Source organism: Amborella trichopoda, chromosome 3, assembly GCF_054954075.1.
Source record: "Amborella trichopoda isolate Santa Cruz 75 chromosome 3, AtrichopodaSantaCruz75HAP2 v2.0, whole genome shotgun sequence".
Classification (NCBI taxonomy): domain Eukaryota; kingdom Viridiplantae; phylum Streptophyta; class Magnoliopsida; order Amborellales; family Amborellaceae; genus Amborella; species Amborella trichopoda.
The window spans coordinates 8,735,253-8,807,341 of record NC_142338.1 but is presented as its reverse complement, the minus strand read 5'-3'; the positions used below and the strand labels follow the sequence as shown (position 1 = coordinate 8,807,341).

Genomic DNA, 72,089 nt, shown 5'->3' with positions numbered 1-72,089 from the left:
AGACCATAGTAACATGTGATTTTTTTTGGTAACTTAGTATTATTCAAACTCGAGCTGCTTTGTGTCAAAGCATCTTGAGTTTGAGGGGGTGTATTGGGATATGGATATCTTGGATTCATATTGATGAATATAGATGTATATGTATATTGATGAATATAGATGTATATATATATATATATATCTATTGATAAAGTTAGGTATCTAGAAGATAGAGATGTGTGACCTCTATATATATACGTACTTCTTAATGTAAAGATTAATCCAAAATAGTGAAGATGTAGCCATTGGGCTTTGGATCTATGGACATAAAGCTTCGGCCTGAACCACGTAAATCTTGTGTTATTTTTGTTCCCTCTCTATTTTGTGTTCCCACAAATTCTAACATTAATAATAGGGTGTGGTTTGCTGATGATGGGGGAGGAAAAACAAGAATCAACCCCCAAAATTGGACCCTCACAAGAAGGATGATAGTGACAACAAATCATAGGATAAGCAAAAGAAAAAGACTTACTATTGTTACGAAAATCCATGCCCCTTCATAACTAAATGTCGAAGGCTCAAAAAGACAAAAAATGAGAATGCAATGACAGATGAAACACGACTAGAGCTGAAGGACAATGATTGTGACTAGTTGGGCTGCTATGAATGCCTCTTCCCTCTCTTTTATAGAGAGCCTTGTTATATATCTTGTTAGAGACTCCTAATTAATCAAAGAAAAGCTTTTTATGTTCTCCTTACAATATAGAAGTTCCATCCTCCTCATACCATCCAGCCACCCTATCAAGAGAGCCACTCACCGTTTGATCTTAGATCCGACGTCTTAAAGTATTTTATTTTTAGTTTTTTTAATACAATCTTTCTTAATATAAATTTTGGTATGTGGCATCTTCTCATTGGGGCGCACCCATAAAAAATATTAACAATAAGTTTTCGATAGAATATAATGACCAAAATACCCCTTAAAGCTTTTAAGGGTGTTTTGGTTATTTTATTTCATTAAAAATATTTTTTTATATTTTTCGTTAATGCGAGTTTAATAGAGGAATGGACGCCCAAAATTTGGTGTCAAAATAGTTCATAGAAAAAAAATTAAAAATAAAAAAATGTAGAGGTGTGACATTGTGATTGGGGGAATCTTAGCCCTCCATTAAAAAATGGATGGTTGGATAAGGGGGAGGATAAAACTTTTATGTTGTCAAGGGAACATAGAAAGCTTTCCCATTAATCAAAGCTTTCCCATTAATCAATAGATTCTCCAACTCGGTTAGTGTGGATGGTGTAAGCCATCCTTGCAGCATAGTCAAGAGCCCATGAAACTTCGGTCCTTCAACTTCGTCTTTATGTTATTCCTAATATGACCCAAACTTATCTATGTATATCAAAGCTAATCCTATCACTAATCTTTATTAATTTAGATCTTTCTATTACCTCCTAAAACTCTTATACAATTTATTATTTCAGGTTAGTCCATGGTGATCTTGCACGGTTTTCGCCCTCTGGCTGGGGTTCAAGTTAAAATGGCATACAAGTTGTCAAAAATATAGCATTTTTATTATGGGAACAAATAGCCAATTTATGAGTGTAGGCATACAATATAGAAAAAAAACCATACAACATAAGAAAAATGTAGAATTCTATACCCAATGTCATGTCCCATTTATAGCCAAACCATCAATAATACATATATACTTTGTCCAGCTCCTAACGAATAATAAATTCAGCACATTATCTAGCTCCTAACAATCAAATAACCAATAATAATGGTTAGATGTGATAATGCCTGCAAGAACGCAAAGTCTACATATCTGAGGCACTTATATTGGAGACGAACTCAATAAGACATGATTTGTTATTGATTAAAAAAAAAGTTTGTATTTAATGAGACCATTTACTTTTAGTACTAGGAGGTGACAATTACTTACAACCATCTGATGTGAAATCTGACAGCTTGGGTGTGTCATAAAGTTCGAGAAAATTTCTTTGGAACTTTAAACTTGGTCAATAAAATAAATGCAACCACCCAATTTCACATCCAAGGGTCAAGATTAATTGTGACCACTTGTATCAAAGGTAAACAGTCTTATTATGTACTTTCCCTTAGAAAAAATATCAATGGGATAGGGCAATAGACAATAAGAAATAAATAAAGGGTGAGGTTTGTATAAGGTGCCCTATAAATAAGATACTTTAAAATTCTTGAAAATAGATGTTCCAGATAACTTGTTGCGAGATGCACTATATTTCGGATTTGAAATTCCTTGTTTTCTTTATATCTACGCATTTTGAAGTCAAGATGATCAATTTGAGGGTCTTCCACTATCGAAACACTCTTTTCTTGAGGATTTTTCAGGTGCATCTTACTTCAGTAATATAAGGTTGAAACCTTATATAAGCTTTTTAAACTAATAAATACAAGAAGATGGCAAGGAATATGTTTTAGATGCTTCTTATTCCGAACGTCTAATTGAAATAAGCTAATTACTTATATATTAAAATATAAAAAGTATTCTGGTAAAAGATATATATATATATATATATATATATATATATATATATATATATATATATATATATATATATAGTGATGGTCTCCTACATGTTGGAAATTCATTAGGTGAAATAGGGGCAAAAAGGTAGTACAAATTAAGAAAAACATAAGCTTGAATCCTTCTTGTTTTCAAGCATGTAAGAACGTTATCTCAAGACGATATTTGTCCCCTTTCGATATTGTAATTGATATGTATAAGAAAGGTAACTCGTACTCAAGATACAAAAACATATAGGTTTTTTTTTATGCTCCAAAGCACTATGCACCCAAACGTGAAGCCCATAGTAGACACCAAAGTCAAGTATTGTTTAGAGAGAGAAAGAGAGAAAAATGAGTAGAGAGAGAGAGATGAGTTCATTGTTATGCTTCATGTAATTTCACTGAGAAAGGTGTGTTGAGAGAGAGTTGTAAAGTATTTGTTCAAGTATCCATTTTGTATGGGAAAAGGAAGCTGCACATTTACTGTAGGGTTGATTATATGCACCACCAACAATCATAAGTTACATGCACGACTTTTAATCTCGACGACTGTTGTTATAAGCCTCATTTTTTTCAATGGTTAGATGACGGATGTCTCACACAAGCCATGCTCACAAAAAGATATCGAGCCTGATCCATACACATACTCAAGCAAGGAGCGCCTCACACCCCGATACAACTTGCAAAGTGCAACATCAAGTGCCATTGTGCCCATGCGCGCACATGCATATGAGTGTCGCATGCATGCGTGCTTTACACATGCATCATCTCTCTCACTTTTGTACTAAGAGTATAAAGCATGAGGATGCCTATACTTAAAACCACTCAATCTACTATTTATTTTTCAATGCGGAACTAAAAACCCACAACTTTCTCTCTCTATAAAATACAGCTTAAAAAAACCACAAAAGCCATATTGTCATATTGTTATTTTGAGAAACACATAAGTATTTTTCCAAAACCCAAAAATCCTAACACTACAATGGCATAACTGTATCATATTCACAGCAACTCCTTTCTCCATTGGATGTTTTTTTGTTTTTTGTTTTCCCCGAACTTCCCATCTCCATCAATGGCTTATTTTTTATGGTCTCCTATAATGTTTTTTTTGCTTTTCTTTTCTTTTTTTGTTCTTTTTTTTAAAATTCCCACCTCCAATGTAAATTTTTTGTATGTAACTGTAAAACCAACCATCTAAAAGAATTTTTGTACACAAGAATATTAGTAATATATTCATAAAAAAACATTCATAGAAAACCAAAATCAACTTTAAGGAAAAAAATGAAAACAAGAAAAAGGGGAAAAAAAAAGAAAAAAGGTGTGGTTTGTTCCCCAGACTAGGATGGGCTGCCACCAGCCCAAGCCTATAGCACATGGGAGAAGTTTGCAACTGTTGCTGCATTGCATTGAAAAGGCAAGGTAGTTGAAGGCAAAGCTTATACTCTATTTGACTCAGTCCATAATAATGAATTGAAATATCCCTTGACTTTAGAGTTTAACGTTCTTTCGAGCTAAAAAAAGTCTAGAAACAATCTTCCGAACTAGTGCCATTTTTGCAAAGGCCATAATAATTCACTCAAAAGAAATTTTCAGAACCGGCAGGTTTAAAATCTTTTGAAAGCAAAGTAAAAAATTTTAAAAGCAACGGATGTTCCTTTATGGACTTTTTAAAGGTATTGTCCACAAAGGGACTACTTATCCTTATAATAAAGAGGTCAACTATTCTCATTCATTAAATGTTAAATTGAAGAGCTTAGAGTGAGTCAAGACATTCGAAAGATTTTTTTTTTTTTTTTTTTTTTGAACTTTGTGTATATTCAATGACACTTTTACATTTATTTTGAAATTTAAAAGACAAGAATAATTGTACCCTCCTTATATAAAAAAGTAAATGGTCTCTTTGTATACTTTTCTTTTTTAAAAAGATTTAATATAATATGAAATTAACTTTATGCACAATCAAACAAAACATTAATGGGTGACCCCTAACTCAACGCAAATCTAAATTATGGTTCGTAATTCGTACTTTACTATGTGAATGTGGCTCTTATGGTCCAAAGCGAGGGACCACCGTGCATCCCCAAAGAGCTTGTGGACACGCCCAGTCCATGACTGTGCATGCGGGTTGTGCATCAGCGTTGGTCCTGTGGATGCATGGTGGACTAGCTCGGTGCGCCTGTCTACATGGATGCGGAGTCCACATGACCCACACACAAGGTGCAAGTGTGGTGGAGCTGGCACATGTGTGGCATGTGAGCCACACATGTATGCACGCATGTGCATGTGTGCACATGCAGTGCATTAGATCAATGGCTTGGAGATGTGCGCACGTGTAGCAAACGTGTGTGACATGCATTTGAACTAAGCCCCTACCTATAGCTGTACGGACTATGCTGCGACCATGACCACAGGCTATCTGTTTACTATCAAAATTTTATTTTATTTTATTCAAATGGATTAGCATAATGCATGAATTGTTTAGTGGATAGGGTAGTACGTGAGTTGTTTTGGGGATATGGTTGGTTTTAATATTAGGCAAATGATTAAGTGGCTTTTAAAGAGATAAATGTTATTTATGTTTAGTTAGGATACAACTTATTTGAGATGGTTTGATAAGGGAGACGTGAGTTTTAGGGAGAGTGGTTTGATAAGAGAGACGTGAGTTTTAGGGAAAGAGCGAGTGTATTTATTTTTTGTGGGTTTTTTATTTATTTATTTTTTGAAGTATATTTAAAGGGAAGAAGTCCCTCTTTATAAACAACAAATTGGATTTAAGTAAAAAATTTGGGTATTGTGAAAAGATCTTTTGGGTGGACTCCCTTGTAAAGCTAAATAGATGATATATTATCTCACCCATTATTATTATTATTATTATTATTATTATTATTTCTGCCCTCATCTTCCATGCATCAGTTGGTATCAGAGCCAGTAAAATCCATCGATCACATTGTTGTTGAAACCTGCTCTTATATTCGATGATATATTGCCGCAAATCATGGATTATGTGGGTCAACAAATTCAAGAGAGTATGAACACAGCCATGGGGAGCATGAACACAGTCATTGACGGAAACCGAAGAGACGTAAACGCAATTCAACAACGAGTATGACGGTTGGAGAATACTATTATTCGAGAAGATGGTGCTCGCGACCAAGAAGATCCAACACCAAATCTCACTATAGAGATGAATCGAGTTCCCAATCAATTCGGGCTACTGATCCAGAACATCAAGAAAAAATTTACAGAAAAGATCCACGTCCTATAAAGTGCTTATGAGATTTATTTCATAGATTGTAATCCAAGGAAGAAGAGCATGAAGAGGTAGAAGATCACGAATCATCAATCCAAGCATTAATCACACCTCACAACTTGCTTCGGACTTTGAGTTGATTGGGACTCATAAAATAGAAGTGGTAAAAGGTGCACGAGATTTTAGCATCACAATTGATTTTTTCAACATATCACAACTTTGTTTGCTTAGAATCACTAATCAAAAGTTCAACAAGATAAGGGTGAAAATTTCCAATTGGAACAAAGTGGAGAAGATAATGAAAAAAAATTCGAATTCTATAAGCTCGAGGTCGAGCTTCTCCCAACCTCAAGATAATGGTGCAAATAAAAACTGTCGTTATTAAAAGAGTATTTTATTTTATTTTAATGTATTAATTTTTATTTTAGCGAATAGGGTAGTATGTGAGGTGTTTAGTGGATAGGGTAGTGCGTGAGTTGTTCTGGGGATATGGTTGGTTTTAATATTAGGCAAATAATTAAGTTGGTCTTAAAGAGATAAATGTTAATTAAGGTTAGTTGGGATAAGGCCTACTTGAGATGGTTTGATAAACGGAGTTTTAGAGAGAGTGTTTTAATAAGGGAGATGTAAGTTTTAGGCTAGAGAGAGAGTGGGTGTTTATTTTTGTGGTTCTTATTTATTTTTTTAAGTGTATTTAAAGGGAAGAAATCCCTCTTTGTAAACAAAGAATTTGATTTGAATGAAGAATTTGGGTCTTGTGAGATGATATTTTAGGATTGACTCCCGTGCATAATACTTAGAGAGATGGTATATTCTCTCGTCCTTTATTATTATTATTATTTTAATTATTTCTTCCCTCATCTTCCCTGTATCAGTTGTGTACAATTCACTTTATTTAGCAATATGTGCAATGGCCTTATTGGCATGCTCTACAACTTTAGTTTGCTGGTACCTCAACTACCAGGAAGCGTGTACTTATGTGGGCATTCGAGACCTATAGAATATTGCCAAATGTCTTCATGACATAGAATTTGAAAAAAAATGTCATCGATGATACAGGACTTGAGCACTGCTAGAAGTGATTTGAGTGATGAGCAACAATTTTTTCTTGTGCTCTGATCACTTCCTTCTTCTTGAGACTAGATGAAAATTATGATGAAGTTACGACTTTTGTCTATCTATCTCATTAATTGGAATTAGAGGCAGAATGCCTCCTGTTATTGATAGGGGCATCATCATGCTTGCTAGACAAGGCAAGCCCAATAGTGGAAGCGAGGCAAGAGCACTCCAGAGGACAAATCAGCCTTAACTTGCTTTCACTGCAGGAAGATTGGACACATTGCTTGTGGTTGCATCGAGCCGAAGAAGGTACAAATTGATCATTCTATTCTTTTTACTAGTGAATGCACAAAGGTGCTAGTTATTCATCCGTTTGTCTAATGGTTGGATCGTGGATTCAAGAGAAAACCAAGGATTAATGAGGGATTGTGGAGCTTCGCCAAGTTCCAGTGGGAGGCGTAAAGATCTTCATGGGAAGCAACACTACCCACTATATGGTCGGTGAGGGGACCTATGGTTTATAGTTTCGATCTGGTGGGACAATATTTTCATGATGTGTTCTATGCTCCTCGAATGAGGACAAGCGCACTTTCAGTACCCAGACTCTTCAGAAGGACACTTACTTTCTCTTTTAGATAATGGGATTCGAATTAAACTCAATGATGTTTCTTTTTTAGTGGTTTTCTCAAAGATAGAGTTTCTATTTTGCATTTAAAAGATTATATTTATTGGTGCTCTTCTTTTCAAAATAATATTGCTCTTCTCCTTTCTTAACGTGCATAAATGTGTATGACTCAGGTGGGTCTTGTGAGCCCTTTGGGTCGTTCCAAATACTAGAGAGCCTTTGATAGTGTTTTGTGACAAGAAAACATCATTGGCTTTAGCAAAGTACTCAAACTATCACAGTAAGGCAAAGTATATAGATATAAAGTATGGTTATGTGCGAGATGTCATTGAGAAAACAGATCCCCTAACTAAGCCTATAGCCAAAGAGATGTATAGGGCCCATGTCAAGGGAATCAAACTGAGATGTCCCTGATTACTTTATATACCTAGACCTCTTTCAGACTCCTTAGTTATAGATAGATGTTACACTGGTCACACATGCATTGTTTTTATTGCAAATTCGTATTTGTGCACTAGGATCTGTGTTCACTATGAAGTAAATCACTAGAAGGCAAGGGTTTGCTTTTCTCACAGCATGACCAACCTTAATGTTGAGGACACTGGATTGTCAATGGTACACCCCCAACCATCTGATTTCACATCCAACAACCAGGGATGTGCTTATTTTGCATCAAACATAGACGATCATATTGTCTTTGGCAAGCATAATTATCAACGTTAAAATTGAAAGCATAGTAAAGACATAGATCACATGGTGCATAGGTATTGCCTCAATGTGATATCGGGATGAGATTTCATAATTGAAATCAACATGATCCATATGAGTATGTCATCCCTTTGGATCATACAACATGTATGATAGCCTGGTTTTAACATTAGGGATGTTTGGGTTAGCTATATGAGTTTGACCCCTAGGTGCATTAGTTACGACGGGATGCATAGCTATGACTAATCTAAGACTTGCATGGTGTAAATTTGACGTAAATCCTAGTACCTCATATAATTTACCCATGCCATTACTCATACGCTAAGCAAGACCATTATTATTATAGAGGTGGAGGTGTATAAGATGATCCTTTTTTTTATTATACTGTGCTAGATATAGCCGGTCACCTAGTGGACTCTAAGTGTTCTTATTGACCTATGGCTATATTGAGAAGTGGAGGCTCGTTGTTACTACTTTAACATGTCCTCCCATAGTCATGGATGATTTGGCCGAGTTAGGGAGAAAGCTAGGAAAGCAGCCAGGTCAAATGGAATAATAATTAGGCCAAGGGATGACCATTGGCATCATACTCTAATTGGTACTTAGAAAGATCAATGCATTCTATGATGCTCATCAACTGTAAAATAACATACAGTTCTTATCTTAGATGTTCTCTTACAAAATGTTTTCAAAAACTGATATAATATAATATTTTTGTAAGTGAATTTCTTAATTTGCATGGGCAAGATGTTTTATTAGATGGGTTGAGTGGGAGTAGAAAAAGAACTTGAGTAGTCTCTTAAGCATAGAAAGCTCATGAGGAATTAATTGAAATACTCAATCGAGTGTTTCCACGTGAGTCCAAGGCAGGCTAGAGCAATTTTTAAGAGAGAATATGCCTTTTATGTTAGCTCTTTATGGTAAACTTAGTGTGCATCTCTTTGTAGAGGTGTATTCATTTCTTAAGCCCACACAGTTTATTTCTTCATGCAGCCTTTGGAAGAGTTTCTCACATAACCGACATATTTCTACCTACTTTAGGACGAGTGGGAAATGTTAAATTTATAGAGAGGTCCACCCCTTTGTGAACTGAAGAACCTCTTTGAGATTTTGGACTTTGGTTACAGCATATATGGAAAAATGGAATCCTAAAGGATCATGAGGGATATTTTTTTATAATTCAGAAATTTAGAGATATTATGGGAGAGAATTATCTATATCTAGAAAATACACATGTATTCAATATTTTTGTTTCAAATATAAGGAAATTTTGGTACGGAGACCATCAAAATAAAGGAAGTTATGGATGGAGATTTAAGCATAACGTTTTCCTAGAGCCTCACGTGCCTCTCTCTCTCCTCTCCCCCATCATTTGTATTTTTTCTTCTTCTTATTAAGAATTTCTCTCTCTAGAAAACCTAGGGTATCGTACATCCTTGTGAGAACTTTTGGGCCACCTTTCACACTCGGAAAGGAATGGAAATATTGCACCAATCGCAAGAGTGGAATTAAATCCAAAAAAGCATGCGATCTTTTATTTTTGTATTTCTGTTGTTTTTCAGATTCACCATGGAATCAACAGTTATTTTGGGATCTAAATGCACCATTCATTATCCATGATAAGATGGGATCTAAACACAATTGTGTAATTGTTATTCCTAGCCAACTAATCTAAATGGATAGATATAATTTCTTTAGCTATCATTTCACACATCACTGTTTCATTTTTAATGTTTTTAATATAAACCATTATTAAATAAAATTAGAACATCCCCATCCCTTATTGGGGCACTTAATAGGAATAAAAATTCATTTCTAATAAGATTATCATCATTATATGAGCCTTATCCCAACCATTTGGGGCCAGCTACATGAATTATATTATATCATTATGCTCTATCAAAGGTCATACCCTCAGTAAGACTGCAAGTCACCATATCTTTTCTCACTACTTCCATCTATGTTTATCCATCTAGTTTTTAATACGATAAAATGACCAAATAATATAATATTCAAAAACATTTTGGTTTATGGTTATTATAACTATTTTTTGTTATTTTCATTAGTTGCACCCCGTAAGGAACGTGCACAATATAAATTTCATATCAAAATGATTTATATAAAAATAAAATAAAATATTATGATCCCTCTAATCAAGATTAGAGAATTAGACGCTAACATGTAACATTATAATTAAAAGACAACAATCATATATATTTCATAGGTGGGTCACATAAAATGTAAAGTGTCTCAAGTTAAATAGGATAACACGAAGGTAAGAAAACAAGACAATCCCCACATGTAAAGTTTTCTTATCTGAATATAATAGTGCAAAGCTAAGAAATAAAGATATTATTATCGTCATTCTTTCCTAATTCAATAGAATTCTAAATGAGAAGATGTTTGTGTTAGTGATTTAGTTTTGTAAAATACTAGATAGTATTCTAAAATAATACGATCTAATACTATAGTTTTTCTAAAATGTTCAATTATAGAAAATGAAGTTGTATAGTTTTTAGTCCCACGTTGAAGAATAGAGAAAGACAGATGATGTATTTATATGAAAAACTTCCTAACCTAATATTCATGGAACATAAAGGAAAATGTTAGTGATGTGCACATGTGCTTGCCATTGTGCTTAACGTGCACTTTGCACTCGTATGCTCTGGGAGGGACCATTCATGGGTGCGGGTTGAGGTTGCAGCTCGCTATCTTTTTACAAATCGCGACACCGAGTTATTTGTACTGCGTCGCATCAAACGAGGATTTTGATGTGTGAGTTGTTTTGATGATAGGGTAGCAATTGAGTTGGTTAATTTTTAAAAGATAAATATTAAGTTTGGTATGAGTTGTTTTTTAGGAGGCTTTTGTGCAATATTTTATTACAGTTACAAAAGCCAACACATCTAGATTTTGAATTTCAAATTAGAGAGACTGAGTCTCTTGTTAATTGTAACCATGTAATATTTGTATTCCTAATCATTAGGGAACAGTTTTGTCTTACTCTGTATATATTTGAGCTCTCCATTAATGAAAAGATAAGATCGGTGATTCAAAACTCAATCCCACTTAACATAGTATCAAAGCGGTTCGGTTCATCTTCTTTGTGAATCTCATTATCGGCCTTCCCTAAGGCCAATGTTAGGGTTCCTTTCTCCATCATTTCCTCCTCTTGCTTAACCCGAGAACCACCATTTTTGCCAAATTTTCTAGAACCTTTATTTTTCAGGCCAAATTGCAACAACCTTTCTTGAAGTTACGCAAGAGTGACATAATTCTTGGGAAGCAAAGGAGGTTTGGCCTCACCACAACTGTCGATTGGGCAAATGGTTTATTCTGGACCGTTGATTCTAGAGCCATCGCGCAATTTGAAATGGAGCAGATGGAGTTTTTGAAACGGCTGCCATTGTTGTCATTTCTGGAGACCTCCATTACCAGATGTTGTAGAGCTTGTCTCTGCGTCTCCCTGTATCATGGTTAAAATCCCTTGATATCCTCTCTAGGGTCTCACACTTTCTATTTTCTCCCCGGTCTCTCTGTCTCTCTAGAGTGTATATGATCTTTTATTGGGAGATACGCTTTCCTCACATGGGTGCTCCTCTCCATTTCTTCTCCAACAACAAGCAACTCTCTCCTCTCTCTCTCTCTCTCTCTCTCTCTCTAAGCTCTCATACTTTCTATTTTCTCCCCGGTCTCTCTCTCTCTAGGTGTATATGACCTTCTCTTCAAAGCGGCCAGACGACCTATGGCATCTTGGTAGTGAAGATCCATTAAAATATTTGTCACTCTGTCTCTCTCTCTCTCTCACACACAATGCTAAACTTTGATAGCACTCTCTAAGCGCCAACCGCAAGTCTCTAAAGTTTCTATGTGTGTTTCTAGAAGTGTTACTGTTGTAGTCTCAGATCATCTATCCGTGGCCGTTCATCATGACTACGGACAACCAAGAGCAAAACAACAATCAAAATGTCGTCACCGATATGCCATCTCATTATTACATGCATCCATCAGATAATCTAGGTAATGTTCTTGTCTCACAAGTTCTTGTTGGTGATAATTTTGGCACTCGAAAATGTATCATAAAAATTGCTCTTGGAGCAAAAAACAAATTATGTTTTGTGGATGGTACTCTTTCCAAACTAACTGCTCCACTTTTTGAAGTTCAAGCATGGGAAAGATGTAATTTGATGGTTATGTCTTGGCTGTATAATAGCCTCGTGCGAGATCTTGCTGACAGCATAGTCTATGCTGAGACGGCCCGAGAACTATGGCTTGATCTTGAGGACCGTTTCTCCCAAGGGAATGGGCCGCGTATTTACGAAATCAAGTGTTCCATTGCTACCTTACAACAGGAACATATGTCAGTTACTTCTTATTTCTCTTCTCTGAAAGTGTTATGGGACAAATTGACTTCATATTCAAAGATCTCTACCTGTACTTGTGGATCTTTTAAGGAACTTCAGTAATATCAACAGACGAAAAAGTTTATCAATTCTTGATGGACCTAAATGAATCTTTTGGAACTATTCGGACTTAAATCCTTTCAATGGAACCTTTGCCCAATATCCAGAAAGTTTACTCTCTTGTCCTTCAAGAAGAAAGACACAAGGGCCTACAAGTAAACCAATTAGTTTCTTCCAAGGCTGCTGCTCTCGTTGTTAATAGTTCTCACAACAGTCAAGTGAAAGGCCACATCAAAGAGCATCATTGGTGTGACGATTGCAAAAAGCCAAGCCACACTCGTGACAAGTGTTATGATATTCACAGTGGCCACTTCAAAAAACGTCCTTGGTGTGACCATTGCAAAAGCCAGGCCACACTCGTGACAAGTGTTATGATATTCATGAGTATCCTGAAAGAAATATGAAATGACATCTAAATGGACTTCAAAATCATCAACAAAAAGGGGGAAGACAAGCTAATAATGTCAACTTAAGACAAGCTAATAATGCCAACTCTGTTGCCAGTTCTTCTCACGGCACTTCACAGTCAGGAGGAACACCACCGTTACCTCCTCCCTCACCAAGCCATTATCAAGAACTTTTGTCTTTACGAAGCCTTGATTCTCGACCTTCCAATGCGAATTTTGCAGGTATGTTATCCTGTCTCTCTGCTTCTAAAACCACTCATAACTCCTTGGTAATAGATTTTGGAGCATCCCACCATTTTACACCCCATCTATCCTCTTCAATGTCACCTATTACCAACTATAAAAACAAGCCAGTATGCTTGCCCAATGGAAGTAAGACTGTCGAAATACATATTGGTAAAAGTTCTTTGTCCCCTTCCATTGAATTAGAAGATGTTTTGTGTGCTCCAAATTTTTCTTTCAACTTAGTGTCTGTGAGCAAAGTCACCAATTCTCTTAATTGTGTAATTACCTTCTTTCCTACATTTTGTGTCTTTCGAGACTTGACTTCGAGGAGGCTGATTGGAATGGGGGACATGCGTGATGGATTGTACTACTTCACCCAACCACCTATTGTTACCACAGTGACAAACCCAACTACCATATCTCTTATCATTTGGCACAAAAGGCTTAGTCATCCATCCCAAAATAAGTTTTCTAGTTTTCATCTGATCCATGATTGTCTTTCTTCATTTTCTTCATGTGATGTTTACACTATTGCAAAACAATCTTGCTTTCTTTTTCTCTCTAGTTCGAGTAAATGTGATGTTCCTTTTGAGTTAATCCATTGTGACATTTGGGGACCATATTCTATTACTTCTCAGTCTGGAGCACATTATTTTTTTACCATTGTTGATGACTGTTCAAGATGCACATGGACGTATTTGATGAAATATAAGTCAGAAACCTATAAATTCCTTCATCTTTTATTAACATGGTGAAAACTCAGTTTCATTATCAGGTTCGCCAAATTCGAACTGATAATGGTGCTGAATTTTTATCTAATGTCATGCAAATTTTTTTCAATAATTATGGCATTATGCATCAAAAAACTTACATCTATACTCCACAACAAAACGGCATCGCTGAACGTAAGCACTGCCATCTCCTAGAGACTGTTCGTGCTTTACGGTTTCAAGAGAATTTACCCATGAAATTTTGGGGTGAATGCATTTTAATGGCTTGTTACCTCATTAACCAAATGCCAACACCAATTCTCATGAAAAAGCCCCCTACTATGAGCATCTCAAAGTATTTTGGTGTCTTTGTTATGTGTACAACAATGACACCCAACGATATACGTTTACTCTGCGCTCAAAACCATCCATATTTGTTGGATATCCTTTGGGCCAACAAGGATATCGGGTATTTGATCTAGATAGTAAAACTATTTTTTCCAGTCGAGATGTCATTTTTCGCGAAGAAGAGTTTCCCTTCAAAGCCATGCCATCCAAGCATAACCACACTCATGTTGTCCTTCCATAACCTATACAAGAACTTGACACCAACAGTACGCCTAGTCTATCAAATGATGAACCTGTTGTTCCAATTATTTTGCCACCATTCAATCTTGAAAAAGATATAGGACTTCACCAACCCGTGAAAGAGCCTCCATCTTCTCTTTGTCGATCTTCACGTTCCCATGTTCAGTCATCCAAACTTTAGGATTACATTTGCTCCACTGCCGACTATAGTCCATCACAGCAAGAACCTTCTTCCATAAAGCCACCCTCAGGTAAAGCGTATCCTATCCAACCTTATCTTGCTTCACCCAGTTTTTCTTTATCCCACAAGCTTTCATTTCCACTATTTGTTCTCACAAGTAACCCACAAGTTTCTCTTAGGCCGTGAAGGATCCACTTTGGTATGAAGCCATGGCAGCAAAGATAAAAGCCCTTGAACTAAACAAGACTTGGACCATAGAATCTCTATCACCTGGGAAACAACCCATTGGTTGCAAATGGATATTCAATATCAAATATAAGGCAGATAGAACCATTGAACGGTACAAAGTGTGCTTAGTTGCAAAAAGGTATACCCAAATAGAGGGATTGGATTACCATGAAACTTTTGCACCCGTCGCCAAATTAGTTATGGTCAAAGGCTTGCTTGCAGTTGCAGCATCTAAACAATGACCCCTTTTTCAATTCGATGTCAACAACGCCTTCTTGCGCGACGATTTACATGAAGAAGTATACATGAAAGTTTCACCGGGTTTTTCTGGAGAAGGGGAGAACAAAGTCGCAAGCTACGAAAATCTCTATATGGGCTGAAACAAGCCTAAAGAAACTGGTTTCAACAGTTCTCTCTTGCTCTTCTAGATGCCGGGTTCAACCAATCAGCTGCCAACTACTCCCTATTCACCTTGAAGTCTGGGAATCTCATCACTAATGTCTTGGTATATGTTGATGATATCATCCTCACAGATAATGATGGAAATCAAATACAAAAAGTCAATCACTTTCTCATGCAACGCTTCAATATCAAGGATCTAGGAAAGTTAAAATTTTTCCTTGAAATTGAAGTTGCAATATCATCTCAAGGAATTCTACTCACCCAACAAAAATATATCCTTGACATTTTACAGGAAACGGGTTTTCTAGGAGCCAAACCCTTATATCTTCCAATGGAACAAAATCTTAAGATTTCCTCCGAAGATGGAACATTGCTAAGCAACCCAAAATCATATAGGAGGCTAGTTGGTAGATTGATATATCTCACCATAACCTGTCTAGACATCAATTTTGACGTCCACATTCTCAGTCAATATATGCATCAACTAAGAGAGCCACATCTTGCAGCGACACATCGAGTTCTTAGATACCTCAAAGGCACACCAAACTAATGGCTCATTCTATCATCTAAAAACTCATTTTAAATTTCTGCATATTGTGATTTCGATTGGGCCAGTTGCCCTACTAACCGGTGTTCAACGACTGATTCTATTACCTATCTTGGGAACAGCCCGATCTCTTGGCAAACAAAGAAACAATCTACAGTGTCTCGATCATTAGCAGAGGCTGAGTATCGTTCAATGGCAACCACTGCTTGTGAATTAATTTGGCTAAAAACTCTATTTTCAGATTTGGGGATTTACCATCCACAACCAATGCACCTCGATTGTCATAATCAAGTCGCTCTACACATTGCAGCCAACCCTGTGTTTCATGAAAGAACGAAACACATCGAGATTGATTGCCATATCATCAGAGAAAAAATTCAAGCTGGTCTCATATCCACTTCTTATGTCCCTACAAAGCATCAACTTGCTGATATTTTGACTAAGGCTTTAGGCAAAGAACAATTTATATTTTTGTTAAGCAAGCTGGGTGTTCTTTTGTCACACATATCAGCTTAAAGGGGAGTATTACAGTTACAAAAGCCAGCACATCCAGATTTAAAATTTCAAATTATAGAGACTGAGTCTCTCTTTAGTTATAACCATGTAGTATTTGTATTCCTAATCATTAGGGAATCGTTTTGTCTTGCTTTGTATATATTTGAGCTCTCCATTAATGAAAAGATGAGATCGGTGATTCAAAACTCAATCCCACTTAACATATATTAGGAATTAATCTTTTAGGAAGGATTTAATAATGGAAATAGATTTACATGATATCTTGTGTGTCAAGTGAGGTGAAGATCAAGAAGATAGCAAGATATTAAGTGGAGAATAAAGAGAAAAGAATTGGATTTGAGCACAAAGTTGATATTGTGAAAAGATCTTTTGGGGTGGACTTCATTGTAGAACAAGAAAGAAGGTATATTATCTCTACCATTTTTTATTATTATTCTGGTTATCATTTTTCCATGCATTAGTTTGTATTAGAACCTTGAAATCCCTGCTAATCTAATTATGAAGAGCTTAGATCAAATATTTGAGATACTCAAAGAAGACCTAGTAGAGCGTATTAGCAAAATAATAAAACAAAGCCTATGAGATCTATTTAGTAGTTGGCAATCAGAGCTTAATCGCACATCACAACTTGCTTCGGAAGTTGAGTTTATTAAGACTTATGAAATACAAGTGGTAGAAGGTGCAAGAGATTTTGGCATCACAATTGATATTTTAAGCATATCACGATTTTGTTCGATTAGGATCAACAATCAAAAGTTCGACATGACAAGGGTGAAATTTTGTACTTCGAATAGAGTGGAGAAGATGATGGAGGAAAATTTTCGAGTTCCATAAACTTGAGGTCGAGCTTCTCCCAACTCTGGGAAAATGATGCAAATGAAAATTGGAGTTATCAAAATTTTATTTTATTTTTGTTTATTTTCTCAGGAATATGGAGTACAATATGATAAGTTAAGTGGGAGCATGGAGGATTTTGGTAGTTGTTTTGATGAATTAAGTGGAAGGAGGGAGGATTTTGGTGTGTGAGTTGTTTTGATGATAAGGTAGCAATTGAGTTGGTTAGTTTTAAAAAAATAAATCTTAAGATTAGTATGAGTTGTTTTTGTAAGAGGTTTTTGTGAAATAGATTAAGAACTAATATTTGTGAAAAGAACTTTTGGGATGCCTCTCGAGAGGGGTACTCCACCCTTTTTATTTTTTATTTTTATTATTCTGATTATTACTTCTGCCAGCAACTTTTATACATTAATATCAATCAATAGGGGTAAATAGAGTCTTTTAACAATTTACCCTTTGTGCGCATGAAGCCTCCACTATCTGAATAATACTATGAAATTTGTTGATGAGAGATGACAGACGACCATCTTCAAATACATCTAATTAAACAAAATTTTTCACATAATCTTGTTTTAGATGTTGGATAACTACGTCCCTTTCTTCAACTACAACTAATTAAATAAAAATACTCCCATAATGCCCCTTTTAAGCAAGTTGACATACTAAGCATCCTATCATTATTCCCCTCTTAACACATGCCAAAAGATATTTTACTCCCTCAAGAGTAAACTGTCTATTTACTCACTCGGATAAAATCAGGATTAGTTTTAGGACCCTAAATTTGTAGATATAACATCTTTAACACTTAGATTAACTTTAATAAAAAATTCCTAATTGTACCTCAAAGCACTTAAAAGAATAATATATCAAGATTAAATAATAACCTTCTAATTTTAAAAGGAAATTATCACAAATATACTTTAATTTTTATCTATTTAGAAAAAAAAGCCTTCAACTTTCATAAACCTCATCTACACCATTTTTTTTCAATTTTGGGTATTTTTTTTACAAAAAAAAAAACCTTCACGTAAAAACTAATATATGTTATATGCCATTTTATGTACCGTAAAAACTAACCTATACTTTCATCTCTCTAAATTTTTTTATGTTTATCTCTTTTTTATCTCTCTAAGTCTTTTTAATATTTATCTATTCTTCTAATTTTTTTATCTCTTCTTTCTCTCTCTAAATTTTTTCTCTCACTAACTTTCTTTCTCTCTCTACTTACTTCATCAACTCAAAAAACACGATTCCAACGCGATACAAATCCGTCTCCATCTGATTTTTATAGGGGATAGGGTTAAAAGGAGTTTTTATTGGGGATAGTAAGGTATGCATTGGTTGCTATACAAATCTCCTTGAAGAGAGAAAGATAGAAAGAGAAAAGATTTAGAGAGAGAAATAAAAGAGGGATGGGGTTGAAAAGAGTTTTTATAAGGGATGGTAAAGTGCATACAGATCTCCTTGGAGAGAAAAAGAGTATACAAATCTCCTTGGAGAGAAAAAGAGAGTTAGAAAGAGAAAAGGAGAGAAATAGAGTTAAAAAGAGAAAAGATTTAGAGAGAGAAATAAGAGATAATCCTGTAAGAGAATGAGACTTAGAAAGAGAAAAGATTGAGAGAGAGAAATAATAGATAAAAACAAATTAGAGAGAGAAATAATAGATAATATTAAAAAGAATTAAATACAAATCTGATTCCGTTTAATTTTTGTAAGAATGGGGTTGGAGGGAGTTTTTATAAGGGATGGTAAGGTATGCACAATTGTTTTACTGTACTTAAAATATGTAGGTTTTTTTTAAAAAAAAGATAAAAATTAAGATATATTTATAAAAAAAATCTAAATATTAATAAAATTAATTTTTTTTTTTTTAAAATCATCATCGAGTAATTCTAAAGTGATTACCAAAATTTGAGATTGAAATCCTGAATAGATGACTTGACCGAGGGAGTTGACATAAACTACGCTTCGAATATAATACATATTCTCTAAAAGATTGCGTTTTCCTTTGCTATTCCCTAAAAAGACGATAGGGACATGTGAGGCATTAGAGCTAAAGGCGAGGCTTATTTATCTCTCTCTTACGAAAATTGCAGGTGCGCGTTATTTCTCTTACGAAAATTGCAGATGCGCGTTATTTCTTCAACCTTTTCTTGGTTTGCGTACAAGCGAAAGCATCTCTCCTGCCAGTTTTTTTCTCTTCTTTCTCCTCCTTAATGGATTTGGATATGCCTTTTTCTTTACCAGAGCTTTGATTTTGATCTTCGCCGTCCTCGATCTGAGAATTTAAACGAATTCAAGCCTATATTTGGGATTTGGGCATTGGGATTGAGGATTTCTTGTATTTATGAAGTGATAGAATCTGTGTTCAGAGAGTTAGGGTTTAGGGAGAGAGAGCATGATCGTTTACTTGTTTGATCTCTCTGTGAATAGGGTTCGGGTTTTTGGGTTGTAGCATGTGAAAAAGTGATGGGGTCTCGAAAGCGTGCTTCTCGCTCATCTGGCAGCACATCGTCGTCTGAACACACGGAGGAATCCATTGCCGGTGGGCATCGTTGGTTTTGATGGTTTACTGCTGATATTTTATTATATTAAATATGTATGTTTATTACATGAAGAGATATGAGATTGTTTTCCTGGATTTTGGTTCGAACATTGTGTTGTTGTTAATTTATAAAGTGGTATATTGTTTTGTTTTGTTCTTAGGCATGGCTTGAGTCGTGAAATAGTTGTCTGCAAAACCATGATTCGATTTCTCTTTGTATCCATTTAACTGTTTGGTTCATTTATTTAATACTTATTTACTTATTTGTGTTGTTGGTTTTTATTATTACTTTCCTGAGGGGTATAATAGGAGATTCATTAAGCTCCTTCTGTATCATTGTTATTTATTTGCTAAAAGAGTTTTAGGTTTTTGATTGATTTGTTGGAGATGGAGGTATTGATTACCTTGTATGATTCATTGAACCATGGAAGTTTCCGTCTTATTAGGGACTCACGCCTTCCAGCTTTACATTGTTGAGCATTGCACTTTTTATTCAAAAAAAAAAAGAAGACAAAGTTCCTGGGCCATAATCCTGTTCCTAGCATAAAGTGTCTTTTTTATTCAAAATGTCGAATGAAATATGTGGGAATTGGATGCCCGCCATTTATTTTTGAGAAAGAAAGGGACACTGCTCATTCAAATATAATGTTTTCATGGAAGTTTTCTGGAATCTTTTCTTGATAATTTTGATAGCAGAGGGTTCTCCATCTCATTGTTTTTTCAAATACTATCTGTTATGCTTATTGCTCAATTGCTGTAATGATTTTCTAGAACTCAACTTGCCACTGACTTCTGGTTTGGTCACCTGTTCAAACTGTTTAGACTGGTGTTGTCACAGTGATGCTATGAGTTGATAAAATGGATAAGATAAAATTTGGGAAAGTTAAAAGATAAAAAATAGAAAATTAGAAATAGAATATTTAATAAATTTACAAGGTAAATTAGAGAGTTGAAGCAGACAAGGGAGACAACAGTAGCAAGAACAGTGAACTAGAGAGTGGAAAAAGTGGGAAGAAGGTAAAGGGGAGAGGGAAAGAGAGAGAAGAGAAGAGGGACAATGATGGAAGCCATGGTTTCAAGGAGGCAGATATCTGTTGTGGCGATATACCCAGTAGACCATATCCTTGCTGGGCCTCTTGTACCCTCAATCCCTCATTTTTTCATGTGACCTATCAATTGAGTATGGGCCGTCCTTGGATCACCCATTCCACCTTATGATACACTTGGCTGGACTTTGATTTGCTTAAAATACTACCTTTCCTTCTTCGTCCTGCATAAATTGATGTTACCAACCTTGTGACCTCTTGTCTCACTAAAGCTGCTTCGGTCTCCAAAATTTTTTGGATCCTAGATCAAGTCATTGATCATCCTTGCTCGGGGCCTTTTGAAACGTAAGTATCCAATATGTCATATTGGGCAACTATTACCTAGAAGGCTAGAACCTTCGGAATAGAAGGGTAATGGCTCTCCAAAAATTTACTAGAAGGTGTCATCCATGGCCATATTACTTGGGTTGAACTGACCTAATTCTAAAATCATACCTTCTCATATTTCTGAATGTTGTCTCACCGCTATTCCCCTCCTTTAGTATTAAAGGAACATCACTATTGGAGCCTATGGCTTTCAATTTTGCTGCCTACATTTACTTTGCTAACATATTTTGGCATCAACTTAAATGTGTCTCAGCTGTCCACTTGGATGCTTCTCATAACCCTTAGACTCGTTAAATCAATAACTCATTTCATGTCCCATCCATCTTTCAGCTGGTCTTGTTAACATCTAGTAAACGTAGTCGAATTTTGTTCCTCACAACATCTGCTTTTTGCCTTTTCTAGCTTGAAACCCTTATGAAGAGATAACTTATGGACTTCGCGCAAGCAACCCAGTTATGTTGAGGTCACACTTGTCCGTGTTTTATCCACTCCCTTCATTGGCCTAATCTTCTCATATAGGTTGTTTTTCGCCAAAGTATTCATGTCGCCATAATGCAACACAAATAAGGGGACATGACTGTGATTGGATATGGCTTCTAGTATCTCCAATTGTTTCACACTTACGATATTCGATATCTGCACGCTATGGTTATATTAGAGTACATTACAAAATTAGAAAAGAATTTTGTTGTACATAGGTATATCTCCAAAGAATTTTGTATACCTATATAATTTGTACCGTATTATGGGTTCTATATCCTTTGTACTGTGTCATGGGCTTTTAAGACTTTTTCCCACATTAAATGTGGTATTCTCAATATTATGTTGCACATGGCTTCTCTTTGTGGATTCTCATTTTGTGGTGTGTATATAGAGAGGCTAGCAGTCTTGGAGATAGATGTGGAAAAGAGTGCTCAGATCTTAGTCGTACTTTTCACTGTTTGTTGAGGATTTTGAGTTTTGACCTGCAGCCCCCACTGTTTTTGCTTTACCCTTATTCTACCCCTTTCTTATGCCCTCTCTGTTTGTTGAGGATTTTGACCTGAGAAGTCCTCCATTTTAGTTGTATTTAAGATCTCTTGATATGCACTATATGGCAGTTTTTCTAAAGTTGAAGAAACTATTCTTCGTATTTCATGGCAATTATCAATCTTGAGAAATAATCAATATGGTCCATAGAAAGAAAAAAGATGCAAACAATCCTATGAATATGGAAAATTATAAATAAACATAAATCCTGAAAGATATTGACCTCTGAAAGACAACGATCAGAAACTCTGGTGAGATGACTCGGCCTAGGTTGAGTTACAAGTACAATATATATCAGTACTTGCCCATGTACTGTTATTAGAACAAAAAGGGAGAAACCACCCCCTTAATTCATCTCTCTCCCTCTCTCTCTCTCTCTCTCTCTCTCTCTCTCTATATATATATATATATATATATATATATATATATATATATAGATATATATCAAATGGCAGGCAGAAATCTGCCCCTTCTTTTCATCTCTCCTTTTGTCTCACCTTCTTCTTTGATTCTAACCCTTGTCATATAATCAGTTTTCCCATTCTCGCGACTATTTATGAATCTAAGGCTAGTCTTAGCATTGTTTTTAGATGGGTTCTTACCGTTTTCTGAAAAATAGGTATTTTACATCTTTCCAAGAGTAATGGTTGGCTTTATAGCCCATAGTTTTTTTTGGTTCACAGTTAAGCCCAGAGAAAGGAGGAGGGCTGTGTTAGGTTGGCAGCTAGTGCAAAAATTTTGCTACATCTGTCTCATGAATCCTAGCCGACCTAGATAGTTGGGATAAGGCTCAGAGACTGATGACTGTTCCTAATGTTCTTGTGATGTTCAACCCATGAAAAGTTCTCTTTGGGCTTGGCTTTGGAGACCTTTTCTAGGGTTTTCTGAGAAAACCCATTTGAGAACAGCTGAATGATGTTAAGAATGGAGCTTCTATGAGGAATTGAGGATTTGGGTTCTCTCGAAAGGGTTTTTTTTTATAATCACCTGGCTTGCAGAGGTATCAGCTACAGCTACAATGGAGCAGAAGCTTGCTTACTACATTCTTCATGATTAAATTGCTAGAGAGAGAAATTGAGGAATTTAATATTTCAATTCTCTGCCTAAAATCACAAAGAACAGAAATCAATGTCTCTTTTATTGTAATCTCTCTCTCTCTCTCTCTCTAAAAAAGGGGTGTGGAAATCCTCCCCCAAATCAAATTTCCTTTTTTCTATTTTTGCTTTTCTTCTTTTTTTTTCTTTTGCTTTTCTTTTTTAGTCCTGTACAGTACTTAGGCGAATCCACTCGGACTTGCATGAGTTACTCTGCTTGGGCGGGGGCCAAGTCCTGAGCCCAAGCTGAGTATTTAAACTGTGCTTACAAAAGCTTGTTTTCTGTGTGTGTTTGTGTTAGTTTAATCTCCTTTGGCAATGGAAATTAATTCTAACTAATAAAAGTCAAATATTTTAGTCAAAACTGGTTCTCTAATTTATCTAACCTACGCAATTATGTGGTTTTCTATGGCCATTGTGATGTATTTGGATCATATACAACAATACAAATTTATTCATTTAAGGAGTGGGGAGGGTGATTTGATGAAGTATTTCAATAGGACAAAATTATTTAAAATGAGTTTGGGTTATTGAAAACCATAGAAGCCTGGCATAAGGGCATATTGTTCTTTGTGTATTGTATATGTACCCAAAACCTACTGTTAATGCGAATAAACTAATGCAGTCCCCCTTCACCCAGTCTCGTTCATTTTATTCCACAGTTACCCATTTCAAATCTAGAAGCATTTGCATTTATTCTGGTCTAGTTGCCTTTGTGAAGTTCTACTCTGTGTTCTGGAGTTTCCATCCCTGACTAATTTTTCTGGTCTTCTGAAATTCTGTTGTAACCAATTTCTTTCTTCAGCGCAATAAGTATTTGTCATTGTTAGCTTTACCTCCATTGTTTGCTTCTTTTTGTTTATCAAAGCAACGTCACTGGTATTAACCTTTAACTTAAAAATAGTGTTTTCTTATCCTTTTATATGAAGTTTTGATGTTGACAGATATGGTTCACGGATTTATGGGGATAGTTATCAATAGAATAGCTTTGCCATTAGTAAAGAAGAATTATGCCTCTGTGAGAATTTTGGAAATGATTTTTATAGTTATTTCCTTTTTTATACTCTCGTTGTTTTCATTCCTTAGGACTTTTCACTTGATTTCATCATCAGAATGTTGTTTTGGAGGTTCTAAAAGTAACAGTGAATATATGAGGTTTCTTCTTCTTCTTCTTCTTCTTTTTTTTTTTAATAATGAAGATATGAAGTTTCAGTAGGTGCTGAAGCAATTTATTCCATATTTATCTGAATAGGAAAGTTCATTATCTGCAGGACTTCGGAAGAAGCACCAAATGGACTTGGAAAATCTTACGCTGACAAAAAATCCATTCAAGACCTTGAAGCTTTTTTTTTTGGCAACTGTGCAATATCTGATGCAATCAATAGCTTATGTTTTTACGAAAGGAGTTTGGTTAATTCTTTTGATAATACTGGGAGTGTTTTTTGTGCTCCTCCTCTTGACAGTGAATGGACCTCATGAGAAGGTAACTGGTAGCTATCATAGTGTACATCCCATCAATGCACGATTGTCTTGTTAGCTGATTAACCTGAATAACACATATTTGTTCTGATTAGAACAATATGCTGCTAGATTGGTACTTGCATTTGTCTCATGCCACTGGTGAGGCCAATTGCTGGTCCAACATTTGTTTCTGATCTCTATTGCCTGTTAGGGAAAAATGAACTCGTCACTTCTTTGTTTAATTGTTATTGAAAGTAGCTTTTTCATTTTTCTTCTTTTGATGAGTTTTTTATTGCATGGTCCGAAGCTTCGTAATTCTTTGAGGTTTGAACTCTTGCAGCATCTTCAGGAAGCTCTGGCCTATCTCCGGTTTGGACTGTGGTGGGTGGCACTTGGTGTGGCATCATCCATTGGACTGGGTAAGTGCTTGCTGTGAAATATTATGAAATTAGTTTTTGCATTCTTGACAGAGTTAGAAGAATTCTGGTTCTTAAATTTCATTCAAGCTTTGACTTCTTGGACCAAAATGCGGTAGAATATGAGGGGAACTTTGTAATGGGCACCTAATAGGTAGTTCACTCTGAATTTAATTGATTTTGTTGAAAATAATTGATAGTTTTTTGAGTTGTGGGCTGTGGCTATAAAGAGGCTCACCCTTTCTATCATTTCCATGAAATACCATGTTGGTTGCTTCTCAACTTGCCAGTAATATTATATTTTGTAGATTTGAGGCTCTAGATGTACAGCGGTAGTGTCTGATCTTGTTTGTAAAGTACAGGTCTGATTCATGCATGTAAGAGTCATTAATGGAATGTGGCATATTTATTTATTCTTTCTGTACCTGCCTAGATGGTGCATACATTTTTGTTCTCTGTGTTTTTACATTGCGGCATCCTGATTGTGAAATGCTGCTTTGTTTTTGAAAGTCAAGTGGCCTTAGCCTGAGTAAAAATTAATTCTGGTATTGCACTGAGCACTTTCCTGTCATATGCTGTGTCACAGGTTCTGGCTTGCATACATTTGTGATCTACCTGGGACCCCACATTGCGTTCTTTACAAGAAAAGCGATGCAGTGTGGCCGAGTTGATCTCAAGTCTGCTCCTTATGACACCATACAATTAAAGAGAGGCCCTTCATGGCTTATAAAAGATTGTTCTGAATATGGCCCACCAATTTTTCCATCCCTGAGCGACTCACTTATACGAGTTCCACTTAGCAGTATATTGCCTCAGGTCCAATTGGAAGCCATTCTGTGGGGCATTGGAACTGCTCTTGGGGAGCTTCCTCCTTATTTTATCTCCAGAGCAGGTATGTCATGTGCTGTTACTAGATGCAAGCCATTTTGGTTCATTGCTAGTGAAGTTCTATATTTCTATTGTCTGGTCATACTTGGAAGCATGTGGATATTGTTTTTTGCCCCGTTCTTTCTTAAATACTCTTTCACCTATGAAGAGACATGAGGATTAATGTAGGTGGCGTGCCTGCTAAATTCAGACAGTTTTTTGGGTAAATACTAACTTGGGGCGTTTCGAAGATTAAAGCCTTCAACCCTTTTGCACCTTAGCAAAAACCAACAAAACTGTAGCATCAAATTTTTTTTTTGAGATAAAAGAATTTCTTGCTATTATGATGATAGCTTTTGTCGTCTAAATGTTTCATAAAAGTCGCCATACGTAGAGCAACATACATTTTCTTGCTATCAAATTATGGAACTAGAAAACTAACTGGACAATTTTTTCTATTGGAGGTCGAGATCGAGATCCTGAGTTTCATGGGATCCACATTCCTTTTCATAGTATCTGAGGGTTCCTCGGTAAACTGAACCGAGGTTCCACCAACTTGGGATTAACCTTAGTTGTAGAGTCTATCGTCCCACTTGCGCTTTTTAACAGGTCACAAGTTCGAACCTTGAACTTCAACTTAATGCTAACTAATGGCTATAATGCAATATCTGTTAGCATTTATAAGTATTATGTGTTTTGTTCACATATAATTTGTTATGGTGGTAGGCTATACTGCTCCTTTTGGGCTCTTTAATAAGTTGCAAGTTACCATGACCTTCGACTTAATACTTATTTTAGTACCTTTTATTCATCAAAGAAGGACCATGGTTGTTACTACGCACAAAGTCATAAACTACACTCGAAGAATGCAAAACTTAAAGTATTATATAATGATTTGATTTTTTTAAAAATTGTTGTTAACTTATAATATATGTGGATTGCGCTCTCGGCTTAGGGAACCCTAGTTAAATGTACTTGAGGGCCTTGATTTTTACCCAAATGGAGCTTGGTCCTATAGAATGTATCATTCAACCCCTAGAAGTTGGGGTCGAGCTCCCCAACATATTGGAATCGCAACCCTTAAATTTTGGGGAGTACGAATTGTGATCTCAAACCTAAGGACCTTCTATCTTTTCATAACCCCTTGATCCCGATCTGATCCAGGAACTGTCCTAGTCCCAATCCCTTTCTTTTCAATGTTGCTGCGATATCATGCATTCAACTCCCATATTTTTCACAATTTTGGATATATGTTTGTAATATTACTTTACATGCAAATGTTTTTACCCTTTTCTGAATTGAAACGTTCCATTTTGGACACCTTAAAAATGTTTTTGAGATCGACACCTGTCTCAATGTTTGGATTACAGATGCCCTTTGCCCACGCCCCAAAAATTGCTGAGAACAATATGAAAAGCAAGACAAGTTTTCACTAGAAACTATTTTCTTTACATCTAGTCCAGCGAGAAACCTGAAAACCAAAAGAAATAACCTAAAGCATCCTTTGCCTAGTCACAACTGCCAATTTAGTGGTGCGCAAAAAATGAGAGACTTCACGTTATTTAATCCATTTGTAGTTATGCGTAAAATTTATCAATTTGAGTAAGTTTATGATAAAGTGCTAATTATATAAATTTGTTTGTTCAAAGTTGTAGGCTATCTTCTATAATTATCAATTTATTATATGTATTGTAATTTTTGTGCTTTTAAAATCAAACGGCAAAACTATTAGTGATTCAAATCTCTTTTGCTGCTAGGATTTCTTTCTTTTACTTGTTTTGTCATTCTCAGTGGGATATTTCTAATTGCTTGAACCATTAATTTTCCTTTTTAGATGTTAGATGTGAGCTATTATTGTCACATGGGCACCAAGATGAGTATTGATGTCTGATAGTATCTAAAGTGTCTAGTCCTTCGGCTTATCAGATACACAAGCCATATCCATACATAAAATATTTTCTATTATATAATAGGAAAATGTATACAATAAGATTATTTACTTTTTGTATAGGGAAATCACGAAAATTATTGACCGCTAGATGTGAAATCAGGTTGCTAGAGGGGTGTGTCCTTGATTGGGCACAAAGTCCAAAATAAAATTTCTCAAACTCATCATCATCATAGCCTTTTCCCAAACTATTTGGGGTCAGCTATACAAATCCTGGTCTATCAGTCTACTCTATCAAGAGCCATACTCTTAGTGAGTCTATGATTCGCCCTATATAACGCCCTAACGTAAGCAGATAACGTAGATTCATGGAAAGTTTTGACAAAGTTTTATGTTGGCTGCCTACCTAACACAACCCACCTCCTTTACCTAGGCTAGAGACAGGTTTAGAGAAAGTTTAAGGTCCTCAACCCTCTTAGAACAAAATAAAATTTCTCAATCTATATGATACAATTTAAGTTGTTGGATTTCACATCCGATAGTTAAGGGTTATTGTGACCTTCAAGTACCAAAAACGAATGGTCTTATAGTCTGCAATACCTATATAATACCATTATTTAATAAAATTCAGATAAATGTTACACAACTATGTGATGGTTCTAGATACCCTTTTTTAAAAAGTCCCCCCAATTTTTCTATTGTATATGCGTATCACCATTTCTCTCTCTCTCTCTCTCTCTCTCTCTCTCTCTCTCTCTTTAATTACCAAATTACCACCACTTACGAATCGGATCTTCAAGATCCAAAATAACAAAGCCATTTTATGACTTCGAATTTTGGAGATCTAAAGTCAGGCCCCCTCGTGGCCCATTCCTCCTCGGTTTTATTTTTATTTCCAAATCACAGCTTTGGATCTTGAAGATGCATAGTCAGGTCCCCATATACCAAAGTCAAATGTGACTTTGGATCTTGAAGATCCAAAGTGGTAGAAATTTTGGGAATAAAAACAAAAATCGAGGAAAAGCGTATGTGGGGCACTAACTTTAGTTCTTGAAGATCCGAAACCATAAAATGGCTTTGTCACTTTGTAGCAATTTGGGAACCAAAGAAAAAAGCAAAAAAGGGGCTACAATCATAAAATAAAATAAAAAATTTAGGGGGGGTTTAAATGGCAGCAATTTCGGGGGATATTTATGTAAATCTCACTAGAGCGTACTACCCGTTATGGAAAAGTCTTGAGGTCAAGTCCAAGGATTTTGTTCCATAGTGTTTTATATTAAATAGTGATTTTTAGTATTACATAATAAATGATTTGCCTATGTTGTGCGCACAAGGAGTTTCACAGTAGTAGACCTCACTCCCTATCTACAAGAGGTTCTGAGTTCCAAACTTGGGCCTTACATTTATTAGCTTCGTATTTACCTAGTTTCTGGATGTGTTGACCCGTCTTGACATTCTACACAAGACAGTGAGTGGCATGTCTACATATCACTCGTATGAGCTTGTCTACTTTAACTTTTTTCAGCATTTTAGGAGCTCTATGCAGCTTTCTAAAAGCCGGACTAGGATATGATCCGGATTGAGCCAGGAAAAACTGAATAAAAGCTGTAAAAAAATGTGAAGAACCATAAATAATGGAATATGGGAAAATGATAAAATTTAGAAAATGTTATAGTTAATGAAATAAATAATAAACTTAAAGGCAATAGTGGTTTTATTGTCAGAGTGCCCGCCATTTACTCAAGTTGACATACATAGTAGTAATAGGTTCCATATATCATTCATAGCTACAAATATATACGTCAAATGAACCAATATGAATGATGGTGAGGCTCGATGTCTTCTCAATCATGGTCATCCCTACTATCTTTTTTTTTCCCCTTTTTGAATGTTAACATGGGGCCTACCTATTGAGAATGGAACTCTCTAGCTATCGTGTTTTGGCACCCTCACCTTGACCACGTCTACCAAGGGTCAATAATAGTTTGGAACGACCTCTGTTGTTTGGGTATCTTGGGCAACCACTCCTAGCCTAAAGTTCCCAAGGCTAGTATCTCCCTTATGCTCGTTCCCACCCTATTGCTTGTGTCATTCCTCGGGGTCCTCATGTCAGCATCATCTGGTTCATTGGTTTCTTCATTGTCATCACTCTCACCCATCTTGCCCTTGCTCCTCAACTTGTGCCTCTTGATTTTTAACTTGATCTCTTTCCTCTTTAAGGAGGCTACCCAATTATTCCTCCGGTGTCCTATTATTGAGAAGTGGCTCTTCCACTTCCACCAGCTACTCAACTGTATCCTGTAGAAATATGTGATCCAATTTGATAGGGTTGTAATCCACAATTTCCCTCTCAGTTTTCGATGTTAGAGGTTCAAGTTGTAGTGGATGTAGACCAGCTTGTGTAGGTTGGCAATAGCTAACCTTTTTCTCATTCTTGTGTGGATTCATTGGAATGTTGTCTAGATTCACTCACATGCCACTCTGGAGCAAGTTTGGTGAGCACCTTGATCACAATACTTTGTGGGTGGCAAGCTCCGTCCATGTACTTTCCTATTGATTTGCTGAAAAAAGGAGAAAGAACACATAAGAAAGGTGTCAATTGATATAAAAGAATGTATGTGCACATGAACTTGAGAACATTTTTGTCCTTGTTTTGTGGATTCACAGGAATTTACTATAGTTTTGCTTACATCTCATATCGGAACAGGTTTGCCGGGGTACCTTGATCAGTATACTCTATGGGTAGCGAGCTCCATGTCCATGTAGTTTCTACTGCTTTGCTGAAAATAAGAGAGAACTCATAAGGTGTCAAATGGCAATAAAAGAATGTAAGGTGTATGTGGATTTGACAAATAACGTAGATCCAACTAGTGTTCAAAAAGATAGTCTGCACGCCAGAAGGACCTTAGGGTGCACGCCTAGGCATGCGCTATTACCTGGGCACCCGCCCCATGCAGCCCAGGCAATCATCCATCGCTTACGTGGTGGGCCCTTTGTTTTGAATTAAAATGCCCCTAAGGCCGCTTTAGGTCATTTTGACTCATGAAATTTACAAGAATGACTATTGGGGGTATTTTAAATTCCCAAAGTGAAAAAATTTCGAATATAAGATCCCAAATCGATTTATTTTGAGATTTTTGTGAATCGAAAAAGAGTTTGAGGTTTTTAAAAGCATCCCTACTCTTTATTGTTGGATTTTTTTTTATGGTGCTAGTGAAGATATTTGAAGACTTTTGCAGGGAATTCTAGCTAGAAAGATATAAAAAGCATTGAAGAACAAAGATCGGGCAAAAGGTTAGTTTCCAATCAATATTTGAGATTTCTTTTTTGGATTTGAGATGTCTTCCTCGGCATCTAATAGGAGTGGGGATCGGGGATGGAAATATTGTGTTAACCCCGATAAAAATGACGAGCAAAAAAATGTGCACTTTTTGTGAACTTGTTTCGGATGGTAGGATAAATAGATTTGAGAAATATCTTGCCGATATAAGAGGGGATGTTGCCCCATGTAAGTAAGTTCCCAATCTCGTAAAGAAAGAGATTCTTGACTACATAGAAGCTGACAAAAAAAAGGATTAATGAAGGAGAAGGATGTGGTAGAATTGAGGGAAAGGGTTAATATTCTTTGTGATGATAACATTGATGAGGATGATGAAGAGGAAGAGGTGGGCCAGGTGGCAGTATCTCAGAGTTCTAAGAGGTCTTTTGGGTCTAAGATGCCTTGAATGAAAGGGGCTATTGATGTTACACATAGCCCTGAGACTGTAGTTGAGAAAGAGAAAGTCATGGGGAAGAAGCAAGTGACACTAGAAATAGATATAAGAAGGGTGTATGAGGCCTGGTAATTCAGTATATTGCTAGGTTGTTTAATCATGCGGGCATTTTTTTTTTATGTTGCTCCCTTAAGTAGCTTCATACAATGTTAGAAGCAACTGACCAATTTGGGCCATGTTGGAAGCAATCAGAGCCACTATTGAAGAAAGAGGTAGAACACATTAAGGAGTACCTCAAGTCCCATACTGATGGCTGGGCTCAATTAGGGGTTTCCCTAATGATTGATACATGAAGTGATAGGAGGAAAAGGAGTATCATGCACTTGTTACTGAATTTCCCCTTGGATACATTATTTTTTAGATCCATTTATACTTGTGAAGAAGTTCATGATGCCTATTATATATTATCTTTTACTAGTGAGGGCATTGAGGATGTCGGGGAGGAGCATGTAATTCAAGTGGTCACAGATAACGCTGCTTCTAATTTAGTTGCTGCACATTCGCTTCACCATAAGAGGCCTTGAATATTCTAGACACCTTGTGCTGCACATTGTATAGACCTTATGCTTGAGGCTACTGGAGACTTGTGTAGTGTTAAGGGACACTTTCAAAGGCTAAGGAGGTCGCAATCTTCATATACAACCACACCATTGCCCGTAGCATGATGCGCAAGTTCACAAACAAGGAGCTAGTGGGGCCCGGGTTCACCATATTTGCTACTGATATCTAAGTCTTAAGAGCATATATAGCAGGAGGATCCCATTGAGACCTATGTTCACTTTAGAGGATTGGAGTAGGTGTAGGTGGTCTAAAGATCCTAAACGAAAGATGGGCCATGATATTATTCTTTCTAAAAAATTTTGGTGTGGGGTAAAGCACTTGCTAGCATATTTCCACCCTTGGTCAAGGTCTTGTGCTTGGCTGATGCAGTTAAGCCCTCTATGGGCTTTATATATGATGCTCTAGTAGGATCTAAGAAGAAGATAATAGAGAATTTGGGCAATGATGAAGCTAGGAATGGCCTGATTTGGAAAATTGTAAATGAGAAGTGGGATAGGCAGCTTTATGGAACACTACATGTAGCTGGGATTCTTTTATGCTAACCTAGATATTGAGAGAAAAGATACAACCATGGATGGATTTGATGAGTGTTCAAATTGCGGCCCAATGGTGGAGCCAACATGAAAGTAGTGCTACAAACCTCCAAAAGATGGGTATTCAAATTGAGTTTAACAAGTAGCTTTCTGCTTGTGAGCGGAACTAGAGTTCATGTGAGATGGTATTTGGGTTTCTTTTTTAGTTGTTTGCAAGTTCATTTTTATATTATAGAAGGTTAGACCTAGAGTACGTTAGTGCCAATTTAGATGGCTCAATTAGATGTCGTGGTAGTAGACTCGTAATACACATGCTTCTTTTCTTATAGGTGCATACAAAGAGAAGAAATAGGCTTGACCAGAGGAAGCTCAACGATTTGGTATTTGTTAGAGAGAATCAGGGACTTAAGGAGAAGTTCAACCAACAGAAGAGGGATCCCATTGCTTCAAAGGATAAGGAGAATGCATTTGAATGGTTGGATGACAACATAGTACTGAAGAGGTCTTCCTCAGGGAAGGTTTAATCTAGGACATGGTGGAGGAGGCTTTAGATCCAGCTTTTGATCCGGATTTATCAGATTCTTTCTGCTAAGGTTGCAATTCCGATTCAGAATCCCGATTCCGCGATTTCGACAAACAATCTTCATATGATTCGCTTTCTTAAAGTCAGGAATCTCGATTCCTTATTTGGGGAATCTCGATTCCAACACTTCAAGAATATCATTTCGAACATTTATTGATTCTCGATTATGCAATCGTTGAATCTCTATTCTACATTTGTTGAATTTGGATTTCACATAGTGGTAAACTCTCCATCAAATTAAAACACAAACATAAGGCCATGGACCTCAAAATAAACAATTCAAAACCTAAGAGAAGCATCAAATTAGAAACTCGATTCCAAAGATATCAGAATCGCGATTCCATATATGAAGGGATCTTGATTTCATATGGATTGATTCCAAATAGGTTAGAAACTTGATTCCAAAGAGGATAGAATCCCGATTCCAGATATCTACAGATCTAGATGCCATTTGGGTCGATTCTCGATTCCTATAAAGTAGGAATCTTGTTTTCCACAATTCCTCATGTATGGACATTGATGCCGAAAAGAGGAATCTTCTTGCCAGCAGCGATTCTGCGATTTGGATTCTTTCAGAATATCAGGCATTTCCAAGAATTATGTTCTGAACCTAGGAGGGCCACTCATGCAACAACTGCTGCTCATATGGCTACTTCACAAAGGGTGAGGGAGAGAGAGGAGGAGGTAGATTCAGAAGAAACTCTGTATAGTGAGCAAAATATTATAGAGGGTAATGATTCTGATGATCATGGCCTTGATTCAGATGAGGACTGAGGTGCAAGTTATTATGCAGATTTTATCTAGTGACGATTGAAGAGAGAAAGTTCTCGCTCATCTTTTCTATTTCATTGTCGCTTGAGTGTGGTATCCTTTTGTTTTGGAATTTGGACATTTAGACTATTGGTTTTATACTTTTCTTTTGTATTTTTGTCATCTTGTCTAGTTGTGATCATGTGCCACACTCAGTTGGATTGGAGAGTTGGAGGCTAATGATACCATGGGCTTGTTTATGTTTTTTATTTTTTCACTAAATTTTCAATGATTTGAAGTTTTGAATGTGTTTCAACAGTCATGTATATATATATATTTACATGGAAAGTTAGTTAGAATATGTGCTAAATGTAAAAATATACGAAATTAACACAAATATCTGCATATATGTGCTTTTGAACAGCACATATATGCAAATTTCTGAAAACTTTACACCCCAGGGCACCCACCTAGAGTCTGGGTACTTGGCCCCAGACCGGCCTCTTAGGGACTGCCTATTGTTTTCTGAAACATTGGATCCACCTGATTGCGAGATTTCCTAGCAAGATTTGTTGCAAAATTCCGTTGTGCATCATAAAAAGAAAAGTAAAGAATGAGGTTTAGTGGTTCACAAATGTGAATTGCATTATTCAGGAGCTGGGAAAATTGCTTCACAAAAAATGTTTTTGACCTCCTTCAAAGCTTCAATCGACTTATTTCCATCTCGGTGAAATATTTCTATGTGATATTTCACCCCCTCCATGATCTTGAGATGAGATGATTGTCCTGAGGCAAAGAAGTATACCCGTTTGAAGAACACCATTAACTAACGATGCCATGGTTGATTACGTTAACTGTCATCAATCATAAACCATAGTCAAAATTCTAAAATTCAAATGGCAATAAATTTTGAAATTTTTAATGTCAAAGCCGCTTACATTGTTATGGAATATACATGTGGCATTGATGGCCGGCTTTGCTCGATCAATTGCTTTATATCATAAGAACCCCCAGCAGACTTCATATCAAAGTCCATCCTTCAAGTCATCTGCCGGAGTTGCTCTAATTGCTACTATCTACTCACAGCCTCACACCTATCTCAAGACCTTTTGTTATTGATTATCCCTTGAACTTCCCTTGCAACTTGGGTCCTTGAAAGGGACATTTATTTATTTTGAGGACACCATCTGCTTAATGGCTGATTGCAACTTAATGGTGATTCAATGGATAAGAATGAGGTAGCAAACCATGTGATGGCTTGCCTAATCAACTATATCCCCTCTGTTAATTTGCCTCATCAAAGCTAGAATCCGCAAGTGATTGTATATGGATATGGTGATGGTTATACCTTTCTTACAGTACTCTTTCACTTGCTTAAGCTTCCCTATGTCTATGAGCATCAGATTGATGTAGTGAGTTTCGCATGGCCATTTGTTGTCTTGGCTTAGGAAAACCCCATCCCTGCACACCTCCCCATGCCGCTATACTGGCTGTACATTTCCTCTAAGCTTGCCGTCTTTGCAAGTTTGAGTTGGGCCCCAAATTCATCATCAACATCCCCCCCATCCCTCCATCTTGACAAGTGGCACAAAATTGGCTGCAAATCTCATCAATCATATCCCTTTCTGCAGCCTTCTCCTTATTGGCTTGGATAACTACCAGCATCTTTTGCCTCACATTCTTTTAACACAGTTGCAACCTCGCCCTTGTTATGTGATGTTTAAGGTGGTTCATACCATCCTTATTCACCTCCTTCGCACATAACACACATCTAACCGTAACCTTCTTGTTGGGAGGTTCCCCCATACTGTGACACAAGATCTGTTGTGGACTGCAACATATGTGTAATATAAAGGTAGACAGCTATCAGCTGGCAACAAAGCAGTCTTGGAACCTAAACCTACAAATAAAAAAAGGTTCCTGAAACACATTCCAATACTCAAAAATTGCTCCTTCCCTATCTTTTGATAAAAAATATTAACTAAGCCCAAAATGATTGTGTTTTGGTGGGGATTCACTTTTCTAAAAAGCATTAAACACTCAAAGACATGTGCACTATAGAAGAAAGCATTTTAATGCCAAAAGAATTGGGGAGTTCCAATTTTTTGAGGAAGAAATCATTGTTTTTAACCAAACTGAACTTGTTTCGGTAGCATTTTGCGTCCCTAAAAGCATCAATCACCCAAAGACGTGAAAAATGAAAACAGAGAGAATTTTTGTGGAAAAGAAAAATGAAGAGATAGAAGATATTGAATAAAATAGATGAAACCTGAAAATAGCAAAAAATAGACCTGAAAGATATGAATAACTTGTGATAAATCAACAATAAATTCGGGAAATTGATTCATCATCACCATCATCATCTTTTTTCAATTAATTGGGATCGGCTACATGAATCCTGGTCCACCATTATGCGCTATTAAATGTTATGACTATAAACATGCTCCATTCTAAAAGAAAGAATCATTACATTTTTAATCTTTACATATTTTGAAAGTTCAATATCTAAGAAAAAATTTCATATTTTTAGCTCTTGGTCAGTTCATATATGCTAGATCTGGTTGAAATGAAGCATAGACTTCTAGAGTATTTTGAAAAAAATCTAAAGTATTTTTAGTGTTACCATTAAAAAATTCAACTTCAAGAAATAAAAGATGATGCAAACAGTGTAAAATTGATTACCTGTCATGGATTGACCCCAAATAGTCTTTAAAATAAAACCCCTTGAGTATTTTTGCGGTAGGCTTTGAATCAACAAGATAGGAGGCTCGTGAAGCTTTTTGAAACTTGAAATTGGAAATTCAAATTCTTTAGGATCCATGAAAATTTGTCAGTTTTTTCAAAATCATATTGATGGATCTGATAGAGGCTAAAGAAGATTCATGTGGATCAAATATGGAGCTTAATACCCCCTACAAACTGGGAAAGGTCAACTTATAGGGTTTTTTTTTTTCCTACTGAAGCCGAAATCAAAAAGAACAATCGGACTTAGCTAGTCCTTGCCAACTTAGCCAGGATTCAGTATCTCAGATGAGTCTGACAAAGAACAGGATGGGTCACTATTCCCGCTTATTCTGTTTAGGGATCCCTAGTCTAACTAGTCATGACCCTCCAAAACCGATCGAGGCTTGGTTCTGAGAGACTTGGGTGATTCCCAATCCAAGTAACCAATTTTTTATGCATTGATTTAGTTTTTGATGTTCCCATGCATTGTAAGCTGTGTAGCACATCGTTCACGTACTAATAATTTTACCATCAGTGCTAGCATTATTAATGAACTGTTAAAGCAATGAAGCTAAGATGAAGATGTTGAGATGGATGTGTGGTAGGACAAGAAGGGATAGAATTTGAAATGAATACATTTGAGAGAACTTAAGTGCTCCAATAGGTGATAAGATGAGAGAAAGTAGACTTAGTTGGGTTGTCCATGTGCAGCACAGACCCAGTACACCTATTAGGAGGTGCGAGTTGCTTCAAGTGGAAGGCTCAAGAAGGGCAAGGGGTGATCCCAAAAGGACATGATTGGAAGTAGAGAGAAAAGATATGGTGAAATATGACCTCACTGAGGGAATGACCCTTGATAAACCAGAATAGCGAACCAGGATTCATGTAGTGTACCCAAAATAGTTAGGAAAAGGCTCTAATGATGATGATGATGTTAAAGCAGTGAAGATGCATAATTGGCTCACTAGTGAAGTAGTTGAGAGCCAATATCAAATATTTATGATTCCGTTTTACATACTTGCTAAAAAATAGTTTTGGGACTATTAATTATGATGCTGAAATGAACCATAGTCTCAAGGGTATGTGTAAAACATACTCTTGCTCTTGTCTTGAATCAGATAATTATGAACTTGAACTTATGAGGACTGTCCTTTTTCTCTTTACTTGGGGATGGTTGTCAAGCTGCTATATATTTTAGTTTACACTATTAATTATCTGTATTTGGGGATTATGATTTTTAACAGCTTCGGCTTGTTTGTTTTTCCTTTTTGTAGTTATTTAACTTGTTTCTTGTTCTTCAAAACCATTCTGAGCTGCGCATGATTATTGTCGAGCTGCTTCTTTTATTTTAAATGTAATGTGCTGCATCTATTAACTTAGATTTTTCACAGCACACATGTCAGGTAGCAAATTGGAAGCTATGGAAGAATTAGATAAAGAATTGGATGCTTCTTCAAAAGGACATGATGGAATCATATCAGCGTATCTGACAAAAATTAAGCGCCGGCTACTCTCACACGCACAGCATTTGAATTTCTTTTCTATCCTAGTACTTGCTTCGGTAAGTTTGGGTAGCTCTTGCTATATCTAATTTATATCCTTCTATGAAGCAGCACACTTTCTTTTGTGACCTCTGGTAATATAATCGATGAACTATAATAAGGTGGTTTTTGTGGCTGAATATAACTAGATTATGTTGCTTTTGGTATAGTTAATCCAAGTGCTTGTGATGTGCTACCTATACCTAGTTTGTTAAGGAAATCCTTGTGGCAGATTATATATCTTTTTAGCCAAAGTATAAAGACTTGACTTGATTCAGCTCTCATTTGACCCCCTTGTGAGTCGACTTGGATATCGGGTGTCTGTGAGTCTCATCCAAGTAATTAAAATGCCTATGAATATTAATGGCATTTTGTAATTAATAAACATGAGAAAACTGAAAAATGTAAGAAACTTTATTCATGTTACACAATTACACATGACTAAGAACTGGTCATCTGTAGTGAACTTGTCTTATTTTTTTGGTTTTCACTTTTCATAATTGTTTTGGTTGATCAGAATGATTCCTCATGGAGGTTTAAACCATCGTTACCCGGATCGCCCAAGAATGTGGTTGCTCCAGCTTTGGAAGCTCTATCCTGTGCTCTGAGACAAGAGATCTTGACTCCAGAGTTTTTTGGAATTTAGGGATCTCGATCCACAAATTTGGGGATCTATATCTTTGGTTAGTGGCACCCAGATCCCACTCATCCAAAATCATAGGTCCATGAGTAAGTGTAATCGAGCCTCCACCGTGGAATTGAGTTTTTTTTATATTGGTACGAGGATCACCAAAACATTTTTGAGATTCATTTACAATGGGAGTGTGGGTCACCATATTTAAGTTGTTTTGTTTGGATCACCAGCATTTTTATCAAAAACTAGAGCTTCTTTGATTTGTGAGGACTGAAATTTGGATCCTCATTTTGGGTTTTCAGTCTCACTTCTCCCTTATGAAACATGTTGCAATGACAACAAAAAATCTTTAAAAATATTTTAGAAACAGGATTCTTGGTATTCAATGATACTTGGATTGTTGAATTCAGCAAAATTAATCATATCATGCAACACCTAAGCTAAAGTACCCGAGTTATTCTCTTGGACAGCCTCGATTCTAAGTTGGACAAATCTCAATCCCAATACTTCATCGTTCGATCCTAGACAAATTTGCATTCGCTCCCTCATATTGGGATCATTGTCCCTTTAACTCATGGTGTACAGATCTCAATCCCTATCCAACATATCTTGTTACATCTCTCGATCATGCAGTCCCAATCCCAATCTTGGATCTTACCTTGCTTCTGATCCAAGAACTATGATTTAAACCCTAGACCTCTCTCTTGTAAATTGTGTCTCAATTTTAGGTCTTCAAAGCACATCCAACCCTGATAGAAAGCTTTACGTATGTGTGGCAAAAAGAGTAATAGGACATAAATTTACATGGAACAAAGCGCATCCAGCCCTGATAGAAATTTATAGTGTCAGGCTCATGCATCACATATCACTGATACCAAGGACCCAACTCTAAAGCAAATGGGAAATTGGAGGTGAATCATATGTAATTTCCCTTGGCTTCTTAGACCCAACACTAAAGCAAATGGGAAATTGGAGGTGAATAATATGTAATTTCCATTGGCTTCTTATGAAAAATGTTACCTGTCTTGATGTTTACTTTTTAGGCCCTGATTTATACAGATATCTCGTTATAGGCTTTTATTTTGGTCCTTTTGGATTCACTAATATCGATACTTTCACTCTTGGAGCTGTTGTGTTCATGCTTGTTTGCTTTTATCCCAAAATCTTCTACTATTGTTAATTGCTCATATTTCCCATGTTTCCAACTTATGAAGTTATTTTGAAATAGTGAGATTCTATACATTATTGATTGAAAAACTGATGATTTCTATCGACTCCTGATGCGAATTTCTTTAGTCCTGCTTGCAAAGTCAGACCGATGTTCGAAAATTCGGACGCCAAGCTGCCTAGGCTGTTTGTCGCCTAGAACACGTAAGCAGGGCATTAGGCGGCTTGCATCTAGGTTGGCAAGGCGCCGCCTCGATGTAGGTTGCCAAGGGCGGAAAAATGCCCTCGGCTACGGTCAAAATAGTAATCCCCCCACCCTCTAAAAAGGGAGTAAAAAGGCAAAAGGGTTTTGGGGACATTCTAAACCCCAAAACGAAATCCGTGCCATCTAGATAGAAAAGAACTTCCCAAAAACCTCTATTTTGTGATTTATCGAAAGATAGATAAAATTTTTGATTTTTTAGATTTCTTCCGTAATCAAAGGCAATGCTTCATGATAGTTTTTCAGAGCTTATAGTGGTCAATACTGAGGACTTTTGGTGATTGAATAGACGAGGTTTGTGCCATTATGATATTTCAATTAGGGTTTTGAGTTTTTTTGCTGTAAAGTACTATGTTTTGGATCATGCAATTTTTCTTTTTTAACTTGTTTTTTCCTTTTATGATATATTTACATGTTTGTAGTTGAAAGATTGATTTTTTTTTTGATTAATTGATTATTAACTCATTTGGACGATGAAGTTGATCCTATATCGAATTCTTATATGAATAATTGGTTCTTATTTTGTACAAATGTGTGATGTTTGGATATCCTCTTAATTTTGTTTAACTATTTTGATATTTTTACATATTTGTAGATGAAACATTTACCGCTTTGGACTTATATCTTGTGAATAGTCGTAAACTTTGTATGAAATTGATATTTTGTGAATATTTGATATCCAAAGCCAAATCTTATGGATATTAATTAATAAATAATAATTATTATACAACTTTTATCCGAATTAATAGTCCCTATCTGTTCGTGTTCTTGGCGGGCACCCAGCTGCCTAGGCGGCCAGGCCCCCAAAACGCCTAGGCATGCACCTACGCCTTTTTGAACATTGGGTCAGACAATCCATGACTTGGCAAATTGAATAAGCAATAGAAGATGGGGTGACTTGTTCATGGAAAACTCTGCATATGAGGAGCCCACTTCTGTGCGTATTCAGTTGGACCGTGCCAAACTAGGGTTTGTGGAGAGCAATGGAGAAAAAATGTGATTTCTTCCCCCTTGAAGTTCTTTTGAACCATCTCCAACAGGCCTTTGGTTGATGTACCATCATAGTGGTCTGCAACACAACTGGAGGAGGTTAGAGAGTGGGGGACTGTTGCTCACCAGAGGCTCTTCAGGTAGGGAGAGCCCATACAATAAATATAAATAAATAGAATAGCAATATTTAAAAATGAGATAAAGTTGAAAAAATAATCAAAGGATTTTGATGCTCAAGTTCTCTTTTAAATTTTGTTTAGAATAAAAATGTCCCCCTCCTTGATAACTCTAGTGGGATGAGTTCCGAAGAAAAACAAAGAAACGCCTTCCCAAAAGAGTGGGAACATGTTGGGAACGAGTTCCCACTTTTGAACCATGGGAGTGTGCTCTGGGATCTGGAATGCACCTGGAACTATGTGTAGCATATCTTCAATGAAGTCCGAGATTCAAGGCATTAACACCAATAATGAGGAATGTTATGAGTTGAATGTAAAGAGTCTTTGTGGATTGGAGCTTGTAGCTTAGCTTGTAGACATTGAGCTTTGGGGAATTTCAGGATTGTTAGATGGGTGTACATGTTTTTACTGTTTGTTTTTCGAGAATGTCGATTGAGAACACAAGGAGGGTGTTGGGGCTTTCAGGACTTGGAAGGTGGGGAAACTATTCTTACCCATGTTTATAATTGGTGAATTTGGTTAGTAAGCATTTAAACTGCTTGGTGAGGCAGGTTTGATAAAGATTTCTAACATAGTACAGTTATGCATAGGATAAGTCATGAGTTATGCAAAAAGATCTTTTCTGGTAATCGAAGGGGGACCTTTAAGATGTGAGTTGGTTCCCCTCTCAAACTCTTATTAGGTCCCTCCTTAGGCCCTAGCATATTGTGTCCTTTAATTTTGATGTTAATGGTATGGGTTGTAGAGTCCTTAAAAGAAAAGCAATGTGTCAAGTAAGTAGATAAAACCCCATTCACCAACCATGCTTTGTGGAACGGTTGCATGGGCACGAAACAACACATCCATAGAATTGAGTGTAGCTGAGATGGGGGTGTTGAGATAGATGAGTGGCAAGACAAGAATGATAGAATTCGGAATGAATACAACTGAGGGAATTTAGGGGTGGCTCCGATAGGTGATACGATGAACGAAAGTAGACTTAAATGTGCTGGCCATATGCAGTGTCGACCTAGAACACCGGCTAGGAGGGGTTATTTGGTCAAATGAAAAAATCTAAAAAGATAAGGGCAAGGCCAAAAAGGATATTGATGCACATGTTGAAAAGAGATATGGTGACTTATGGTTTGATTGAGGATATGGCCCTTGATAGGAGCAGAATGGTGGAACATGATTCATGTATCTGACCCCAAATAGTTGAGATAAAGCTTGGATGAGGGGAGTCTTCAAAAACCATGTTAGGGCCGTTTGTATGACCCCAATTTTTAAATATGCACTATTTTCATTCGAACAAATAATCACAAAAAAACAAAATTTGAAAACATACCCTAGAAAGTGTTTCTTTAGCTCAATTAACATAAGTCATCGAGAGGAATTTAAAATTCACACTCCTGTTGAGAAATTTGGAGAAAGACAGACTATTTGATTTCAAGGCCAAATTGCAATTCAGGCCAATAAGGAATTTTGCCTATTGCAATTTGACCTCAAGGGATGCTACCTTGATAGATTTTCAAATTCCAATCCCAATTGCAATTGGTCCCATATTTTCAACGTCTGAACACTCTCTCTCTCTCGCTCTCTCTCTCTCTCTCTCTCTCTCTCTCTCTCTCTCTCCATGAACAAACTGTCACCAACCTCCACTGTAACCATTGCCACTACCACCTCCACCATACTATTTCCATCACCACCACAACCACAACCACCATTGCTTCACCACTACCATCACAATCTCCATTGCACTATCACCACCACCACTGCTACTGCCGCCACCACAAGCACCATTACTACCACCGCCACCACCACTATGTTGTTGCGCCTCTTTGAAAGAAGAGGGCCGCTTGGTAAATTACAATTCGAAGAAGAAGGCCGTTTGGCAATTTGAAGTCAATCGGTGCCTAAATGGTACACCTCATGGACAGTTAGTGCATCTACACTGGCCTCATTTACTTTAAAGCACAATCACATAGAATGTTAAGCCTGGAGTTTTATGTTCTTTTGGACACATTTATAGCTCAATAACCCTTTGTTGTTTTCTGTGTCAGGTGCCAAATCCATTGTTCGATCTTGCAGGTATCATGTGTGGGCAGTTTGGGATTCCTTTTTGGGAGTTCTTTTTCGCCACTTTGATAGGGAAGGCAATCATCAAGACCCACATACAGGTATTCACTTCGATAGAAAGGCACTTTTACGAGTCCTTTTTTGTGCAAAGATGAGTGTCCCAGTTTGAGGCACGTTCAGTGGGCCTAGTACGGGCCAGGAAAACACTTTCCGTGGTGTTGCCTTATCCACTTTCTTCTGAGCTTCTTTTGGGGTTTATCTATTTAAATGTGTTAAATTTATTTTTATTGTAACGTATTTTTAGGGCTGTTGACAACTTTCTATTACTTCTATTGCTTGGAGGTTGAGATTTATTACCTCTTATAGATTCCTATCAGCAACTCAAATCATTGCCATTTTGTCTCAGACGGTTTTCATCATCTCAATTTGTAATAATCAACTTCTGGAGTGGGTGGAGAATGAGCTGCTATGGGTGCTGAGCCTGATACCTGGAATGTCCTCTATTCTGCCTGAACTCCTTGCCAAGTTGCATAAGATGAAGGATAAGTATTTAACAGCTCCTGTTGCTTCAAATATTAAGGTTGGTATTTCCTTCTTTTTTTTCCCCTTGTTGAAGTGTTGACAGTGGGAATGGAGCCTAGGTAGGACGTTATTTCCTCTCTTTTTTTTCCCTTGTTGAAGTGTTAACAGAGGGAATAACTTATGTTGAAAAGTTGGTATGTCTAATTGATGTTCTTTGTTGTCTACAAGAGTCCCCCAATTTCTATATATCTATACTTGATTTGGGGTATGTTTCTCATTTCCATGAAATCCTGGGAGTTTCTTAAAAAGTCATCCAGGGTTAAATGAATGGAAGATTTTTGTTGTATTTTGAACTTTGGCCACTGTTTCCTGATCGTAGTCATGTCTGGAGTGTTGGCCGAAAATCACTAGGAAAGCAGATCGTATTTGTTCAGTATGTATTTCATGAGAATAATGTTTTGGACACTTGGTGCTGAAATTCAGTGAAAATTCCAAAATCTGGCCCTTTTTCCTTTCATTGAAATGTTGTCCTTCGTTATTAGTGTCTTCTTTTTGTTACACCTTGGAAAACGTTTTTGTTCTTATCATTAAGGGAAATTTATCAAATGCATATGAGAGATGAACTATTTGACATTGCATCCATTTCTTTTGATTTAATTTCAAAATACTTATCAAAATACCCATGATCATGACTAGGAATAGTTGCAAAAGGGTGCAATGTTAAATAGTTTATAGCTGTATTTTGATAATTGTTCCATTTATTGATGATATCCTCCTTTAATTGACTCAAAATATGTATTTTGTGGCTGAGTCCCTGTTCAAAAATTAATCCAAACAGAAAACTTGGCTTACGCCTTTTGAGCATGAAATTTTTCTTGGAATCAATATTAACCATTGGCAACTGCCTATAGCATTTTGAGATTCAGGCATATGCTTGATTTGTTATGTATTTTTATAGCTTATCTACATTCTTCTTCCGTGCAGTTTCCTGATGTGGATTTCCACATATTTGGTCTCCTGATTGGAAATTTTTCTTTTTTCAGGGGAAGCGATGGGATTTGTCCTTCACAACAATCTGGAACACATTCATCTTGCTCATGCTTATGAACTTCTTTGTGAAGATAGTGACTGCTACAGCACGAAAGTTTCTCAAAGAGCAACAGGAGAGGGAGATTGCCCTCTTGACAGAGGAGCCGTTGTCAAAACTTTCCAATGGTACAACCAAATGAGTATATGTTTAGAAAATCTCTGTTTTCCGTTTTTAGGAGCCCAACTATTGATAACTCGGTGATAGTCAAATATCACTGTCACCATACAAGCCCAAATCCCCCTGATTTGTGCTACATAGAAACCATAGAAAAGGGCAAAGAGGGCAAAAAAATGGATGCGCTTCTTTTGTGCTTGCTGGGTTTTTGGTAGTTCAGCGTCTATTTAAGAGCCACGAATTTGACATTTTCTTGTTGGGGATTAAATTTATTGAATGGGGCTTTTGTAATATCATCCATTTGCAATATGAATTTCCATTTCTCTGTTGGGCTATTTCTTTTGGTCTCTTAACTGCTGAGGTCGAAGTCAGGACATCTTCAAATCAGGCAGTAAGGTCTAGCACCATGAGATAAGCGCTTGTTGTTTTAGTATATAACATAAAATATAAAACAAGGTGAACATTTACTGTGCTCCCTGGGGAGTATAGTTTACTTCTACATCCTCCGTCAAATGACCCGCTTGGCTAGGATTTTTCAATCTGAAATTTTGGGAACCACTTAAGAATCATTAGTGGTTATTGTCAAAAGAAAAAATTTTGAAATCTCAGTTTTCTACACTTTGATCTCACCTAAAAATTGGACGGTTTCTATTCAATCTATTTTAAGAAGTTTATATCCTCAAATGTGGGGCCCTAAAATTAATTCAAAGTGGGGTTTTATTGGAGGGAGTAAATGGATAGTATTCTCCCGAGGGAGTGGAACACCTTTCGGCTAAAATAAAACTAAGATCTTTGAGCCTCTCCATGATGTGCAATAAGCACCACCACTCCAAGCATCGAGCGTGTGAGAAAAGCATTGAAAATTTATTATATTTATTAAAAACATGTTTGTACTTATGTGCCTATTGTATCACGTTTTTTATAAGTTTAAAATAAAATAATCAAAATACTTCTGAAATTTTATAATATTTTATTTTATCTGGATTTTTTTTGTTTTTTTCAGGTGCGAATTTAAGAGAGGATTGGATGCCTAAAATTTGAATTTGGTGTTAAAATATTTTGTATAAAAAAATTAAAATTAAAATAGTATATAGGCATGAAATTGTGATTCAGTGCATCTCAGCCATCTATTTATATCGGAAACATGGATAGGGAGAAATATATAACTTTATAGTTTGTTAAGTGAAATTGTGTGTTTGCTTATCGGAAACCATGTCTAAGATTTTTTTGTTTGTTTACAGGCAACCATGTCTAATACTAAAGGAGTGTATGTTTTCCTCGTCACGTATCGAAACATCCTTCTCTCTCTACGGTCGTAACATTAAACTATAGAATTAAATTGCACTTCAAAAATCCATTGAAATAAAAAAGTTTTGATGATGTTAAACTCTAATTGATCTTCTCAACATCAAGATTTATAGATATAAAAAAGAAAAAGATTTAAAGTTTTAAAAATTAGTGAATCTTATAACACATTATCTAGACCGTATAACTCCAAAATTTTCATATGTTTATAGATTTACTTGATTTGAGTCATTTTTAGAGTTTAAAATTTTATAATTACATATGAAAATAGATTATGAGGTCATCTTAAGAATTTTTAATACAAAATTTACATGTTATGATAAAATTTTAGGGTGTGCCTTGTTTTGATGGTTTAAGGATGCAACCTTTTATATATATATGTATATATATAGATGGTGCGGTTTCTATAAAGTTGCAACTTTAAACAATCCAATTAAGGCATGCCTCCGAATTTTATCGTAACATATAATTTTGTTGTAAAAAATTCTTAGGGTTATCTTAAAATCTATTTTCATATCTAATTACAAAATTTTAAACTCCAAAAATGGTTAAAATCAAGGAGATCTATAAATATATGAAAATCTTAAAAATGAACGGTCTAGATAATGTGTTGCAAGATGCAGCATTTCTGAGACTCAAAAACTTTTTTTTTTTTATATTCATATATCTCGATGTCAAGATGATCAAATAGAGGGCTTTTCAACATTAAAATAACCTTTCCGATAGATTTTTGAGGTGCATATGTAATTCTACATTTTAAGGATGCAACCTTATATAAACTTTTACTTACGCAAAAAAATTATATAAACTTTTCCCCTATACATATATATAGAGAGATAGAGAGAAAGAGAGAAGAAAATCTTCCTGTTAGCTCAAGGGCTAACTGGAAGATATGAGCCCAACGGCTCAGATTGAATCTGGGCCGATCTGACGATCACAGATGTCTGATAGTGTTTGAATTTTAATATTTTGTCTACAAATCCAAATCACTTAAAATTTTAGGCGTGTGTTCATAAAAAATTAGTGAATCTTCAAAAAATATATTAAAAAAATATTTTACATGAAAAATGATGACCAAAATACCCCCATAAAGAGGGCATTTTGGGGTCAATTTTATTTTTTTGGATTATTTATTTTATATTTTTATTAGGTGCGGCTTGATGAGAAGAACACATACCTCAAATTTCAAGTGATTTGGATTTGTAGAAAAAAAAATTAAAATTAAAATTCAAATATGAAATGAGGACGTGACCGTCAGATCGATCCATATTCAATCTGAGCCGTCGGGCTCATATGCTAACAGTAGTATCTTCCATATAGGATATGGATAATCTAAAGTTCACAACCTTTCAAATTATAATGGTTAATGATATAATGAATTATGAATGATGGATTTATTAACTTTGTGGTTCATTTTATAATAAAAAATTACTTTATGTGATATCTTCAACATTAAGTAAAGGTAATTTTGTAAATATCACTACAAGACAAGAATTACTTTTGTAATCTACATAAAATGTAAAACTGAAATTTTTATTAAAAGACAAAGGCACTCTACAAATAAAGTTCCAATACACTAACTTACAAAATACCATTGTATTTTTGTCAATTTATATTTTTCGAATAATTTTTTTTATATTTTTATTAAATTCTACTCTTTTTTAAGAATATAAATTAAAAATTTTAAACGATTTGAATTTATATATATAAAAATAAAAATTCAAATACAAAATGAAGTCATGACCATTGATTGGGCTTAGATTCAATCTAGATCGTTGGCTAATACTGTGGACCGCAAGCTGACAATATCTTTTCCCATGTATATATATATATATATAAAAGGAATTAAAATAGAAGTATAATTTTACATGCTAACTTGTTTTCTAGCCGGTAGCCGGTGGTAATTTTTTCCATTTGAAAGACCTTTTCATCGTCCTTCCTCTCTCAAAGAAGCCCTTTTTCGAGGCAAAACTCTTGTTTACTTCTATGTAAAAATCTCCGCCCAAACCCTAACAGCCCCTTCATCTTCCTCTCTCTAAAAAGTACCATTTTTATAGAAGTTGCAGATGCCATTTTCTCTCATGCCAAATCAGAAGATTTTGGACCCTGGTTCTTGTGAATATCTTGGTTTGGACTCTTGCCCTCTTTCTCAAAGTTGAGGGTTTCGATCCATTGCCATATTCTTGCATTATTGAAGGGGTATTCACTATCCCTCAGTTACATTCACACAAAATCACCCATTATCCAGCGGCATGAATACAGATTTATAAAAGAAAATAAGAAAGGAACAAAAACAAATGCGCTCAACAAATGCTTTGGCAGCAGCAAAGCACTGGTATAAATTAAATATGGGCAATTGTTAACAAATGATGTAACCATAAGCCAATAGAAGGAATATCATGAAAACCGAAAACAATGTCAGTATCCTTTCACTCTCACTTCTATATACATGTATCACTCTCCTTTACAATTACAACATTATCTACAACATTTCAGCAACACCTAATTATCTGCACCACGTTTACCCAACATATCAGCAGTAGAATTCATTCTTGTCTCTACAAACATGTACAAATATAACATTCATTCTTGCAGCAATATCCTCTTCCCACAGCCATCTAAGAGACCATGGCACCTCCATGCACCAATTAGTGACATTCATCGAGTCACCTTCTATTATAACCTCACCTTGAATATTGTCCGACATTAAGCCCTACACTTGCAACTACAACTCAGCTTCATTAGATGTCACAAACCCATTAGGACCGCTATAAGTCTTCAACATTGCACCATTATAATCGGCAATTTCTCACTTCTTAACTAAACGTTTCCGGACTTAACCTTAGAAAAATTGAGCATGATGCTCAATCCAATTCTAAAAAGTCATAAGCCCCCTCCTTAAACCTCCATTGAAACGGCTTAAGAATGAAGTTCATCAAAATACACATGAGGGATTCACTACTTAACATTTTACTTTTTTGGAGTAGTTCGAAAAGGGTAAAATATTAAATTATAGGGGATTAGGTGTATTTTGATAAATTGCCCTTAAAGTTCAAACATAATATTCAAGAAAGAACTTAGAATTTGGCTTATCTTTCAATATTCGTACCTTTTGAGACAATTAATCCAGTTCTTTAATCAGCTTTAGTTGAGGAAAAATCGATCCCATCACCATAGATTGAAGAATTATACAACAATTTTTGCACAATCTTCTATTATTTTAATTACTGGAATTCCTCCACACGTCATCGTCTACACAAACGTCTTTCTTCATTATATCCTCATCTCTCTCTCTCTCCCTCTCTCTCTCTCTCTCTCTCTCTCTCTCATGTGTGGCTTGAAGGTTTTCTGGCTAAATCTCTGCTTATTGGTCTTGTACAATTAACATCAGATGAGTATAAGATTATATAACGAAAAAAGTGAGAATAAATATTGATACCTCAAATCTCATTGATGATGTGAGTTTTTTTTTCTTGAAATAACTGTCATTTTTTCTCTTGTTTCTATATGTCTTCCATTTGTCTATATAAGTCTATGGCATTAAGAATGCTTGCATCTTTCTAAATCTAAAATGTGTAACCAAGTTCTCAACTATCAATGCCTACTCTATACTTGTTTCATAATTTTTGTATTTAAATTTGTGCCGAGTTCTATAATTTTCATTTCAATATTTAGTTCACTTAATTAAATTTAGATGAATTTCTAAAAACATTTAATGCTTAGTGCATTAGACAATGCACATTCATTCCACCAGTTATTTTTACTTTTGAGTTTTTCACTAGGTTGAGGACGTTAGCAAGAAAACATAAGTATTCAAATCTCACAGTCAAATCCCCACTACCTAAATATCTAATTAGGATTAAGCAACTCACTGTTCCTCTTTGAAATGATATTGTTCTTTAAATAACAAAAATAATCGTTGGACTACTCTAGCTTTACAATTTTTTTAGGAAATGCGGTTGTTTTGGTAGAACATATTTTCTTTAGAATATTGATAATTTTGTATTTTTTTTAGGAAAATGTGGATACAATGATGAAATTTTTTATAGAATTTTTGGGTTTAAAGATTCTTAATTTTATCCAACTTCCAGTACGCTTACCCAAATTAAAAATTCATAGATCTCAAGTCAAGAGAAATTTCAAAAAAAAAATAAAAATCCAAAAACGATGATATTAAAACAAGGAATAAGTTCTTTCAAAAAGTTTTCTTTTTAAAAAAGTGATAAGTTGTGCATTTATATTGGTTCCACCGAAAAATGCTATTATCTGAAGATCTTTAAAAAAACTTGGAATTTTCAACATATTTTCCAAACTCAAGAGGTTTTTTGAAAGAGTTGTGTTTTAATCAATGACTTGCTATGGGATAAGCTAGATGCAACTACAAACAGTGGTACTCTAGGAAGCCAAAATTATTTCAAGATTGAATGCAACATGAAATTTACCAATCTCCCTTAGCCATCAAACGCGATATTGAATAGTTAGGGTTGCACCATTTCTTAGCACTTAGTTCTAAAAATATTTTCTCAAACATTATGCATAAAAAATGACACACTTAGTTGCTCAATTTTACATCTGACTGCTAAGATTGATTGCAATTTGTTGCATACTTTCTATTCATTAGAGCATTAAAAAGGCATTCTCTTACAGTATTTGTGAAATTTCTCCAATAATTATGTGTTGGTTTGATGGTATATGTGTTCTATTCGGTTTTGATTCATCCTGAGCAAGGAAAACTTCATCCTTTCAAGGAAACTCAATTTAAACTATTCAGTTTATCATATGTTCTGAGGTTTTGGAGAAACAATTCAAATGCAATTGGATTGGAAGCTCGAGTCCAACAAAATTGATAAGTCAAACCATATAAATCCATTACAATTTACGAGCAGCTCTGATACCATTGGATAAGAAGTTCAGGAATCCCTTCAAAAAATCACCTTTAAACTTTTATTATTATTTTTTTGAAGAATTTCGCCTTCAAACATTTGCAATACAAATACAGAGTTCCTACACTTTTGTCAAAATAATAATAATAATAATTACAGAATTCCCACACACAGTAAACACAAATTATCCACTAAGCGAATACATGTTCTAAACTCTATAGCAGCTCAAGCCCCTTGATCGTCAATAAATTGAAATATCAAAGTAAACACCGGATCTCTATGTTAAAAGATGCAAACATGAAGAAAATAAATGTTATCGATAAAAAGGGAAGCAGGTAGCAGCTGGAAGGGCAAGCATAACCCAGTAACAGTGCAATAGAAATTGATTCACTTCTTTTCATTTTCTCTTGACGGAAAATATATGAATCTCAGCTATAATCATCTTAAAATTCTTGAAATATGACAAGGCTCCTCTCATGGAGGACAAAAAATTAACAAAAGAAACGCAAAAGCAGATACTCACCTGCTGAATACAAGCCATAACTCAATGGCAATACAACCGAGACGGAATAAATATGATCAGCAACACATGCAGATCAAGAGGTCCAAAACTACCCCTGACAAGTACAAAATTGGATCTGGACCATCTGTATCTTAATCATTTATGATGGGTGATCCGGACCGTTTGTTCAAAGCCTCATTTGCCTCCATTTACCAAACCAAAAAGAGAGGCACATATGTTCATTTATTCTTTTATGGGTCTATCAGGAAAATGAGAAAGCAATAGGACAATAAAACTAAACAGCTCCCCCTTCAGATGCAAGCTTCTTCCTTTGTTGATGCTCTGCAACTTTGTAATCCACCACCTCCCTAAAAAGGGACGCATCAAGCACGCACTCTTTACTTCCGTATACTGCAGCTTGTATGCTTGCCAAGAGCTTTGCAATCTCCCTACCTGAAAAGCCTTCTGTTTTGGCAGCTGCCTCACAAATAACTTCATCTGTTAAACCCTGTATCTTAATCTTCTGTTGTTTCCTTCTAAAAAAAGGTAGCCACCACTTTCGCTTCTTTTCACCAGCCTTAACGATATATTTGTCAAGATAGAGTTTGAGGAGTTTGAAACGCTCTTCTTCTCCAGGCAATGGAAACTCCAGGACCTCGTCTATTCGGTCAGCTACAGCAGAGTCAAGATCACCAGGTCGGTTTGTGGCAAGGGCAAGGACGATATCCTTGGACTGGTCCCCAGTGCGAAACAATAGCGCATTGAGAGCACTGCGCTGTGCTTCGCTCATATGGATCTTATTGCGCCTGCACATTTGGACCCGAATTAAAGCCATGAAAAATAACTGGATCATACAACACCTTAAGATGTTCACTTAGTACTCATAGAACGAATTAGCCATGCAAGAATAAAAATTTTACACAAAAGACATAAAAGAGAATTAGGGGTGTTCTGAAGTTTTCATCTAGTTTTAGGATTACGCTCGTGGAATAGAGAAAAGCATAGACCAATCAGGCCACCATGATAGTGCTGCCCACCATTGGGTTCATATCCTGTTATAGTGGGTATCACTAACATGATGATTGGTGAGGGCCACAATGGATTGTGAGTACACTATAGCCAACATCAATATCAATTCACAGCCAAAGAGTGGAAGAAACACACGTATCAAACATTCCAAATATCCAACATAAATAAAACAAGTTAATTCAGATATGAAAGATAAATATGAAAATGTATTCTTAACAAATCTTTGAAGAAATATATGATGAATTTATTTAAAATGAGTATAATATAAAGAATTCTTGAGAATTTGACCCATTTTAAAAGCCACCAGGAGAATGTACATTATTAAGTTTTTATCTATGAAGACTACACATTAGCGGACCACATTCGTGGAGCCAACTTATATTGTTGGAAAAAGGCTTTGATGATGATGATATGATGATGATGAAAAAATAGACACAAATTTTAACAAATTCTATTTAAGAATTTAAAATAACAAGAGAAAGCAGTTGTAATCACAAAACTAAAGCTTCTTAGGTGGAAGCTTAAAGATTACCATCCAGTAAAAAAGATCATGAAATTTAAGGAAAAGTTAGAGAGGCAAATAGTAATACTGAAGAAAAAAAATGCATGGAAGTGAAAATTTCAATTAGAAACAACTTAAGAGTATACATGTTTACTTTTTCCCTCTACCAAATACACAAATACATATTCACTCCAATTTCCAACTATTTTCATAGATTCTTCTCGTAAGAATTATGAGAAGGATAAGTTCTCTCCTTAAACAATCGTTGATAGTTTCCTCTCTACAAACTGTCAGGCACCTTGTGTGCGTGTGTGTCTGTGAGATACAAGATCTGGGAAAGAAAGGAAGAAGAGATAGGCATCATTAAGAAACCCAATGCTTATCATATACTTTATGGGTTCATCATCTACCAACTCAACATGTGGAGCAGCAAATGGTTACATACTATCAATGGCATTGGAGATACTAAAGAGTATTATATTGTCCTCCATGTAGAGTTTAGAAAGGAGCTATATTAAATTTCGGCGATATTGAGCATGTTAAATTGTCCCTAGAGATCATATATCATATTTCTAAGGAAAGTTTACAAAACTCACTATATATCATATTTTCAATATAGGGATACTAAACTCTGGAAAATCCAATTAACCAAGATACGAGGTTTGGGGGCCCCAAAATATCCTAATTCATATGAACAGGCATCTCCACCTCCCATAATGTAAAATAATTAATATTTACCTTTTCCCTTATCCCTTTATAAGAGAAGGCCTCACATCATTTTTTTTATAAATAGTTATCTTTAGTTTTATAAGATATACTTGAATTGAGTATAATATATGCATATAATATAGTTATGCTTCTAATTGACTTTGTAAATACTTCAATATTTATTATAATATTATAATACTATTTGAGAATATTGGTCGTTAATTTATACAAATTGCAATAAATATAATATTAAAAATATTCAATTATATTATATATATATATATAGGAAGCCACTACGCAACGCTTATAAACGAAAATAAACAGTGTTTTCCCTCATAGGCTCGGCACAAGGATTGAAGACCGCCACGGACCTAGCATGTCCGTGGCGGTAAAACCGTCACAGACATAGCAAGTATGTAGCAGTCAAAAAACACCCATAACCTCCATGGACTACATGTCGTCCGTTGCAGCTCCGTTCAATCAACTGCCACGAACATAGCATGTACGTGGCAGTGCAAAACACTGTAGCAATTCACCTATATATATATATATATAGATAAAGGGTTGTAACCCGGTGTTGGTCTCACCTAAGCAGGGTCCCGGGAGGGGTGGGCTGGAAACGGTCCTAACCTTTGGTTTATGCACAAAGCGGTCACTCTTAGGAGTCAAACCCACGCTCTTGTACTGGCTACCCGAGGCTTTTACCTTCACACCAAGTGACGGCCCCTTTCTATATATATATATATATATATAAGAGAAAACTTACAAACACTCGTATGCGAATTTATACGTATTTCGCTCGTGGCTTATCACTATTCAATTTCGCTCATGGCTTATCTCCACTCAAAGTCTATCATATGTCATGGTTGCCTGATAGTGTCTAAATTTTTAACAATCTTTCTACAAATCAGATTGACTTGAAACTCGGCGTGTGTGTACACCTAATCAACTCGCATCTAAATAAAATATTAAAAATTACTATCAAAGAATAAAACAACAAAAATACCCCTGCAATATTAATAAAATACCTCTGTAGATGTAACTTTGCTGGGTTTTAAGATGATGTGGGAGCTTTCTTATCGCAATCCAGTTTTTTATTTTTTATTTTTTTGGTTGTTTTGAAATATTCATTGTATAAATCAAATTTCCCATACTCCATCTTTTATATTTTTTTCATCTTCTATAGTCTTTTAAAATTTCTATTACTTCTTTTAATTTTTGTTAATTTATTTTTAACAATTTTGTACCTTTTGTTTGTTTTTTTTTACATTTTTCCTTGGTGTACATTACTCGAGCGAGTCTATTCTAAGTCATTTGAGTAGCTCGCCTTGAGCCAATGGCCGAATTCCTAACCGAGACGATTCTAAGAACATTGATGTCAATTATAATTCTAATAAATAATCAATAACAAGATATAATTATTATACTAAATGCAATTATCATTACATTAATACAATGATAACTGAGTATTTGTATTAACTATAATTACTCCAAAATTATAGTAAAAATAGTGATTTCTACTAATATTTATAATTATATAAGTTTGATTTCTATTAAGGGTGCGGTTTGTATAGAGCCTAGGCTCTAAACAATCAAATTAGAGCCTACCTTCAAATAGTGTCGAGAAATATGGTTTCAATATTGGAAATCTTTGTGATGGCCTTAAAATATTTTTTTATATTTACTTATAAAGTTTAAAGCTTCAAAAATTATGTAGATCGACATATCTATGAAAACTTGAAAATCTTAAAAATTGACGGTCCAAAAATGCGTTACAAAATACACTATTTCCAAAACTTGAAATCCATTTTTTTCTCATGTCCATGCTTCTTGTAGTCGAGATGATCAATTTGAAGATATTTGGGTATCAAAACAACCTCTTCTAGTGAAATTTTTGAGGTAGGCTCAAATTTGATTGTTTAGAGCCTCGGCTCTATATAAACTTTTCTCTTCTATTAATATTTAAAATAATAATAATACGACATTAAAGTAAAATTATCATTTTATCATATCAGTATATTAATAATAATCGTATAACATACTTTTATTACATATTTATGATGGATGGGTTTTAATTTTTTGTTTCTTGATTATACTATTATTACATATTTATGATGGATGGATTTTAATTTTTGTTTCTTGATTAATTATCCATCTTTTTTTTTTCATGTTTTTATTTTGGGAGATAGGTTTATAAAGGATAAAATATAGAGTGAGCACCTCAATAGAGAGAAAGGAAGAGATAGGCATAAAAAGGATAAACCCAATGTTCATCTTTCCCTTATCTCTTTACAAGAGTTCGATGGTACTAAAAAGTTCAAAAACTTCTTTTGACAAATAGATCTTCTAGTTCTATAAAATATACTAAAGGAAAAATTTTATATAATCGGTTGTGGTGTTCTACGCCCACCATTTTAGTTGGACAAGGTAGATGTAGCACATCTTTTAAGACAGCCACTGCAACCTTACTTCTACTGCCTCATAAACTGCACCCATACTAAAATCAGATTTGAATTTTTTATTGGAAAGTTCTATTTTATAAGATACAGAAGTAATGTTACTGCCTTGTAAACTGTACCCATACTTAAATCAGATTTGAAATTTTTATTGGAATGTTTCTACTTTATAAGATATACCTGAATTGGATTTGGGATTCTTTTCGAATGTTACTAGTTTGAGAGAGGTTTATAAAGGAAGAGGTATATAGAGAGAGTGCGCATGTGAGGAGAATGGAAGAGATAGGCATCAAACAAAAAATCTAATATTATCATATAAGATATATGAAACATCGTAGGGCTTAATCAAACAAATACCCAACATCTGCTAGAATCCAATATATAGAGTCCCAACATGAGTTAGAAATGAATACATTAAGACGTGCGTAAGAAACTAATAAATAGGCAGAAGAGCAAAAATAGATAAAATTTTAAGAACCAAGAGGACAAAATCGGGAACAAAAAGGACATGAGTTGCAAGAAGAAAAGGGGCCACCTCGCTTAACATATAACACATATTAACTTTATATAGTGGGTCTTATATTAACACAGATATACAATGGGTCCTACATTATATAGATCAGTTATGGACTTCTTGCCATATGCTTTGATAACAGTATTTATTTCATTGAGCAAAAGACAAAGACAAAAGGATTAAATCATCGAAGTACATGAAATTCCCTCCTCAAGATTTTGGCATGGGCTTGACTGATTAAGATTTGAAGGTTGCAACACTACATCAATAATTTGAAAACTACTGCTGAACTATCCAACAAAAAAAAGGAACATCCCACCTCCTTTCCTCCACCTCTAATTTAACACCTAACACTTAAAGCGTGTAAAAACACAAGGAAAAAGTTGATGACAGCCATAATCACAGCAGTGTCTGGGCATCAAGGCTATGTATGTAGATGCAGATATTTTAGCTTCATCAGATAATCATTAACTCCAAAAGCAAGGACAACCATCATGCTGGCCAAGCCACAAGAAAATCAGCACCTAAATTACTAAGAAAGTAACATTATATATATGTGAACCATTGAACGGGTGTAATGGTGCTTACTCGCATAAAAAAGCATCTGCTTCATCAATAAAGAGTAACAAGCCCCTGTTAGACTTCTTTGCCCAATCAAACAACTGATGTATCTTAGTGACAGCCTGTGAACCTAATGGTGCGACATCCCCACCAGTCATCAATGCGTAATCCAGCCCCTGCAGAAGCAAATAATTTCAGCATGCAGTGTATGTGCGCGTGCGTGTGTGTGTGCATTTGTCTCTGCGTGAATATGAGTGTCTCTGTGTGTTCGTCCCTTTGAATGAGAGAGAGAGAGAGAGAGAGATAGCACACGAATATCAACCCTGAAATAACTGGACTTCCATATGTTACAAGTAAACAAGCTTGTGCTTCATTTATATAAGGAAAAAGTTTATATAGAGCCTAAGCTCTAAATAATCAAATTAGAGCCTCCCTCAGAAATTTCACAAGAAGAGGTTGTTTTGATGCCTAAATGTCCTCAAATTGATCATCTCGGCATCAAGATGCATGGACATGAGAAAAAACAATGGATTTCAAGTTTTGGAAATAGTGCATCTTGTAATGCATTTTTGGAACGTCCATTTTCAAGATTTTCAAATTTTCATAGATCTGCTAGATCTACACTATTTTTAAACCTTTAAATTTTATAACTAAAGATGAAAATATATTTTAAAGTATCACAAATATTTCCAATATTGAAACCACATTTGTCGACACTATTTGAAGGTGGGCTCTAATTTGATTGTTTAGAGGCTCGGCTCTATAAAAACCACACCCTTATATAAAGGGTGCTGTTTGTATAGGGCTGAGACCCCAAACAATCAATGTAAGGCGCACCTTTAAATAGTATTTGGAATATGTTTTTCAGTAATGGAAATCTTTGTGATGGCTTGAAACGTTATTTTCCTATCTAATTATAAATTTTAAAGCTTCAAAAATTGTGTAGAACGAACAGATCTATGAACACTTGAAAAAACTTGAAAATTGACGGTCAAGAAATACAAGATGGACTTTTTCCAAGACTTCAAATCCTTTTTTACTCATGTCTATGCATCTTGAGGCCGAGATGATTGATTTGAGGATTTATGGACATCGAAATAACATTTTCTAGTGGATTTTTTAGGTGTGCCTTAATTTAATTGTTTAGGGCCTCGCCCTTATATAACCTTTTTCCTTTATATAAAGACATGAAATAGTTGGGCTCCTGTATTTTACAACAATGTCTACTAAACAAGTTTGTGCTTTAGTTTATGCCTTTTTTTGGGGACGGGGGGGGGGGGGGAGAGAGAGAGCACAGGAATACATAAAGTAAGCCTTGAAATAGTTGGGCTTCCCTATGTTACAGCAACTCTTATTAAAAAGTCTGTGCTTAAATCATGTAAAGTTAGAAATTATAAAGTTGAACTACCATAAGTTACAAAAATTTCTATAAACAAGTTTTTGTTCAATTTATGCTGATCATTTCAGCTAGTTCTCTAACAGCTATACAAGCATGCACGAGAGAGAGAGAGAGAGAGTATGCAAGCCTAACAGCCTAAGCCTATACAGTAGTCATGATAGAGATAGGAATGCTAGATCTTATGCCATTGAACATCTACCGATTTCTGAGCTAGTTCTCTAGCAGCCATGGTCTTTCCAGTTCCAGGAGGGCCATAGAAGAGCATATTACGGAATGGAGCCTGATGTGATTTCGTATTGGCAGTTGCACTTGCAAGCTGTTCAATCCTCTTATGTAGAGAAGGATTAAGAATCACATCTCCAAAACCGTTGGCAGCTTTTGTCAAATCACTATTTCTGTTGGACCTTGATAGTGAGCTCATGGAACGCGAGAGCAAACCTGACCAAGGGTATCTCCCTCTCGATGACTCCCTGATTAGAGATGGTTGCCCTAATATTCTATCAACATAAGCCCAAATAACACGAGCACCCTCTCTGTAACATAAAAGTACGTACCATTCAAATTTCTAATAAGATAGAACAAAATCTTTTTACAAGAATCCAAGCATAATTTTCCAATTTGTAACAAACAAAATATAACTTGTCTTTTGCCAGTTATTTGACAAAGAAAAAAGAAAAGAAAAAGCATACCTTGTGGTGTAAATCCCTGCTGCAAGAGCTGTCACCCCCCCTACAGCTACAACAAGCTTGTTCTGATCTGTTAAAATAGCCCGCAAGCCGCCTAAAGAGACCAGAAGTCCCAAATGTGTCAAACATTTGTCAGTTTAGTTACAAGGAATTTTTTTACAAAACTGAAACCTCACTTCGGAAATCAAAATTGATCAATTTAGTTAAAATAGTGATCTTATAATATGCATGACAACCTAATTACGATCTCTATTATAATAGGCAAAGAAAGTGATAACAAGGACCCTCAGAAGCAGAATACACATCCATATGCTAGCATCTAAGGCCCAAAGGAGAAAAAGAAGGAATATAAGTACAATGGCTATACTTAGAAATTTAATCACAAGAACTGAATTGCCATTGCTCAGTATCATAATCATTACATAAATATGTCCCTATCATAATAACTACATTATGCATAAATCAGAGGAAATGAGCTCCAGAAACTACATTTTTTAGTATAGTTTTATAATAAGGACAGGAGCTTATTTCTCTAAAGAAACATGACCAGGAGTTTATATGTTAAGAAGTAAGAAAAGAATTAGTTTATCAAAACCCATTTTAACCACATAATAAAAGTTATTTTCTATTATCCAATAATGAGAATTAGTAATAAATACATAGGCAAACACAAACATATGATATGGTAAAGTGTCAAGGTGATGCCTAGTGACTAAGAGAACTCTAGAAATTATGTCCCTCCATTCCAATAATAAATGAAAAGGAAATCTCTAGAATATGCCAGACTTACCTTCCAACAATTTCATTTTGCAGAGGGATCCAAGATAATGGAGTTCCATGGATAATCCTATTATCTTTAAGAGAAGATATCATTTCCACAGAGTACATCACAGTTCCTAGCAGCTGCCAATATTTGCCGGAATACAAAGAAGTCACCAGCTGACAAGGCTTACTTCCAATCAATCTGCACCTTGATCTTCAACCATGACTCTATAGTCCAAAACATTTTTGTTTTATCCACGAAGTGTACATGCCATGGCCATGACAATGACCAAATGGACCAAGTCAATGTCACATGTGAAAAGATCATTTTTCTTGGCTATCCTCCAACTCAAAAGTGGTATATGTGTATCAATCCCAAGACAAAGAGACAATATGCTCCCTAGTGTTCATTGATGGTCCCATAAATCTAACGTTGTCTTCTCTATTCATTGTTCATTTTACATTGATTCATTTAAGGGGCAAACAATGTGAGTAAATAAAGAAAGCAAATGAGGTAAGTCAAACCATAGTTATCAAGAGAAGACATGGACCACCCAGTTTAACCAATTGGACTGCCGACTAATGCCGGTCTAAAGCAAAGATCTAGTTTTAGTACAAAAACCGTCAAAAAATGATATTTGACTGGTTTCGGCCATTCGGATTGTTTGGAATTGACCAATTCAACTACTAAACAAAGCTGAAAATTTGTTCCTGATATATTAATAGTTTAAAATATTTTTAAACTATGATTCTTATTTTTCTTTTTCTTTTTTTAAATCTGGTCCAACAGATTCTACCAGCGGTCGAACTGGTTTTGATTAGACCTAATCCCTTACCAGTTCAATGGCCAGTCCGATCTTAATAACCATGAGTCAAACTTTTTTTTTCCTTTGGCTAGTGAACCACCTAAAATTCACTTGGCTACTTTGAGCTCTATCCAAAGTCATGACCAAATGTATAAAAACTCCTCATCAAATAAACAACAAATTCAATCTTGATATGTCATTCCTTATCAAAACAATTTTCTTGGGGATGGGTAAAAGTATTTCTCTTCTGCATTAGAATAATGTCAGAGATTCAATATGTGAGAATCAAGCGAAGTTGATAGTGCAAGTCTTAAAACTTTCAAAGAAAAAAAGGGAATGTAAAAGAAATAATTAATTAAATATTTTAAAGATTTCCCAAAATGACTTAGGTCAAAGCTGGATCTAAATGTCAAAATCAACTCTGTGCAAATATCCCATTATTCACTAGCATTAAAAACTCCCAACATAACTTTACAGTGGGATAACAAGTATAAAATGTATTACCATGAGGATTCTACTAATCTATGATTTTAATACAGTAAACTACTGGTCACATGATGTTGAGGTACAGGTTTCAACTTGAATCAACATGTTAATGTATAACAAAATCATAATCCACTTTTCAAATAACAATATAAATATGACACACAAAAGGCTTAAAACAATTTAGGCAGTAAAAATAATGTATAAAAGATCAGCATATATTTATAAACAAGAGAGAGAAACCAAAATATCTTCCACAAAATTTAAAATATGAAACTCTGAATAGTTGTTTATAGTTCTAACATAAGCAGATCAAAGAATGTGTAATATGAAACCCTGAAAAGTTGTTTATAGTTCTAACATAAGCAGATCAAAGAATGCAATGAAATCAGCTGGTACACATGTATTATCAATGCTATGAAGTTGAGTTTTAAGAAACATTAAATTTTTGCTAAATTTTTGCACCTCCTATATGTTCAAAAGTTGTGTTTATAGCCGCAACCCATTTTTCTCTCTCAGCAGCTGCTCGTTCAACAAGCATCCTTTTATTTACATCTTCTGCTAGTTTTGCTTCATGAGCTCTCCCTTCTGCTTCTGCAAAGGCCTTAACCCTTATTGTCTCACGTTCTATCGCTGCACGTTCTTTCTCTGTTTTGAGTCGTTGTGCATTAATCTCTTCTTCGGTTGCACGGCGAGCTCGTTCAAGCCTTATTGCACTCTCCTCCTGCATCTTTACAAGCTCTTCGTTCCTTGCTCTTTGACTGTCATGTTCAGCCTATCAAAAGACCATGGGTAAGGGTTTTTATTTTCTGGATAAATTAAAAAGCTATAGTTGAGTTCAATTTTCTTTTCTAGTTAGTGAAATATACGGTAGGTAATCCTTTTGTTGGACAAAATTTCTGTGTAGTAAGGAGAAAACCATGGTTTAAATAAACAAAGAACATGCCCTGAAAATGACAAGAGGCTTCTAGCGGGGGTGGGGAGGGGGGGGTGTGAATTCAAGAGCATGCCTTCATTCGCTTCCTGGCCAGCTCATCCTCGTATTGAGCCATTTGGGCTTTTGTCTGTGCCTGTTGCTGGATTAGTTTTTTTTGTTCCTCATAGATTACACGTTGTCTCTCCTGTCAAATCAAAGCCATTTCACGCAAGAAAAATGAAATTAATCCCAAGTGAGCCAGATATTATGGCCGAAAAACACCAATCCCTTAAGTGTCATTTGATGAAATACATGAATCATAAGTGAAACCATAAGCAACCTTCTTTTCAAAATCATATATAAAAAGGATTCGCAATTTATCATTTACCAACTGAGTAAAATTAGAAGAATTGATTATAGGAAGATAAAAAAATTACCCATATTCCAATTCTACAATCTAAGCTTACAAATTTAAGGTATAAAAAGAACCCTGCCAAAATAATGGAAAATTCGAACCAGAGATATGTACAGAAAGAACCATATACTACACAGGACCTAGCATGTCCAGTTGTCACATGCACACTTGGGATCACTTCAATGACTTCCAATGAGATTAGTGATTCATGCGTAACAGCCACATTTGTGAGAAAAAAGTTGCAAATGTGCCCATTTGAGAATGTATCCCCAATCAATTGACCAAGTTGATGACAACCCAAAGCAACTAACTGTAGTTCTCATGATACATAGTTATCAATAAGATACCCAATCGGGCTTCCTTAGTTTGCAAATAAAGGATATCAAAAGTTTCAGCCTAGTTTAGAATTCAAGTCACATTCAAAAATACAAAATAAATAAATCGAATTTTATGTGGCGCATAAGAGAACTTCAATTACAGTTTCATGTTGAGCTTGTTGTGCTTGTAACTCAGCTTTCTTTGTTGCTAGTTCGGCCTGTCTTGTTTCTTCCTGTTTCTTTACAGTCTTCAACACCTACAGACGTACCAAAGAAAACCCAAGAAATTACCCACAGATACAAAATTAGTTACCAGTTACCAAAGAAGAAAAAGAGAACCTTTTTTTTCTGATAGATAAAGAAAACCAAAACCCGTCCAGAAAAAGGCAAAGAAAATTAAATGGAGAAGAATAACCATTGATCAAAATGAATAATTAACTATTAAAGAATGAAATTTATCACAAGCACCTATGAAGATACATAATTTTAAAATTCAGGAATGCAACATACCAATTCAAAACCCCAAAAGCTCTTCAACTCAGACAAAACTGAATACAGAAAAAAAACTGATAGTTCCGACACAGGGATGCAATATAGTAATACAACCAAAAAATCCCAAAACCCATTGAATTCAGACAAATAGAGAGACAATCAAAACAAGACATATCCATAACTCAAACCTCAGATGCAAGGCGAGATTTTTCAATCTCTCTCAATGCTGCAGCTCCCCTCTCGAGAGCCTCTGGATCAAAACCCGCAGCTGTAGTCCTCGGATAATTATTTCGAACGCGGGTTTCTTCGCTGTGGGCTTCAGCAACGGGACTTTGAGGAACTTTGGATGGACTTTCAGGAGAAGCTTGGGGTGCAGAAGAAAATGAACCAAAACGAAATGGCCCATCTGCATATACATTCTCAATGGCCAATGAAGCAGAAGCCACTGCAGCGAGACCCAAAGCACAAGCCTTTGCCATGTTCTACAGCTCAAGAGGTTGAAAAGCACTGGATGTTTTCTCTATCCTCTCAAGCTTTTGCAATGAAGAAGATGGTTATCTGCGCTACAAATAACGGTTAGCCATCAGACATCGCAGAATTCACAGAAAAGAGGAGAGTAAGCCATTTAAATAAGTAGAAAGTTGCAGAAGGTGACTCGACATGCAAATTTTAATAGGGTTACCGTGGGAAAAAGATTTAACGATTTAAAGAAACATTTTTCCAAAACCATTTTAGGGTTTTGCAGTCCCCCCGTTTTTGTCATTGAGGGTTTAAGCCGCCAAAATACCGAAACTCCTTGTTCCTCAAGCTTGCTTTTCTTTAGGAAAACTGTTTCATGCGGGCTGGACTGTATTCCTATCTATGCGGTCCAAAAAATGTAAAGCATCCATCTGAACGATGGATGCAAGTAAGTGTTCCATCTAAAAATAATGAAAATTAACGGTCTGAATGTTTTCTTACTAAAATTATTATTTTTAGTTTTTTAAATTTAATTATTTTTTCATATTCATGATCTCCATGTTAGAGATTACATGTCCTTAAAATTAAATATTAAAATCCATCTCAAAAATAGATTTATTAAGAGGCCCAAATTTCTACTTATGGGCCGCATAAAAGCTAGGTTCCTTTTCGTTTTCCAAATGATTTTCCCTTTTTAGTGAATAAAACAAATTACATTTTGAAGTTAGACCACTTTGATCCATCATCGTCCTAACGATTGATGGTAAGAGATCGTGCAAGGTACCAACAAGTATAGCTTTAGAACTTATTTCTAAATGAAGATGGTCAATTTTGACGGGAATCGGTCGAGATGGAACCAATTTTATGATATTAAAGGTCCCAACCTGATTCGCTTTAAAACCTTCCTTTAACAGAGACACTTTATTTAAGTTTATCTCCCATATTTTTAAGTCCCTTAAATGCCCACCCCATAAATCTCGATTTTAGTTCGATTTTAAGGGATGTTTAGATCCTTAGAAACTTTGATTTTAGGGGTTGTTCAGATCTCTAGAAAAATATTTCCAAAAATATTTTTGTATAGATAGCGTTGTTGTAGGGGCCGTCACTTAGTGTGAAGGTAAAGGCCCAGGTAACAAGCGCAAGAGCACGGGTTCGAGTCTTGAGAGCAATCGCTTTGTGCATAAGCCAAAAGTTAGAACCGTTTCCAACCCACCCCTCTCGAGACCCTGCTTAGGCGCGACCAACATCGGATAATGACCCTTTTTCATTGGGCATTTGTAGCATGTGGATTGAAATTTTGGGACATAAAAGTATTTCTAACATAAATCATTTGGGAAAAGTTTATATAGAGCCTAGGCTCTAAACAATCAAAATAGAGCCTACCTTTGTATTGATATATATTAAATTTTGAATAATGACATATACTTTGTTTAACATGGACTTCTACTTTTAAGTTTTGAAGTATAATATGTAAATAATATTAAAAAAATTATAATAATAAATATTAGGAAAATTATAAAAAAGATACCTTAATTTTTTTTATTATTGAAAATAAACCCCAAACTTTTCAAAATCTCATCCATATATTTTTTTCTTCACTTTTTGTATTTGTTTTGACCAAAATAGCTTTCACGAAAGTCTTATAACCGTGAAAACATCACGATAGATTCACTACCATGATAGTCATTGGCAGTTTTAATATTTTGAGACATCACAGTACTTAAAAGACCATGATGGTCGTTAATAGTTCTTATGCCATGTGGCACTTAAATTAGATTTGTGAAAGTCCAATAAACCATCATGGTTCTTTAAGTGTTGTGATGCTTCAAAATTACATTTGACTTGCAACCTGTCATGACCATTATGGTTTTCAATAGACTGTGGTGCTTTCAAATTTCTAAGACTATTGTGAAAGCTACTTTCGTCTACTCACCCGAAAAAGGGGGCATGGATGAGGTTTTGGAAAGTTTGAAGTTTATTTCCAAAAATCAAAAATTAAGGTATATTTTTTATATTTTTCATAAACATTACTAAAGGGTCTTGTTTGTATGGAGCCGAGGCTTTAAACAATCAAAGTAAAGTACACCTTCAAATAGTGTCGAAAAATGTGGTTTTAACATTGGAAATCTTTGTGATAGCTTTAAAATATATTTTTATTTCTAATTATAAAATTTAAAGCTTCAAAAAATAGTCTAAATCAAACAGATCTATGAAAATCTTGAAAAATAACAGTCTAAAAATGCATTACAAGATGCACTATTTTCAAAATTTGAAATCCATTTTTTTCTTATGTCCATGCATCTTGAGGTCGAGATGATCAATTTGAAGATATCAAAACAACATGTTTTAATGAAATTTTGAGGTGCTCTCTAATTTGATTGTTTAGAGCCTTGCACTTATATAAACTTTTCCCATTACTAAAATATTGTAGAACTCAATTGTAGACATCTATGTCCAATAATTGAAAACCATGAAAATTTAGAACAAAAAATTAAAAAGATTTTAGAACTTGTATTTTTTTTTCTAGTAGATAAACATTGTTATTTTAAAGACTTACAAAATTATGAGATATTTTTGTACATAAATGTTTTAGAAATACATTACTTTTTGCTTTTTTGGATAAATAAATTGATCAGTTTTAGAAGCATAAAAAATCTAAATCCAACTATTAGCTTATTTAAATCCATACAATAAAATTAAAAAGATGGATAAGAATAAAATATATATTATTTAAATATTGACTTTGGAGAGAATGTGAGATAACCCTAAATACTCAAATATCTAAGTCCCTATCCAAATGACATAATTAAGTATAAAGAGAGAAAAAAAGAGAGCAAACAAGCATGTTAGAAGCAAACCTATAATATATACTAATATTGTTGAAATTTGAAAAGAAAGAAATAACAAATAAAAACTTGGAACAATTATTAATATTACGAAGAGATTCAACTAAAAGTACAATTTAAAGCAAATAAAAAGATTATAAAAAAATTTACTGTTAAAATGAATTTGAAGCGTCTTACACTTCACATATGGGAGAGAATACGTGCGCAATAATATTACATATAATAAAAAGTTTAAAAAAAGGAATTTTTAAATCCCTCTCATACCCCCCCTTCTCTCCCATTCACCCCCTTCTCACGTGCACCGTCTTCTCTGGTTTTAACTGTCTTGTGCCTACCCCTCTCTCACGCCTTCATTTTGTTCTCTCTAGGTGGGTGTTAGTATCTCTCCTTAATTGGGTATTTAGTTTATTTATTTAATGATATTTAAATAAGATAAACGATATCAGCTTTATCTAAAATTAGAAGAAAATCTTATATATTTATTTAAGATAGATCTTCAATGATTTTTTTTCTTGATTTTCTCTCCATCTCTCTTGATTTTCTCTTAACATAGTCTCTCTCTCTGTATCCCATTGGCGCTCTCTCCCTTATAAATAGGATTAGGGGGAAATCGATTACATGGGCATGTAAATACTCCATTTAGCAGGTTTAGTAAATTTCCACCAAGGAAAATTCTATGATTTAGAGGATTTAAAAAATCTAATAAAGAAGCATACATACTAGTATTTTAAAGCCCATGATTTCCATCATATCTATCACAATAGGGATTTTCTAAATTTTCATTCTTATTAATTTTAAAAACGTAAATGTTTAAAATTATTTTAAATAAATTAATTAACTTGCATTGTTTCTAGAGAGTATTTTTAAAATCCTTTATTTCTAGGACATCTACCCTATTTTATCTCTATGTATAGGGTCCTATTTTATTCTCACGACGCCACCCTTTAACTATGGCTTAATAATGTAAATAGAATAGATAGATAGAAGATAGATATAAATACCAATTTCGATATAGATACCAATTTGGTCTCAGCCAATTCGCAATGACCGGTGGGTTTAAAACGCCAGTATAAAAAAAAAAGTTGTTTTATACGGGCTTGACTGCATTTCTACAATATGCGATACAAATGTATAAAGCATCAATCTTAAAGATGGATGCAAATAGGTGGTCCATCTAACAGTCCAAATGTTTTCTTAATATAATTATTATTTCTAGTTTTCAAAAAAAAAATTTATTTTCATACTCATGATCTCCATGTTAAAGATTATATTTTTTTAAAAAATTAGGATCAAATTATATTTAGAAATATATTTATCCTCAAGCCTACATTTCTACAATATACGAGCTAGGCTCATAAAAACCAATCCTAAAAAAATGGCATGCTTTTTAAGATAGTGGTAACTCTATATTATCTAAATAAAACGAACAGTATAAATTGTTATAAACTTATTTAAATATTTCCTTTAAATAAATGATATAAAGTAGGGAATACCATTTAGTGATTCAATTTATATACCAAACTTTTTTCCAACACCATCATACCAATTGGTGAAGTGATTATAACCATACTTATTAATAACAGACCAAACTGGTTGTTTGACCGGTTGGATTACCAAATGGTGCATTGATTAGTCTAGTCTAAAATAAAAATCGGGTTTGTTCGAAAATCAATCAAAACTAACTTTTGAAATAATTTTGGCTAGTTGGACTAGCTGGTTTTAACTACTTCAACTGACTAAATGAAGTTGGGCAAATTCTTTTCAATATTTTCATAGTTTTAAACTATTATTTGTATTTTCCTTTCCATTTTTCTAAGATCTAGTCCACTCAATTCAATCAATTGTTGGATCAATTTTGAATGGACAAAACTCCTCCCCTGTTTGACGGTCGGTTCGATCCTAATAACATTGATATAACCATAGTTTTTAAGATCGAGCCAAACCGGCAGTTTGACGGTTGAACTATAGACAGGGCCTCAACTGATCCGGTCCAATGTAAGAACTGATTTTTGTTCTAAAATAAGTCAACACTAATGTTTAATTAGTTTTAGCTTGTTGGATTGGTCAATTTTAATCGATTCAACCAGTTGAATAAAGTTGGGAAAATTCTTTTTAATATATTTTATATTTTTAATTATTATATCTATTTTTCTTTTTTTTTCCCTAAAATCTGATCCCATTAGTTCACTTAATGGTTTTACCACTTTTGACTAGAGGGTTTGATCGCCGGTGCATTCCTGGTTACACAACTTATAACCACTAGATCATTTTTTTCTTTTTTCATGACCAATTGGATCATTGACCAATTTTCAAAAGGCTCCAGGATTGGTGCAACATCTACAATAAAAATAAATTTCAAAATCTGTTTTTTTATCGTCCGAGGACCTAAAAATGTTCAATAACTGCAAATCGATCTCCATCACAGTAAATGGATCTCGATGGCCCATAATGGTTTAAGAATGGTAGACAAAAATTATCCTACGGATGGATATAATATTATAAGGGTGCGATTTGTATAGAACCGAGGCTCTAAACAATCAGAGTAAAGCCCACCTTCAAATAGTGTTGAGAAATGTAGTTTCAAATTTTTAATACTGAAAATCTTTGTGATAGCCTTAAAATATATTTTAATATTTAATTATAACATTTAAACATTCAAAAACTAGTGTAGATCGAGCACATATATGAAAACTTGAAAATCTTGAAAATTGGTGGTCCAAAAATGTGTGTCATGACCACTATTTCCAAAACTTGAAATCCATTTTTTTCTTATGTCCATGTATCTAGATGTTGAAATGATCAATTTGAGGATATTTGGGCATCAAAACAACCTCTTCTATTGGAATTTTTGAGGTGGGTTCTAATTTGATTGTTTAGAGCCTCGGCTCTATATAAATTTTTCTTTATTATAAAATGGGTGCGTATAGAGCCGAGCCTCTAAATAATCAAAGTAAAGCCCATTTTCAAATAATGTTCAGAAATGTGGTTTCAATATTGGAAATCTTTGTGATAGCCTTAAAATATATTTTTATCTTTAATTATAAAATTTAAAGCTTAAAAAATAATGTAGATCGAGATCCCAAAAATTCGTTACAAAATACACTATTTTCAAAACTTTAAATCCATTTCTTTTTCATGTTCATGCATCTTGAGGTTGAGATGATCAATTTGAGGATATTTGGGCATCAAAACAACCTCTTCTAATAAAATTTTCGATAGGCCCTAATTTGATTGTTTAGAACCTAGGCAGTATATAAACTTTTTCCTTATAAAATCTTAAGAATGCATATATTATGCTCTCTCAAGAGATAAAGATTTTATTTGATTTTCTTTAATTGAAATTTTGGAACCTAATTTAGAATTGCCGAAGAGTAGGGTTGAGAATTTACTGGGTTTGGATCCAAAACCCAAATTTTGGACCCTATTCGGATCCAAGATCCAATTGGTCGGATCTAGATCCAAAATTTGTAGGTGGATCCGATTTGGATCCGACATAGTTATTAAAATATTATATATATATATGTTCCATTTGGACAATATGAATGGAGTGTAATGCCATTCGGATTAAACAGTGCTCCATCAGAATTTCAAAAAATAATGAATGAAGTATTTAACCCATATTATAAATTTACGATAGTATATATTGATGATGTTTTAGTCTTCTCAGATACTATAGAACAACATTTTAAACATATTCATACATTTGTACAAGCAATTAAACATGCAGGTTTAGTAGTATCTGCTAAAAAGATAAATCTTTTCCAAACAAAAATAAGATTTTTAGGCCACCATATTCATCATGGTACAATTATACCAATAGAAAGATCCATTCAATTTGCTGATAAATTTTCTGATATTATTCTAGACAAAACTGAATTACAAAGATTTTTAGGATGTTTAAATTATATAGTAGACTTTTATGAAAATTTGGCTATAGATGCTAAACCATTATACGAACGGCTTAAAAAGAATCCTCCTAAATGGACAGAGGAACATACTCAAGCTATAAAGAAAATAAAAATTAAAGCTAAAGAATTACCTTGTTTAAATCTAGCTAATCCTAATGCTTTCAAAATAATAGAATGTGATGCTTCTGAATTAGGATTAGGAGGTACTTTAAAACAACGAATAAACTCTAATGAACAACTAGTCCGCTATACTTCGAAAGCTTGGAATTCTACTCAACAAAATTATTCTACCGTGAAAAAAGAAATATTTTCCATAGTTCATTGTGTTACTAAATTTCAAAGTGATATACTTAATACACATTTTCTTATTAGAACAGATTGCAAAGCCGCTACTGATATTCTTACTAAGGATGTGCAAAACCTTGTCTCTAAGCAAATCTTTGCTCGATGGCAGGCAATATTATCATCTTTTGATTTTTCTATCGAACACTTAAAAGGTACTACTAACCATCTTCCTGATTTTCTTACTCGTGAATTTTTGCAAGGAGGGCAACACTGATCATTTTGATCCACCAGCTTTATCTTTTCCACTAACTTTGTTTTATGCAAATATGAATAAAAATAATAATACTTCTACTACTGAGCAAAGGGGAAAAGCC

At 35.1% G+C, this 72,089-nt stretch overlaps 2 protein-coding genes across 3 annotated transcripts; one reads left to right on the top strand and one right to left on the bottom strand.

Annotated features, from left to right (window-relative positions):
- Window positions 1–19,705: 19,705 nt before the first annotated feature.
- Window positions 19,706–45,816, top strand: KMS1 (SNARE associated Golgi protein family). 2 transcript variants are annotated; one of them, XM_006838194.4, is made up of 8 exons: window positions 19,706–19,818; window positions 24,646–24,857; window positions 25,176–25,254; window positions 25,838–26,143; window positions 38,322–38,491; window positions 43,740–43,856; window positions 44,162–44,335; window positions 45,321–45,816. In XM_006838194.4, the coding sequence occupies exons 1-8, from the start codon at window positions 19,743–19,745 to the stop codon at window positions 45,504–45,506; spliced, it is 1,320 nt and encodes a 439-aa protein (XP_006838257.2). In that variant the 5' UTR covers window positions 19,706–19,742; the 3' UTR covers window positions 45,507–45,816. The 2 variants fall into 2 exon arrangements, with proteins under 2 accessions (XP_006838257.2, XP_020519752.1); XM_020664093.2 differs by having other exon boundaries at window positions 19,706–19,872.
- Window positions 45,817–52,040: 6,224 nt separating this feature from the next.
- On the bottom strand, window positions 52,041–65,005 carry LOC18428898 (uncharacterized). The gene is made up of 9 exons (XM_006838195.4): window positions 64,900–65,005; window positions 64,406–64,775; window positions 63,887–63,982; window positions 63,088–63,198; window positions 62,543–62,852; window positions 60,030–60,120; window positions 59,540–59,873; window positions 57,969–58,117; window positions 52,041–52,977 (listed from the first exon to the last, which is right to left on the bottom strand). Exons 2-9 carry the CDS (start codon window positions 64,694–64,696, stop codon window positions 52,467–52,469), a joined length of 1,893 nt encoding a protein of 630 aa, XP_006838258.3. The 5' UTR covers window positions 64,697–64,775; window positions 64,900–65,005; the 3' UTR covers window positions 52,041–52,466.
- Between the last annotated feature and the right edge of the window lie 7,084 nt (window positions 65,006–72,089).

Coding starts and splice junctions, on each gene's coding strand:
- KMS1 (XM_006838194.4), top strand. CDS start 19,743: ATGGGGTCTCGAAAGCGTGCTTCTCGCTCATCTGGCAGCACATCGTCG. Junction 19,819..24,645: donor CACGGAGGAATCCATTGCCG/GTGGGCATCGTT, acceptor CATTATCTGCAG/GACTTCGGAAGAAGCACCAA. Junction 24,858..25,175: donor TGAATGGACCTCATGAGAAG/GTAACTGGTAGC, acceptor GAACTCTTGCAG/CATCTTCAGGAAGCTCTGGC.
- LOC18428898 (XM_006838195.4), bottom strand. CDS start 64,696: ATGGCAAAGGCTTGTGCTTTGGGTCTCGCTGCAGTGGCTTCTGCTTCA. Junction 60,121..62,542: donor AACTTTTGAACATATAGGAG/GTGCAAAAATTT, acceptor TGGTCTCTTTAG/GCGGCTTGCGGGCTATTTTA. Junction 52,978..57,968: donor GCAGATGCTTTTTTATGCGA/GTAAGCACCATT, acceptor CCAAATGTGCAG/GCGCAATAAGATCCATATGA.